The 72,089-nt window shown below is 41.9% G+C and overlaps 2 protein-coding genes across 2 annotated transcripts; one reads left to right on the forward strand and one right to left on the reverse strand.

Annotated features, from left to right (window-relative positions):
- Nucleotides 1–11,010: 11,010 nt before the first annotated feature.
- Nucleotides 11,011–12,943, forward strand: phox2bb (paired like homeobox 2Bb; the record flags this gene model as incomplete). The annotated part of the gene is made up of 3 exons (XM_079167748.1): nucleotides 11,011–11,251; nucleotides 11,897–12,084; nucleotides 12,515–12,943. The coding sequence occupies 3 exons, from the start codon at nucleotides 11,011–11,013 to the stop codon at nucleotides 12,941–12,943; spliced, it is 858 nt and encodes a 285-aa protein (XP_079023874.1).
- A 2,341-nt stretch (nucleotides 12,944–15,284) lies between these two features.
- LOC306702275 (LIM and calponin homology domains-containing protein 1-like) lies at nucleotides 15,285–47,159 on the reverse strand. Its single transcript, XM_079167852.1, has 20 exons — nucleotides 47,156–47,159; nucleotides 43,973–44,083; nucleotides 42,118–42,316; nucleotides 37,699–37,957; nucleotides 29,957–30,083; nucleotides 29,456–29,613; nucleotides 28,526–29,012; nucleotides 26,869–27,168; nucleotides 26,521–26,626; nucleotides 26,258–26,325; nucleotides 26,068–26,173; nucleotides 24,274–24,302; nucleotides 21,574–21,666; nucleotides 21,303–21,467; nucleotides 21,039–21,133; nucleotides 20,474–20,635; nucleotides 19,705–19,800; nucleotides 18,815–18,923; nucleotides 18,168–18,270; nucleotides 15,285–17,248 (listed from the first exon to the last, which is right to left on the reverse strand). The coding sequence occupies exons 2-20, from the start codon at nucleotides 43,979–43,981 to the stop codon at nucleotides 17,223–17,225; spliced, it is 2,697 nt and encodes an 898-aa protein (XP_079023978.1). The 5' UTR covers nucleotides 43,982–44,083; nucleotides 47,156–47,159; the 3' UTR covers nucleotides 15,285–17,222.
- Nucleotides 47,160–72,089: the final 24,930 nt, after the last annotated feature.

Genomic DNA, 72,089 nt, shown 5'->3' on the forward strand with positions numbered 1-72,089 from the left:
CACGAGATACTTAGACAAAATAAATGATGAGGACTGTTGCCTTAGCATTCTTTTAATTGCAAAGCATCCAAACCAGAATCAGAATAACTCAAATATTCAGTTTGTACGCTTTTTAAATGCCTTCATACTTTATGAAACCACTTGACAGAATATTAATTCCTCTCTGTGATGATATTTCAGTCGATATACATTCAGGAAATAAAAGTCTGAAAGAACCATGCATTCAATGTTAACAGGAATAGAAATATGTGTACTGCGTATTGGCTAATATTTTATCATCATCAAATTGAATCCATGATGTCGTGTTTATGCAGACATAAAACTAAAAGGTGTTTCCATGCTGAATTAATAAAACGCCAACTGGGTTGTTCAGAATCAGAATCAGAAATTAGCCGAGTTACTCAAAGTGACAATAACATCAGCCACTTGAATTAATGTAAATTGTCATTAAACAGAATCTGCAGTGAATTTTAGCCACATGGAGCCACTGTTGTATGGTCCACTATAGATGGATTGTCCAATTTTCCTCTTTCACTTTCACTTTAATAAAACAAAAAAATAAAGTGATATATATATTCACTTTTTTTTTGCCTAAGAGTCACATGAAAAGATTGATAAAAACTCTTGTCTTGAGTTGAAGCTCAGGAATGGAGCTAGCTTAGCTTAGCACAAAGACCAGAAGCAGGGGTAACAGCTAGACTTTGTCTATAGCTCACTAGTGAACACATTGTATCTAAAATGTAAAAATGATTGATGATTTGTGGTTTAAGGTGAAGTTACGTTCAGAAACGATTCCTCACATGACTATAAAACATATAAAACATTCAAACCTAACCACAAATCCTCACTGCTTGGTTTAACAAACAAGATACAAAATATTTTTTTAACAGAAAACCTCTCCATGTAATGATTGAACCGTCAGTTGTGGTTTGTGGTTATTGCCATGCTAACATGCCAAAGAGCAAAATGTTATGATTCTTAAGCTAAATAAGCAATTTAAAAACTGACTGGGACATCGAAAACAAGCTTAAAAACAAGACAAGTTTCTTTCTTTAGGTTATGAATAGTTGAAGTTTGATAAACATGGTTTGTTAAGAAAAGAGAGCAGACACCAATAAACAGTGTAAAGCTCATACAGTGTATAAACTGAATTTGTACTAATACTGGATTTGATCTAAATGTAATTGTCATCCGTTTACTGGCTTTGTGGCCGTTTTGCTGCAGGTTTATTAACCTTTCTGTATTTCTTTTGACCATGTAACATGGTAACATATATCTTAACATATTAGAAACAACAGGGGGCGCTCTAGCTGCTAATACAGCTAATTTACCAAACAATTACCACTAATGCTATTCTACTTCCGTTTCTCAACTCCGGGATGTTATTCTTATAGAGGCCCACCTACGAGGAACACATATTGCCTATCAATTTCACATCCAACATGTGAGTGGTGGTGGTTGAGGTCCACTTTGCCTCCACTCTCAGGAAATCCAGTAGAAACTTCATCATGCTGTCACCTCTTCCGGGGCCTGCAAACCCAGATTTCAGGGGTATGGCTTTCATCCCACCTCTATTCAGAGAGCCATTTTCTTTGATCACATTAGCTTTATTGCTCCTCTCGCGGTTCACACTCCATATCAGCCCAGGGCTATTGGTTTTCATTCTGTGGCTTCAATCTGGACCTGGACCAGGCTCAGCTAGACCAGCTCGCACTGACGTTAATTCATATAAAAGCTATATGAACAGTGAAGTTCAACTGCTGACTTCACAAGCTCGCTCCATCAATGGGACATTACATTTGACAGAGTGTATTAAAAGGTAAATACGCTGTAAAAAGTAATTTGTGGATGAATGTAGCTTTTTCTCAAAGTTCTAAACCAATAAGGAACAAATTGATCCTGAAGTGCTTTTGTGTATTTAGGTTTGTTGTCATGTTCATTTTTTATCAGAAAATGACTAATTTCACAGAAAAAACATCGGCAAATCTGCGTCGATTAACGACAACTCATCATCTGCTCTCTTTGACAATTTTTCCTGGAACCCACGAGGAAGGTTCAATTCATCCTCAGTCAGTTGAATCCCAGACCAGAGATTTGTCTGAGAAGCAATTTACTGTCATTTGCTGGAGAGTGCTGGCCTGATGCATAAACATCGGTCCTAATATGCCTATTCATCATCGGGCAGCCCGGGGGACTCTGGGTGTGTTCTGATCAAATTTGCACCCGGCGATGATGAGGGGTATGTTGGTTTTGCTACAGAAAAGTGCAGATCCAGCTATTTGTCACGTCAAGCTTCAACAGGGGAGGCAGAGGAGGACAGATACACCTCATAGAAATAGAAGGGATAGAAAAACTGAGACGCTAGTTCAAATCTTAACTATTGGATGGATTGCTGTAAAATGTTGTACAGACAATGAATTCCACTGACTCTTGTGATCCCCTGACTTCGAAAATTAGTCCAATAGAAAATAACAAATGCATGAATGACCCGACGATTTGCATCAACACCACCACTCTTGCTTTTTGTCATTTTACGCCATGTCTGTTCTGACATGCGTGAATATGCTACGCTTTACCACATACTGTACCTGTAAAAACCCAGGTGTACTTTGTGTACAGACTAGTGCAAATGAGGAAATATTAGCATGCTAACACGCTAAACTGAGATGGTGAACACGGTAAACATTATACCAAACATCAGCGTGAAAACATTGTCATTGTGAGCATGCTGATGTTAGCACGCAAATCTGTAGACTACAATTCAACATTGACATCCGTTTACACACGAGTTCACGCAGCATTTGGCCCGTTTCTCTGGTTCCTTTGAGACTCATTCTTGTTTAACAATGTTGAAATCGATTCGTTTGTTGTTTCAGAAATGTAGGAAAGAAAGTCAGCCCTGCTGCTGCTGAAGGCTGGTGTTATTCTATATTTTATATTTTTACTAGCAAACACCATAACCCCATGTCTTTCCAACTTCCCGAGCTCGTCTCTGGCTCTCAGACTCATTCCTATTGGTTCCTACTGAGAACTTTTAAAGAAACAGGTCACAAATATGTACTTTCAATTTTTTTCAAATGTCTCCACTAGGAACTGTGTTTTTTTTTATTGAATGGTACTTAATAAACAGTGAGTTTGTTCGGAAATATTTTCATGAGCAAAGTTGGTGCACTAGAGAGTATTTACAGCAGAAGGATGATATATAGAAGATCCACTCAAAATAAACTGCGGTGTCCATGTTAAAGGTAATAAAAGAACATGTTTAACAGTGTAACAGTGTGGCTCATTGGTATTTGAATGCGATTTGTTGACAATAAGAAAAACATGTCAGTTATCTAAGCAGTGTGTGCCGCAGCCCACTAGCACATATTTTCTGACCCCATTATAAAACATTCTGAGACACCCATTTTGTGTACCAGCCAATCCCCTCCATCCACATGTATTGATTTCAACGAGAATAACGAATCTATCTTGTCCAGCTCTGTGGTGCAGCATCATCCTTCAGAGCCCAGAGAGCGGCCTTCTGGGAACAGGAAGTGAATCAGAGCCTGCAGTGGACAGACCGACTCTGATGGCTCCCATCTGGCTGTTCTTTAAGGCGTCCATCCAATCAAATTAGGTTTGATTGATCAACAGGCGCAGCCATTGGATGGTGGTCCTGGCAATATAAATCACCCGCTGCCATCAATATGGATGGCTTTCCTGAGGAAGAGCAAAAATGACAAAGTGCACATGAAATTCAAGGAAGCTGACTTCCTTGTGGCCAATATACAGTTTACTAATTGAAATTCTCTGTTAGTGAGGAGAGAGATGATGATGTTTGGATCATTGTGTTCAAAGATGGATGTGGTTCACCTTAAAGATAAACACAGGGAGTAATAAACTCTGTCGTATCAAAACTCCTTCATGATTTACCGTCATCACTGGCTGTTGTTGAGTATTTCATAGTATTTATGTTATTATAGCTCTAAATATTAAATAAAATTGATACAAGATTGACTTCACTCTAAATCTAAACTGTTTAATGAAACAAAACAGGGCATCAAAAGAAAAACAAGCAAACAAAGCTTAAAAAATTAAAGAATTTGGAGCGTTAAATAGTCCTAGAAAGCAAGAAAGAACAGAAAATCTAATACTTTTCATACTTCTCTCACACTCATAAGCAAGTATATCCACTATCAGTGGAAACAATCAGTGGAAACTATGTTCCATATATCTGAGAGTGCACTTTGCAATCTGTAGTTGCAAAAGATAAAAAGACTGTATCCAAATAAAATAGAGGGCACAAAGGATATTTGCAAAGGAAATTAGCCCGTCTCAAATAGTTATCTAAAATAAAATAAGAGTTCTGCGTAATCAGTGCAGACTGAAAACTGTCCTGCGGGGAATTTCAGATATTAAAGCACTCTTAAAATGTTCATGGGATTATTAAGGGACAAACAAGGTGCTTAGTTGAACAAATGAAAGCCCTAAATGTTGCTCATGTTCCTCAGTCTATTCTGACATTAATGATTTTTATATTTTCCTGCAGAATTAGGGAGAATCAAGACAATTGACTGATTAGGGGACATCAGCACAGGTGTTTTCAGCTGACTGTTGGGTGGATTTGGGATGAACACGATATCACCAAACATTAAGAATGATGTGAATGTTGTTCCATCCACAGCAGTGGTTCCAACAAACTAACAGGAAAGTGAAAGCACAGAAGTCAACATAACTGAAAACACCTGTGGTTGACTGTGTGGGCTTTAACTTAATGTTGCAACCCAGCAGTGAGAAAAGAGTCAATCAAACACACCTGAAGAGCTTTACAGCCCAAACACCTGTGTAGACCATGTAGTGGGGATTATTTAAAAGATGTTTGTCCTCCACTCACACTGATACAAACTGTTGTTATATCATCAAATTATTCATGAAAACGCCACAATGTCTCAATTAAGTGTTGATAAATGGTTGTGTTTTTTGAGACAATACTGGGCAGACTATCCTGTTGTGTGCGTGCTATTATGACTCTTTTGAATATATGGAAATAATAATTCATATGAGCTGCCTGATGGTCTATGCAGATGGAGGCTGGGGGGCAAAACACAAAGTCTAATGTACGAGTTTTAGTCATAACACACGAGGCGAGACAAATTAGCAGCTTTAGAAATTGATAGCAGGTGTTTAAATGTGGTATCTTTTTGCATATTATAATGTCTAAGCAGGGGGGGTGTAGTCAAAATTACAATGCGTTGTATAATAATCAATATAATTCACAATGACCTTGACGTTTTATGATGGATTGGGAGACACGGCCTACTGTAATTGCTGCCCACTATCCCTCCCTTCCTTCCTGCCTTTCACCCTGACGCCTCCGCTCTTACAGGCCAGTCGTCTCTCTTCCCTTCCCTTTTTTTTTGACATTAAAAACCGCTCCATCATTCTCCATGCGCCGCCTTGTCGCCTGCCGCTCAGATGACCATTAATCGCTTAATTCCAGTAAACCTACGCGCACACAAAGGGCCGCTGTCTGCCGCTTAATGCATGTGTGATTAAGCTTTTAGGCCGACCACACGGCATTATTAGCCAGCAGGTCCTTGTATAGAGGGCCAAATGCCTTCAGGGGGCCCGAGGGTGGTGTTGGGGGGAGGGAGGAGGAGGGGAAGTTAATGACACTGACCCTCACTTCCCCAACAGCTATTCAATTCAACAATAATAACGGGTCACGCAGCTGATTTATGAGGCTGGGGCTAATAATTGTCAATTGCTAATGTGGGGGTGGGGAGGGGGGGCAATGCCAGTAGACTATGCTAAATAAAATATGCCTTGACCCCACTGGGGGTGAAATGCAAGAGGCCAAAGAAGAAGAAGAAAAAAAAAATTGACAGATGATGTTTCAGACCCCCCCGTCCTCCCCTTCCTGCAAAACAAAAAGCATGCTGCAGTTTAACTGCGTCCGAAACACAACGTTGTTCTGGTGTCCGTGAATTAAAGCGTTTAGAGCAACATGCAGGCCAGACTCGGGCCCGCGTGCCCCATTCGTCCGCCAGCATGCCTGCAATAAATTAATAACAACCAAACAATGTGTCGGGGAGAGGCGGATTCAATTACTAAGTTTATTTACAGGGGGAAATCTCATGAAGGCCATTGACCAACGTTAAACAGCGCGGGATGAAACGATGACAAGAGCTCCGATAAGAATTTAATTCCATCTCATTTCAGACGATTTTATGAATCAAATTCTTGAACGCTGGCAAGAGATTTAATGATCACATCTTGGCGAAATCTTATTTCAGAAGCGGTCGATGGCATTTCTCTGCGTTAATGTCGACTTAGAGGTTGGAGTAATTTAGTAATTGATTCCTTGCCTGGCTCTCGCTCGTGCCAAGGCCGCGTTTGAGGGTAATATGTTTCCTAATCTCATCCCCCGGAATAAGATTTTTATGTTAATCCACTGGCTCGGTCTCTTGGTCACTTGGGAAGCGCAGATAAAGGCTCAGAGGGGCCGGAGAGGCCATGCAGAGATGAGCCGTGCTCTGCAGGAGCTGGCTGCAGCATCTGGGAAACGACGAGACGAGTTAATGGGAGACAACAGAGAAACATCACACACACAGAAGAAACCGGAGTACATGAGAATAACATATTCATCCTTTTCCTCGTGTGGAATCCGTGCATTTAACATTTATGTTTCCATATAGGCTAAATAATATTGATATGGGTCATACATCTGATCTTCATTTTAATTTCATTGTGATGCTTGAGCATTTATAATAAACCATAAAGATGCATAAACTCTATTTCCTGCATAATAATCAGGATAAAATGGCATCAGGTTTGATCATCCTCTCCATCATCCTTTGACTCGGAGGCTCACACTGCCCTCAGATTTGCGCCAAAGACAAGATAAAGACGTAAAAAAACCCCGTCTAAGAACAATAACAACCACACGAGCCTGCACGCAGCAGACTGAGATACTGACGTCTTTTGTGGCGCACGTTTCTTTCTTTTTTTTCTACTGGAGACACAGAGAGAAGACACCAGCTTCTAATTTAATTTTGCCTCTTCTCCAGATGTCACTTTCCATCTGTGCGCTTGGAAACGCGATGCGTTTTTTACGCACCAGCCTGGAACAGCTTTAGATGTTTGACTTCCCCCCTCTTTGTTGCATCAAACTCTTTTGTCGTGCGCAGTTTCAGATCTAACAACTTACTGAAACAATAAAGACATACAATATTATAATTTATTATAGGATATTATGATTATTTTGGGATAATAACGATCATTGTTGTGGAGCTGGAACAGTGAAGTGTCGGCTCGGGTAGTTTTGATCTCACAGTTTTCTTTCCTGCATTTTGCAGGTGAAAGCTCGCCTTTATCCATCCTGTCAAATTGAGACATCACACTAAATTGCCACGAGAGCATCCCCAAAATGAATTTTGTATCTGCTCTCGAGCCCCTCCCCTGCAACACGCGGCCTTATTAATAACCGTTTTGATAAGCGTAGGATTTCCTCGGGCGGAGGAGTGAGACGTTGTAGGTGAAATGTGACAGCGGGACCCTCCCATCGCGCTCCCTCGCTCTTTATCCTCCTCTGTTTCTTTGCCTTTTTCGGGCGAGTGGATCCATCCAATCCATCCAGAGACAATGGCATTTTGTTCCTCTTTTTGTCCCTCCTGTCGACCCGCATTCCTATATTGCTGAGCAACGATAGTGCGCACTAAATGGAGAGGAGTTGCTCCCATATCCCGCCTATTGTCCGGCACTTGCCAGGGGGATTTAGGGTCTTGCACACATCGCATTTTCCTGATTTATTTAAGTGAAGGCTTATGGTCGGAGCCCTTTATTTGCCACATAATTACGAATTAACTACCGCTTTATTTGAATTAAAGGACCATTATGTTACTGTAAATCATGGTTTGCACGCACTGCTGCAGGTTGGAAACGACGCTGAATACAACCTGCAGACACCAGGCCCCTCTGCAGGACATAAACTGTCTGCACGTTTTGCATCTTGCAAAAACTAATAATAATAATAACAAATCCATTAAATCAACTCAGACTGCAGAGTTCCGCCTTTTCGGGTTTAATGTGCCCACATCAAAGTATCAAGCAGTGTCTCCTCGTCCCACCCGCAACAGCTGAAAGGATTAAAAGATGTTGAAACTATAAAAGAGGAGGCGTTTCAATAGCTGGTGGACTATGGTGTAAGGACTATAGACTGCGAGAATAAAGAGCGGCTTCAGTGAAAGAAACCGATGGCTAAAAGCTATAATTGTATTTGCCTCGGCGAAATATCAGAAAAGACTTCTCGTTTCTTTGAGCGTTATTAGATTAATTCCCAGAGATGGTTTCTTTTCTCGCGGCCAGACGCGTGGAGGGAGGACGGTGAACCATTTGGCTCTTTGGTTTCAATAATCAAATTAACCATTTGGTACAACTTTTGGGTCCCAGCTCGTGTGTAGAAAAGAGAAAATACAAAAAAAAAGAAAACATTTACATAATAGGCACCGGGTTGTGTCAAGAAAGAATTAACTTTTTTTTCTTTCTTTCTCTCTGGCTCTCGTTGATCTCTGAAAAGACAATGTACACACGAAAGAAAAGGGAGAAACACACTGCAACACGTCAGCAATTGTGGAGAAAAATAATTGATGGCGAATGTGAGCGGGTGTATTTTAACAGATAATATGGGAGCTGCACCGTGCAGAAAATGTTCAGTTTAGAAATTTAGGATTTAAATCGCCTTTTTCTATTTTTTATTCCAGAAAGAAGTGAATATTTCATCAAACGGCAGCACGTGTGTCTGAAAGCACTTGAAAAAGAGATCTTAAACGGAGATGAAAAGATGATTTGTGCCTCAACACATTTTAAAACTTAATTTTAGACCAGTGACCTCAGACAATGACCTGTGTGGTTTAGATGGCCTCTTATTTATTTATTTATTTTCTCCTTGTCGTCCCAATTTCAACAAATAAATGTGTATTTAATATCTTCTCAGCCTTCTTTGATTAAGATGAAGAAATAAGATCAATATTGTGAAGGACAAAATCAAATCAAAAGAAGAAAAAAAAGATCTATAATAATCCTATAACACAATTTAACAGGTTGTGAGACAAACGTGTATAATATCAAAAATGATGATAAAATACTGATAGAGACAGGGAGCATCGTAGACCCACTCAGGATTATTATAGAGGTACCATAGTGATTTTACAGTGTAAGACCATCAGCACACAGATCAATCACAGAGACACTAGTGAACAAACTCAAACTGATAAATTTAATTGCTGCCTCATAATTCCTGTTGCGCCTTTGTGTTTCGATAATTTGTAAGAAAAAAAAAACTCGCAGCTTCAAACGAAACGAGGACTGGAAGTCGGTCCAATGAAAAAGAAAGAAAGAAAAAAGAAACACACACACGAGTGTGTAAGCGCCATAGAAAACGGTTCACCTTATTACACAAACCAAATTAACCACTCAGCCAATATTGTGAGCCTAAGAGGTCCGATGACTGCCTCGCCAGTTCGTTACTTTCATTAGAAAGATGTTATTTGCCAAATAAACGGAATAATGAAAGTAATAAAGACAATTACAAACTCGTTTGAATCATAAAAAAAACACACCCGGAAGTTAAGCAGAGATTCTACTGCAGCAGCGCAGAGGACAAACGGGGTGTTTATTTGTCGAAAAAGGGCGTTATTAAAGCGAAGATGGTTCGTTTATTGCCGAGTAATTTGTAATATGTTGAGACAATTACTGACTTTCATTGATTGACTTTAGACTTGATTTTAAAGTATGAATTACCAATTAAAGACACTGAGAAATGTCAGAACGGGTGCAATGTAATGTGATATAAAGAGAGCAAACAAAACAAAGGGGACATTGAAGTCTACAGCTCTGTTGTTATGGATGTGATTGATGCACATACACCGTGGGAAGAAATTCACCTGAAGAAGCCTTTTTTATTCACTGTAGCCACATAAAAAAATTCCTCTAAACAGAAAAGATGAAAATCGGATGATTTGTTTCAGAGCACATCTGCTTGTTTCAGCAGTTTTCTTGCAGTCAGTGAGCTGAAACAAAGCAGAATAATTCGACCCATATATGGTGCAAAAACGTAATTAAAACCAGGTGACTTCACCTCAGTTGCAGATTTTCATTTGTCCCAAAAAGAAGGGGAGATTTTGAACCGTAAAAAAAATTCGTCAAGCCTAAGCGACGAAATCGGCTGTTAAACCCGTGAAAATGAACATGTTTTTGCAGCTTCCGTGCAGAAGATAAAGAGTCAGAGAGCCAACAGACGGGCAGGGAGAAGAGGCAGAGGGGGAATACTATGTGAAATCCTGCCCAAGGTATACGCTCGCTTAAAAGGCTTAAAAGCTTGGAGAAAATTGGATCAGGGAGAATCGTCACCCAACTTTCATTATTTCCAAGTGGTGTGATTGAATTAAAGGGCAAGATGGTGGTTGGAGAGGAGTGGGGGTGGATGGGTAGAGGGGTGGTGGGGGCGGGGGCGGCGGTGGAGGGGTGCGTAATGGCGTGGTATTAAATTCTAATTAGAGATGCAGGGGATCAATGATAGGGAGGTTGGACAGCCCGGGCCCCCAGTGCCAGCCCAATAGACTGATGAGTTATTGTCATGTAAAAAAGCGCTAGCAATAAGACCAAACGCTTTGCTATTGTCCAAGCGGAAAGAGCCAAGTTTATTATGAGGACTATATGCTCTAGAGACCTCGGGCTAGGCGGCTCTTAGGGGGCTTTTCATAAAACAGGGCTAGGTTCCTATAAAGGAGGCCAGTTTTGGAGCAGGCGCTGAGCAGTGAACATCTACCCACCGTCCAGCCTCCTTCCAACCAGTTCAAACCAAACAAGTCATCTTTCCCCCCCAACTCAGACCGCGCGTCCTCCTCATTTTTATTTCGATTATTTTTTTATTTTTTACTTTCTAACCCGATTTTTTTTTAGGGTAGTTTTTGTGTGCCTTTTTTTTCCCGGGAAGTGCAGCTTTCTAACTCCACCGAGCCTTCTCAAATGTATAAAATGGAGTATTCTTACCTAAATTCCTCCGCCTACGAGTCATGTATGGCCGGGATGGACACGACGAGCTTGGCATCGGCCTATGCGGACTTCAGCTCGTGCAGTCAAGCCAGTGGGTTTCAGTACAATCCCATCAGGACCACTTTCGGGGCCACCTCCGGCTGTCCGTCCCTCACGCCGGGGTCCTGCAGCCTGGGGACCCTGCGGGACCACCAGAGCAGCCCGTATGCCGCAGGTAAGCAGCGGCTCCGGAGCCTCAACCCGCCGTAATATAGGACGCCTTGATTGCATTTGAAAATGGAAATGTGTTTAGTATTTACCAAACGAAATTTGCTTACACAAATGAAAGAATTTATCACGTTAGAAGCGATTGCAGGCAAGCGGTAATTCGGTTACGGGGTTACACTATCCCAGTCACACCCAAAAACCGCCAACAGAATTATCTTAAGCTGCCAAAATGATAGGCATAATTTATTTACTTTGCGATGAGACATAAAGCTTCGAAAATAATTAGATAACCAAAGACTAAAGCTCATTATTGGCACCGAATTGGAGCTACAGTAGCAGCAAGCGGGGCGGATGGGAGCATTATGACAAGTTTTCAAACTTGAGCCTCAATGTGAGGAGCAACAATTAGTTTAACATCACAATTAACCGCATCACAGGTCAGCGACGTTATCAATTCAGAACTAATTCACAGGTATCAAAGGCATAATACAATTGAAAGCTTTCGCCCAGCGCCTACAACCGGATTTTATACAATATATCGAGTTTGAATTTACCTCCATTTGACAACATCTGCAATTACACAAACTCATATGTCATGCTGCACGGATAAGACCACTGCACGTCCAACAGTTTTTATTTATTTCGTTTACAGTTCCCTACAAACTCTTCACGGATCACGGCGGACTGAACGAGAAGAGGAAGCAGAGGCGCATCCGGACCACGTTCACCAGCGCCCAGCTGAAGGAGCTGGAGCGGGTTTTTGCTGAAACGCACTACCCGGACATCTACACCAGAGAGGAGCTGGCACTCAAAATCGATCTGACTGAAGCCAGAGTGCAGGTACGGACGCCAGCCTGCTCCCATACGCGCGATTACGCACGCGTGGATTTATGATGCCAATAAGAAGCCTTTTCAACACATTGCATCTAATTACTTACTTTTAATAGATTTTAGTGAAATAAGATATTTACTTATTACTTTGACATGATCAACTGGCCACCAACTACCATGTAACACACACTCCTACATTAATGCACATCACAATGGGGGTTTGTCTTTAGGGACACTTTAAGACATTTACACATCAAAACGCATTTATAAGCACAATGACTTAGAGCTCATTCCTCTAGATGTGTGCGTTAGAGCTTTGTTGTCATGTCTACTTCAAAACTGAGCGAATAACTATATAGAGCAGTGATGGACTTTGTTTGGTCACAAACCAGGTCTTCATGGTTTAACTTTTGTACTTCGCTCTTTCTCGTTTTTCCAGGTGTGGTTCCAAAACCGGCGCGCCAAGTTTCGCAAACAGGAGCGGGCAGCTGCAGCGGCCGTAGCGGCTGCCAAGAACAATTCCGGAAAGAAGTGCGACCCCAGAGATGAAGACAGCAAAGACAACAAATCGACCGACCCCGACAGCACAGGAGGACCGGGCCCGAACCCAGTCCCCACCTCCAACTGCGGCGGACCGAGCCCCACCGGAGGCCAGATCAACACCAACGGGAACGGACAGGTGGACCAAGTGAAGAACTCCGTGTCCACCGGCATGGGGGTGACAGCGGCAAACCAGGGCTGGGCCACCGCCCCGGGGACCATCACCTCCATCCCGGACTCGTTGGGCGGACCGTTCGCCAGCGTACTGTCGTCTTTGCAAAGACAGAACGGAGCCAAAGCTACATTAGTAAAGACCAGCATGTTCTAATGAAGCTTCACAGCGAAAGGGGGAGAAACAGAGAAGCTCCTTCATCCTCCGGAGACCGAAAAGCAATTGCCCACGACAGACTTAAGGACACTAAAAAGCAGTGAAGAAGAAGATGACAACTCTTGTTATTTTATTTTTATGCCTTGCGCCGTTTCTTGTGGTCAGTTGACACATTTGCTGTGAAAATATCCATCTTGAAAAGTCATATTGTCTGCTAATAACATCGTTTTGGTTTCATTAAGAACGAGAGCAAGTTGGGTGAAATGTTTCCACTTGTTTCATCTAAAGACTGAAATCCTGAAAAAAAGGCAGAAGGCGAATTAATATCAACAAAATGAGGCTTCTGTTGAGATTCTTCACGCGTAAAACCAGAACAAGACAACATCAAAGCAAAAATGTTTAAGAATCAAACGACACATTGAAAGGCTGAATCCTCGATGAAGTGACTTGTTAAGATGAACAATTTTTGTTTTTTTTGGGCCAGGTTTATGAGCAAACACAGACGTCCGCGCGCTGCAAACTGCTTCGTGCCATCAGTGCGCAGAGGAGCCTCGTTAAGTCACATCACATGTCAGAGTTCAACAGCTGCTTTGTTTGGTAAAGAGACGTTTAACATCCACGGCTGAGGATGCGCGCACCCGACGAGATGCTCACGCGACCCGCTTCTCTGATCTGTGCAGACACAATATGCTGTTTGGACAGCAGCCTCTTTACAGTGTGTGTTTTTGTTTCCAGGGCTGCTGAGAGTTTAGTTTCTTTAAATTATCGATATAAACACAATTATTTCCTCGAGAAAAAAAAGGCACAAACTACTGCAATGTTCACCTCAGACAGGAAATCTGTGTGTTTTGTGTGTCTTTCTACGGCAGTGTTTTTGTGGCTCAAACTGTAAAGTGTTAATACGTATTATTGTCTCCTATAGTTGAACCATAGGCCATACTCCCTCGTAGATCGATCATACAAGTCTTTTTGATGTTTTACAAAATTCCCTCGGAAGAATTTATTTTGGGTAAAAAAAAAAAGAAAAAAAGGAGAGAGGGAATGGATGCAAACATTGTATTTATTTCTATATAATTTGCATGTTGTCTTTCTGTCTGATTTTACGATGATTTCTCTTCCATTTTGTGAGCATTATGTAACACGTTTTGTCCAGGATCTGAAAGTTATTTATATGTAGGTAATGAATGCTTATATTTAAGAAGGAAATATTTCTACATGTGCACATAGTTTTCCAGGTGTACCATTGAAATGGTTGTTGATGATAAAAAACAAATAATAGTCCAAGATGCTTTTGTCATGTTTTCTTTGGTGAGGAATGTTATTAGTTATTATATTATCGGTTTACGTAATCTTTAACTACACAAACCTGAAACAAGCTTCTTAATACTCAGAAATGCATAGAAGCTTCTTTTTGGTCATGCTCGTTTGCAAAGGCCGGAGATTTCAGCACCACGGACAGCTCCACAATTCACTGAGTATCCACTAACTTCTCCTACACGGTGAAAACATTCAGTAAGGTGGAAACGATGTCGTCTAAATGTTAAACAAAGGACCCCAAGTCACAGGAATAAACACGGATTTAAAAAAATATATATATTTTACATTTATATATTTTATATTTTGCACAAATAATGACCAAACACGGACAGCTGTGACTCTTTAGACCGACCTGTATACTGTCTGTCACAGCTATTTAAATGTGCGACACTATCTGCATCTCCACAGTCACAATTTATGAGAACTTGTGACCCCAAAAGAAATATTATGAATGCATATTTTTGGCAACAAGCCGAAGTTCCTAATCAGGTCACATATTTCGATGTAACACCTGTTCAGGTGCCTTACAACTAAACCCAACACCCAACCAGTCATTTCTACAGAGTCTAACCCTATTCTGTCTTTAAATTAAACTAAATTAAGACGAATGATGAATCTAACGTTAATGGCAGAATTTAAGAGTACTTTTTAAGAGTGTTTTTTGTCCTCTGACTTTGTATTTTTTTTGTTATATTGTTGACAAATTCATATAGTTTTTTTTTTTCTCCAGATCTCCCTCATCGAGAATTACCTGGTTAAAATAGGTTAAATAATAAAATAAGTCAATGAACAAATAAACCACTTGGGCAGTGCTGCATTAAAAAACATTTGAAATGGAAAAAACTTTGACTCGGCACAGGTTTCCAAATATATACGAGATATTTAGGTTCTTCTTTTACATTGTTTTTTTTTACAGAAGACGCCATGTGCAGTATCAAGTATTGATTCACTGTTTCTTCTGTGAGTTTATGGGGAGAAGGAGATTATTGGAAAAATAACAGACAGAATCCCAGATTTAATTTATAACATTTTATTTATAAACATACAGTTTGCTATAAATGCCATTGCATTTAAACATCAAATGAATCTATATTTCGGATAGTGTTCAGGTGAATATTACAATAAATACAGAACAGACGTGAAGGCTCCATTCCCCAACCATCCTGTTAAGACGACCGTCTGAATATAGAGCTCCGTCTCAAAGATCCCGCTATAAGAGACTCGAGATTTATTCATGAACTAAATGAGGATAAAAAAAAAAGAAATACACAACCAGAACAGAAGCTTAAAAATACTGTAGATCAGAGAGATGGACCCGGAGGAGAAGCTTGGCTATAGGACGCCGTTCAGGAGGAGGAGGAGGCTGCTAGTTTGCTTTCATACAGCAAATCATTTGGTTTTAGGCTTAAACGTGCATTTTTCTTTTTTAACATCCGCAATACACAACCGAGCTCCTCTCATACAAGTCCCAAAAAAAAATGAAGCAAGTGATTTCAAATGTCCAGCATGGCGGCACAGATCTTTAGTTTTCATCCAACCAAATATTGCACAGGTGCAACTGCTGCTGGTAGGAGTGTTCATATCACCTCTGCTGTTCAACTAGATGCAACGTTGTGTTTTTGTAATTGTATAAATGAATCCTACCACTGAGCAATTATCAAAATTACCTCAATTAATAGCATACAGAAGTCTATATCTCTCTAGAATAAAACATTCAGAAATAAATCAATGGTATCCCCTGCAGTTTTAACAAATGTGTTCCTTTGCACTGCTTTTTATCACTGCAAATCACGGAGGGATCGGGGGGGGGGTAAAATGAAGGGTGCTGTTTATGTAAAATAAGCATTATTTATCAAGTGAAGTAAAGCGCGATGTAAGGGAGAGCTGCAGCCCGTCTGTCTGCAGTTTAAGGGTTCAAATTTGGCCAAATCCCTCCCTACATCCTTGAAAAAGAAAAGAAAAAGAGAAATCGAACACCATACAGCTGGTGTGTTTCTTCCTGCATCACCTTGCTTTTCCTAAGGCACATTAAAGTCCTGACTTTCCGAGCCGACCTGCTGTGACCCAAAAGCACAACAACAGCTCACGAGTCGAGTTATTGCCCTGAAGATGAAACTACATCTTTAATATGTGTGTTTTATATTAGAAGCTAATTGTTCAGGAGCACAGAACAGGAGACATTAGGGGCCACTGTGAGGGCCAAAGGATCAAAGTAGTGGGTTTATAGTGACTGTATCTGCACTTTCTAAATGAAGTTTCTGTATATATTGTTGTTTTAATCTCGTATTAAAATTAAAGGGTCATACAATTATTCATATTTTCCAGATCCTGTCTGTTTGGAGAAATAAAGAAATGAAATTTGAGCTGCCTGACCACACATTCAGTTTTCCCACCAGTTTTTGGATTTCTATCCAAATTAAGAAAATCTTTCTTAAATGATAACACAATGATTCAGTAACTAATATACTGCATTTACATCATATGGAATTGAATAGTGAATCTTTTTTTTTTCCAATCAGGAAAATAGAATCTGCTTCAACGTAACCAGAGACTTGAACACCGTTATTTTCTCTTTGTGTGTTCACTCTGACAGTGTAGGACGTTGACATCAGCCTACCTGTGTTTGCAGCATGGTATTGCCTTTTATTTTCAATATGGCCGCCACCCCAGAACAGTCTCTCTCTCTCTCTCTCTCGCTGCATGATGGAACAGAGTCTGTGGTGGTACGTGGACCAATCAAATCCAGATTTCACACACATAAACACGTAGAATATTTATATATATATATATATATATATATTTTTTTTTTTTTTAAACGTTTGACTGTCCCCAGATCCCCCGTGATGAATCCTCATTGGTTACTGAGCTGCAGAGGATGCAAAGATCCCGACACGCTGTGAAGGACATGATGTGCAGATAATCGGGGTTTCTTCCGGTGAACCTTGTGCTTTTCTGTTGAGCGTCACAATGTGGTTGGCTGTCCGGCCGCTTGAAAGGAAAAAAGAAAGACAGAAAAGGAAACCCACAATTTTTATAAACCCAAATTGTTTTATGGGTTTGTAAAAGGCCAAGGACATGCAGCTCTAACGAAAGAAAAGCTCTCTAATAATGACTTTGGAGTCTTTTGACTGAGTCTCTGATTTGATTTTGTGGTTTTTTTTGATCCCCAAATGATAACAGCTGCTGAGAGGTTATGTAAATGTGAGCTTGAACTTCTGCTCTCGTGCAGACAAGGTGAAAGGGACGGAAAGTTACTGTCATCCTCTCCCAGCTGCTACATGTTTCTCTTCCTCCTGATGCAGCTTCAGATCCAAGCTTCACTGTGTCTGACACTTCCTTTATTAAAGCTGCACCGGGGTCGGATTTCTATATTAAAGTACACTCGTCTTATCAGCCACACAGAGAGGCTGCAATAAAGAATGAAACCTTTGAAGAGCACCTTTAATCTCTTGATCATAAAACAGTGTCAGGTTTACTTTGAAAATAATAAATCAAACAAAGCTTTGTCTGTTTTCTTTTACCTGGTTTATGAGCACCGTATTTACTGCTGGTGCTATGACACCATCACCTTATTGAAATTATTCATCAGTGAAAAGATGAAATATGGCCGACATTACCAAACAATAAGGAACAACAACACCTTACCTTTTTTTTATAATATTAGAGAACAATTAAACTTTGTATTTATGAGCATTACGTAACAGGGAAGTTATCTTTTTATTCTTGGTGGTTGTGTTTTTTAGATATTCAGAATGGTGGTTGATTTGCCTGGAACTCATTAATGATTTGGATGGATGGTTGGAAACATTGTTAAAGAGACAGCAGACAGAGAGACGAGGGGTGAGACAAAAGAGGGAGAGAATCAGGTCAAAGCTTGGGTGAGAGAACAGAGGGAGGAGGGACTCACAGCGGGAGCGGATGTAGCACTGATGGCAGTTGAGGAGGCCGTTTCTGATCCGGACGTCCGTCCCCGTAGTCGTGTCGCCTAACTGTCCCTTACACACACCGCACTGAAGAGAGACATAGTTGTTAGCATAGGTGGATCTTAAGCATGAAGCTATCGTTATTATATAGATGTTCCTCAACAAAACGAGATCTAAACCAACAATCTGTTGTGTCTTTCGATGCTTTCTGGCCAAGAGCTCATTGGTTCCTACTGAAGATATCATACTTTAACAATATGTCAACAATATTTAGTGTCATTTTTAAGAATAAGAGTAACTTCTCATACAGCTGGGCGGAGACGATTGTAGCAAAATGCAAACAGCGCTAAATAGTAAATGTCCAGGGGGACTATTTTCAGCTGCGGATTAATATACATTTGGTGCTCTAGTGAGTATTTCTGGCAGCAGGACTTGTGTGAGGGACCTCAATGTAATGATGTAAAGATGTCAGCCAGTGAAACAGTGTGGGTCATCGATATGTTTTTAGATTTGAACACAATAACTACTGCACAACACACAACAGCACCACTGTTAAGGTACAGTAGCATTCATACTTGTAAAGGATAATTAAATGAATAAAAACAGAACGTTTTTGAATTCTGTCACCGACCTTGAAGCAGTGAATGTGGAAGTAAAGACTGAGGGTCTCTATGATCATGGCCGCCCCCTTCCCCAAAGGCTGCCCACAGCTGGAGCACAGCTTCTTCCCACTGACAGACCTACAGGAGGGAGGGAGAGACAGAGAACCCTGTGATACGAGAAGCACCTGTAGATGGTGTGAAGTACTGATTACTTAAAACAGTTGGGCTCTTTTGACAGTGAATATGAAAGAAAAGCACAATAAGCTGTTCATTTGTCAGTGTTTAGTTGAAACTGATGTAATGAATTGAATCCCACCCAAAGTTACTCTTCAAAACCTAAAGAACAGCAGAACCTCTTCACAGTAAACTACTACTCATCTTGAACTTAAGGTCCGATGGCATCCTCTGCACTGGACAGTGAACAAAAATAGATTTATTTTATAGAAAAAAACTGTGGTGATATATATATATATATATATATATATTCCATCCCTTGCCTACAATGTTTCAGGCCGCTCCTTCTGCTATTCTGTCTGACAGCTTGTTGTTCTTTGCTTCTATTGATCAAGGTCCTTGTGTTTAATTTTCACCAGGCTCCGTCGACTCCACGAGTCTTCTGGTGCCTTCTGTGTGTTATTTTCCCCATTCATTTCTAATTAAAAAATGTATTTTAATGACCCGGGAGTGCAGGTGAGCTGGCACATTCAAGTTGTTATTGTTTACAAATGAACATTTAACTGTCAAACAAAGAAAAAGATGAAATATGACATTTTCACATTGCATTCACGGGTCCTTGCTGCAGTGCTACATGTCATGAGACGGGTGGAGAAATGTAGGCAGCAAAGCAGAAAATGACAGTGCAGAAATGAATCCCCCTCCCGTCCCCCTCCCTCCATGTGGGCTGTTTGTGATGCAGTACCTGTTGGGTGCTGGAGGCAGCGTGTCTGGAGGCGGTGGACATGCTGCGGGGGGTTTTGATGAGCTGCGGCACATGTTATTATCAATGGGACCACTCCTGGAAATGGACAGCAACATGCAACATGATGATGACTCACAGATACAAGCGACTCTATTGGCTGGCAGAGTCAGACACGAACCAATCCAACGCCAGAACGAGCTGAACAAACTACGTTACATTACAACCATACCTTATTCTTTTACTGACTCTAATGAATGTTTAGAACACTTTTCTTGTCACAGACTATTGTTTCTTTATGTGGAAGAAGACTACAGGGGAAATACAGGTGCAATATGCCACCTGCTGGTCGAACAGGTTCACTGAAGGTGTTACTAAAAGATCCACTCTGATAGTCACAAATACGTATTTACAGCCAGAACAAAACGTGAATATCTATTTTAAAATAAGCAAAATAAGCAGCGTTATGGTTCCTGAGGGCCAGAATTAACATCTCACAACCATGTCATGAACACTGACCCTTCTTTATAAATCATATTTTAAATTAAAGTTATTCTCTGTTGATACATAGTGGTGCTGTAACCAGTGCTTGGTTGTGTCTTGTACCCCTCACTAATCATTAAAGGACATTATGTGTGATTTCAACAGTGGGCTCCTAACTTATAAGAGATAAATGGAACATTTAAAAAGGGACTGAAGGCTTCTCACTCTCACACACACACACACACACACACACACACACACACACACACACACACACACACACACACACCTCCTGTCTCCTGCAGGCCGGCTGGGCTTGTTACTGTCTGCTGAAGGCTCTTCTTGTTTCTTCACTGGAGTCGAGGTTTTGGTCGACATGGCAGGGAGTTTTTGGCCGTTCTGCAGACTGTGACCGGGAGTTTCTGCCTGACTGCTGCTCTGACTCACCGAGCTGAGGATCAGAAACAAACCGTGTTGTTCATCGTATCTACATGTTGTCTTTTTATATTTTCTCTAACGTTTTTTAGGACTGATCCCACTGAAATCTACAGTATGATACGGTGATACAACAATACAGTTTGATAACCTGACTCGCAAATGGGGCTGAGACAAAAGTGGAGACACACAACAATTAAATCAACACAATAACTTACAAAGTATGTACTGTATTAAACACATGCAGCTCCAGTTTCAATAGATAAATGTGAAAAGGCACATATCACATGAAAACAAATGCAAATTTGACATTTCATTGTGTATCTGCAGGTAACCACATCTTAAGCCACCGTTGCTTTAGAATCTCAGCTGAAAATGTCTTCAGTGCAACATCTATCACTTTAAGATTGGTCGCTAACCTCCTGGCTGTTTTCATGCTGTCGTCAGCGGTGCTGATGTCACTGGTCCGGTCGTTTTCCCTGCGTTTCCATTCGACACTCTCCGTGCTCCCCCTCTGTGCCGCACCAATCACAAACAGGGGAACGGTTAGCTGAGCCACCAATCAAAAACAGAACACTGTGCCCACTCAAGTAATTCTACCCAATTGTCACCCAGATTCCCCGCCCGGATCGATACTTAAGTAACGCACGCTTCTAACAAACTATAATCAATCAGCCATTCACCGACTGCCTCTCCAGCAGCTCCTGCTTGCGTTCCCAGTCGGCCAGCGAACGGACGATGGTGTCCTGGGGCTCCGAGGTGGAGGACACCTCTCCTCGGCTGGGGGAGGGCAGGGCTGAGGAGTGGGGAGTCAGAGGCGCCACAGTTTCCTCCAGTATCCTACGCTCCTGTTGTGATGGGAGGGCTGGGTCAGTTTGATCAGTCAGAAAGTGCACTTTTCTACATTTAACTGGATTATCTTGTAACACACAATGTAGCTTTAAAACAATGCACCTCCTCGTGGTACTTCCTCTCCTCCTCCGCCACCTCCCTCTGCGCTTTCTCCCACTCCTCCTTCAGCTTCTCCTGCTCGCGCCGGTACTTCTCCTGTCACCATGGCAACAGATACATGACACACAGCACAGAGCCTCAACTGTCTGCAGGTGGAAATGTTGGCAGGAAAGCAGAGCTGACGCGCAGACATTATCTGCCTTTGAGAGGCTTTTCAAAAAGGCTTCAGTGTGAATCAGTCGGTGATAAATTTCTCTTCTAGTGCGTTCTTAATTTAATCCAAGAAGGGACTGAGACCTGTACAACCTGCCGCAATCACTGGCAATACTTATATAGACTTGTATAAAATGTACATGTGTGATTCCCTCAGTATGCACTTTAAATATAAGCCTGGACTTAGAGACATAAATGAATGCAAAGGCAGCTTGCTAAATCTTCCTTCTGATAAAACACTTGCTCAGATCTTATATTTGCTTGTTAGGAATAAAGAGAAAACAAAAAGAGACCAGAAGCAGGCACTGCGGACAAAAGGCAAAAGTAGAGCATGCAGAGGTTCCTACACAAATTTTATTTCAAAAGCTGCTTTAACATTTTTCATAACTTCTCCATTTATGTATGCTACTATGACAGCAGCTGGGCAACATGAGCGCCAGCACTTCAGATTATTCCAGACGAGCTAAAACATCGTCAGACTAGTTTTTTCTACTCTTTTCAGACTTGTGTAGGAACCCCCAAAAAATCGAAAGATCCAAAATGTAGAGAGAAAGCAACATAAGCAGGACAGATGACGGATCAATGCACAGAGAAAACACACAATAGAACAGAACCGGGGAGTTAACAAGCACATTGATGCACCAGACACAGACATTCATCCATTTCAGCGCATCTCATCTCATACAGTCAACTGGACAGACGAGAAATCTGTACTCATCACTGCTGGGATTTATTTATCAAGATTGCACTGTAGATGAGTACAGTATGTCATGGATGCCAATGAATCCTTTACACGTTTAAAATACGAGGACCTGAGATGCACCTCTGATTGGTTGAGGAGAGAGAGGGTGATCTGGGCAGCAGCAACAGCAGCAACCTCGGACAAAGTCCTTTGTCTGTGTATGTGCATGAGATGGAGACAATGAGCAGACAGAACCACACTGGAGGTTCTTCCGCTGCACGACATCGCCCTCTAGTGGTCAAAGTGTGCATCTGGCGTGGTTGGGCGGTGCCTTTGGGAGGAGGATAGGCTCAATATAAAAACAAAACATGGAGGCAAGCTTAGCAAGGAGCAATGAAATGTGGTTAATCCATCTGATCCGTCACAGAGCAGCTTCCTGTGCCACTGCATGATTCACAGTATGGTTAACAGTAAAGTCTACTGGGCTAAAAAAGGTTTTCAGTATCTAGTTTGGACATTTATGATGTAACCTAGATGTCTACAAAGACAGATAAACAAACTTAGCCCAGTTTTAAGTCCACACATCTTTTTATCTACTTCTAATACTTACTGATGAGACACAATGCCTGGCTTTTGCTACGTCTCATGCTGAGCTTATTCGTCAACAAGTCATCCCAATTATCCTGTAATAGCTGCATTGTGTAAATGTGCCAATAAAGCTAGACATGCTGATTGCCAAACGTCATAGCTGAACTCGGTCAGCTGTGTGCTTGAACAACTTGAGTGAGAGCGTGAGGCCTCATAATTAACTAGCTTCACACCTCAACCAATGATTTATTTCTCTCGGACTTGTTTGTTATCTCAGTTGTCAAAACACAATAGACATTTACAACCCAAGAAATCCATTCTGTGCCTAATCCTCATGGTGCTGGTGCCTTGCTCCACCCACTAAGCTCCAGAAGGAACTGAACCCCTGACCTTGCAGACTCATGCGCCATGCTTCACCCTTTTTAGGTGTTCTGTGTACCTGCAGCATGCGCTCCTGCTCTTGCTGCCACCTTTCCTGACGCTTTCGCTCCTCATCCGGGTCCCAAGACCAGCGGTCACCCCGCCTGGCCTGGGGCAACACCGGGACTGAGACCTGATAGACCCCAACACACACACACACACACACACACACACACACACAAACAACAACATGCACAAATACACACGGCACACACATATTCATGCACACATTCACACTCGCCACCATTCTCACACACACACATACACACACACACACACACACACAAATGTGTTCACACATCCACCACAGGAGAAGAAGAAGGGAAGGGAGGAGACAGAAATAGTTGGTCTACCACAACAGCACTACTCCAATGCTAGCCAAAGGATTCCTACTAAGGAGAGAGAAGACAGAGAAAGAGAGAGATGAGCTCAAACGAAGAAGAAAGCAGTCTCGACAGCGTCCTCATCTGGCATGCTACATGAACAGCTGTGTGTGTGTGTGTCCTGTGATGTGTGGCAGAGCCACAGTGAGTTCACAAACACATGATCCTAGAAAATGATGAATGCCAACAGTCTTTTTTTTAAATGTTTCTTGGTTTAGGTTATGTTTCTATTTAGATGAAAGTCTGTTTATTTTTCCTTATTCTTACCTGCAGACTATGTTTTCAGCATTTGACTTGTGTTTAATCTCTGTGTTCATGCAGTATGTTAAACTACACTACTGTAACCCAGGAGATAAGCCAGATGAGAAGCGGTAAAAGTTTTTAATATTATGTCGTCAGATGAGGCTTTTTACTCACGTTTCCACAACAATCCTTCTCCATCTCTTCTGTGGAGGAAACGTGACAGGGAACATTAGTTAAAATACAATTACACAAACATTTTGGATGCATGTCATGAAAACAAAATGCCTTTAGATGGGACACATATTTAGGAAAATGACAACACGGCAAGTGCTGGTTTGACAGCTGAAGCGGTGAAGATGCCGATGAAAGAAAACAAAGAGAGAAATCGGTCCACCAAGAGCAACATACCACATCTGGAGTTAACCAATACGATGTCTTATCTTGCTGTTAATTTGTCTTCATGTTTTGATGTGGAAAGCTGTAAATCTAAACTTTTTAAAATGACTCTGGTTAGAAGTGATTCAGATGTTGAGGTTAAGGGAGCTCCGGTCAGGATTTATTATTATGGGGTTCTATTTGAATCTATTTCTATGTGCACATGTCTGCGTGTTGATCCGCTCTCAGAGTGAATTAAAGAGCAGACGAGAAAGCAGGCAAAGTATTGAAAACATTACAATTTTGGAATTGTTTATAGACCACCGATCAAACTATTTAGAATGAATATTGGTCGATCGATCGGAGCACCGTTAGTTGAGGTTGACCTAATGCTGTAGCTTTTGGTGGATAAGATGATAATGTAAACATAAAACTGATCATTCATAAAGTTGAGTAGGTCATCTATGAGGATTGTGGTAAATTGACATAGGTGACCTACTCCACTGGGTAATTTGGGAAAGCATCGTAATCAACATGATGATAGCAGTATGAGTCAAAATAAAGAACACTGCAACACGGATGAGTTCTACCTGGAGCGTGTGTACACCGTTATACTCCAAAACACATTTACAACAGAGCGAGAGCACATCACTGATCATCCACAGCATTCTGGAAATGAGCGACAAACAAGAGATGGGACTGAAGGGGCTGTTGTGCAGCCCTTGAAAAAACGGCAGGGAAACCCTGTGCGTTCAGCAACCGGGGGGGACGGAAACATGAGCTCCGCCGATGAATGAAGGGGTTTACCTGGCGGGACGAAGAACTCCCAGCGTAAGTTAGGGTTGCTGGTGGCCAGCGGAGACCTGATACTGTTTGCAAGCTCTATAGCGAAATAAAAAATATGCAGGTGGAAGGAAAGGAGGGAAGGAAGGAAGGGAAGGGAGTGATAAGGGATAGACAGATGTCAAAAACCAAGAGTTGGTATGGACAACAGAGAATTGGAGAAATCAAATTGGGGAAGGCTTTTACTGTTCTGCTCATGTGATACTGTAAATCAAGTATAACTGGGAAAAACAATCTTAGGTCTTTAAAGAGGTTGTGATTCAGATTTAGTAAAAAGTCAAGGTGTTTACTGCCCCGCTTGGATTTCAAGAAAATCTTAACTTGAGGGCATAAAAGTCAGAATAAAAGGCAGGAAAACAACAATAATGCAGTGCTTTTATAGAGCTATCTGGGAAGGTATATTGAACCTCTTTTATGCATGTTTTTGTTGGATCTCAGGTCTAATTAGCTTGTATATCCGTCTACACAGAGACAAGTGTACTTTAGAGTAAATGCCAATTCAAGGTCTTTGTCTGTGAAATAGATTAAAAAATGTTTATGCAGGTTGATAATAATCACACATCAGTGAACACCCCTTTAACTCTGACCCAAACATTTGCAGCACAACGAAACAGAAAGAGAGTCGGACTGAAAGGCAAAAAGGGGAAAAAAAAGCCAGCAAGGAGGATATGCTAATCAAACTCAGAAACCAAGGAGGTGTATGGAAAAGAAGCTGCTGGCTCGGTATTTGGATGTAAAGAGTTCACCAACCTGCTGTCGTTTCCCTTGGTGGGTGATATTCAAACGATCCCGGCGCCGCTGAGCTTGGTACATTCTCTCTTCTCTGTGATGAGTCCTGGGAACTGGGAACGCTCGCCTGCAGAGAGATTCAAAGATTATCCGGTGGATGTCAGGGTGACTGTTTCTTTAAAGGTTGTGTTAGTTTTGTTAGCAGCCTCACCTGTAAAGTTACAGGCTGACTTTGCTGTGTGTTGACTGCTGACTGGACAACGTTGGAGTGTTTGGCTTCTGAAACACACAGACATCACAGTTTGATTAAAAAAACTGAGAATTAGAGACACTTTCCTTTTACATGTTTTCTTCAAAAGATCTATTTTTTGTGTCTTCCATAACTTCTAGGTCACATGATAACAATCCATGACCTGGATGACACAAGTCTATGATCAACCACAAGGGGTCAGTGTAGCAACATGCTGCTCAGACCTGCAGGAGGTGTTTGTTGAGCTGCAGCGTTTGACTTCTCCTCCTCTGGAGCAGCTACTGACTGGCTTCCAGTCTCCCCAAAGCTTTCTTCTGGCTTCTGCAGCTCCTATAAGCGTCACAGATGGTTTCAAAGATGAATAACAAATCAAACAAGCCTGCGATCAAGAGGCATATGTGAGGTATATGTATAAAACATTTGATTCCAGTCTTAAAGAGTTCAATAATCGCACTAACTTGCCAAAAGCCTGCAAGACTGTAAAATGCATTTATAGACTAATAGCTAATGCAGTAAGTGAACATGTCACGCAGTTATCTTTAGTCCTAATTAGTAAAGACCCTCATCCTGACCGATGGGAGCGAGGTGGGCCGGCTGGGTGGTGTTGAATGATGGATGACTTTTTCTTCTTGGACGCCCTTAGAAGTCAGTTCTGTGCCACTTTGAGCCTCCTTGGCCTTTGCTGACGCGGGGTTTTCTCCTCTGGTTGAGGTGAGCGTGCCGCGTGTTGGTGAGGGAGCATCTGCAGTGCTGTCGCTGGTTTTGGAAGGGGACGCCTGGAAGTGAGGAGGAGATTCCCTTCCTCGACTCTCAGGCGTCGTGGGAACCTCGTCACTTCCTATGTCGCCGTTGACTCGGAGCAAACCATCCGCCTAAATGGGAAGACAACATGTTTAATTAGTGACTTTATAGACACAGTGCAGAGTTCAAGAAGATGCTTTGAAAGCATAAAAGGGTCCTAAGAAATGTCCTGATTAATTACAATATGACCAGTTGAATATAATCGATATTCTCTTTCAATGGATATTGTCGCTATTCTGTTCAATTCCAAAGGATTTGGATTATTTATTCATCAAAAAATGAGTGCATACGAGTAAATTGGTTCTGCTAAATGACTGTAATGTAATGTATGAGATTCTAAATGTTTGTAATTTGTCTTAACTTGTGATGTGACTTAGCTGGATGACGAGTTGGTTTAAAGTTTTGAAAAACATCTGCAGGAAACATTTCCCGTACATTCAGGCTGCTCTAGCTCAAAATATTTTCAACAGTACACAAAATGAATTGATGACAAACAAAGAAATGAAGATGAACCCCATGCCTACAAACCCGGTGCCCTCATTTGTGGTCATTACCAGCCTCTCATCTCTGTCCGTTATTCGCTTTTCATCTAGCTGGCCTCTATGACAAAGAGGCACTAATGTATGTGTGAGGAGCTCCTAGTGAGCGGTAACTTAAGACACAGTGGTGGAGTTGGGTGAATGCAGGCTCTCAGTCTGGCCCCCCCCCCCGCCTCCACCTTCTCATCCCTCTCCTAGCAGCCTGTGTGGGCCCTCTTTGTCCGCCTGGAGCCCACTTCACATTGAGAGGGCCCTACTTGTCAACTTCTTAAGTCAATAGGGAACAGAGGGCTCCATTCAAAGCGGGGGCTCCGCTCAGGATCCTGACAAGACATTCCAGAAAAGCGCTGTGCTCCATTTGGTCTGGTAATAATCTGCCCCTCCCCTCCCCGCCACACCAAAACATAGGATCTCATTTTGAATATTCCCATTTGGATTTTTTTTTTTTTTTCAGAAGAAAAGGAAATGGATCCTGTTGAGAGTACTTTGAGCTAAACTGAAACATTACATGCTTCTTCTGGGAGGGGGAGTCTCGTGCTTTCCTAGAAACCCCCCCCCCCCCCCCGACTCATCACCATGGCGGTTCTGTGGCATCCTAATGGAGGTGCCAAGAGAGCTGGAGGGGAATTCACCCACCAGCCTGTGAGGACGTCAGCCAACACTGGGAAGTAACCACATGTAAAGTGGTCAAGACAGTCACACTAACCGAATGTCAATCATTACGAGTCATCACGAGTGAAGAGTCTGATTTAACGGTGACAACCAGACACTTAAAAAGTCAACAACCCACACGGCATTAGGATGCTGTAAAGCGTATTCACAGCAGCAATAACGCATTCACTTTTATGGGAAGTTGAGATGATGACAAGCGCTTCTGAGTCAGTCTCACCTTGCTGGGCCGTGGTTCACCCGCTGAGGACCGGGGCTGGAAGTAAGGCTTGGGCATCAGCAAAGGCACCGGTTTGGGTGACAGGGTTCGGGTGGACGGCGGCTCGGACGAGCGAGAGCGGATCTGAGGCCGCTGGTGCGGGGAGGAGTCTTTGGGGAACTCCTCGATTCGCGCCTCCAGCGTGGACGTGAACTTCGGAGCCGGGGTGGACTGCTGGCGCAGAAACCTCATGGGCCCGTCGGGGTCCACGTCGAAAGGGTCTGGGGTCGTCGGGGAGGCGGACAGGGAGAGGGAGAGAGGGAAGGGAGAGCAGGGAAAGGAGGGATCAGCAGATATGCTGCGGTCCAGGAGCTTTGGCAACTGCAGGCGTTCCAGGACCGTTTCGCTGATGGAGAAGCGCTGGGCGTAACGCTGCAGGATGAACGACGCCTCCTCTTGGGTTCTGGCTCTCCGGTACGCGTCCCGCAGGTCATCCTCACGGCGCTCCCTGTTGAAGAGAAAAGGAGGAAGAGGAGGGATAACAAAGCAATTCAGCTGTGTAAAATGTGAAGCAACTGCTATGACCCAGTTTGATTTACATTAAATAAATGATAACTTTGTTACTCTATTGTTAGGTGATATGACAACTGATTTTACCTGTTTAAACTACACATCAAATTTAACAAGATTTGATCAAAGATGATCTTACCCATCATAGACATCTATTTCTTCTACTTCACTCGGCAGACCACTTTTACTTTCTCTCTATAGGAGACCTACTTAAATGAACTCCAGGAGGAGTCGCTGTCACCTTTGTGCTCACTAACAGGAATTAGAATAAAGATTAAAGCCTCCTCTCTAAGAAAGGCCTAGTGTCCCATTATACTAGTATTGTTTTGTACTTTTCGCTGAATACAAATCAAACCTCCTATTTGTGTGCATTTCACCTACTTTTCCTCCACTATCTCTCTGTAGGTCTTGATGCTTCTTCTCCTCTGGGAGACACAGGGGCCTCCAGTCATCAACTGCTCCATCATCTTCCTCTCCTCCTCCTTCTTGATCAGGTCCTGGGAGATACTCCTCCTCCGGTTTTTCCACCGGGCCAGGTCCTGACACACAAACAGATTGGAAAGAGTTTCAGTTCCAAGTGAAACAAGGCAAGAGGGCTCGGCTCTGCAGCGCTGTGAGACCTGAAGCACTGCTGTGGCCCTGAAAACTGATTCAAGTTGTTTAACTGGGGCGCAGCAAAACATTACTTTGCTTTGGCTAGCAGGCACTCAAATCATTGCACATAACTTATAAACTCCTGACACTATAGAGACAAGAAATACAAACTGAGCAGATGAGACAAAGTAATCCCAATCCAGAAGGTACAAAACTATCTGAATCAAACATAAATAAACACACAAACTGAGGGAGATAAGAATAGTCAGACAAAACGGAGACACTCACATCCTGCCAGTGATCGTCCTCTTCCTTCATCTTGTTGTACTGGTTGTGCATCAGCTCGTGACGCACCTGACTGTGAGGCTGCAACATGGCCTCCTCCTCACCACGCATGTCGATCATACTCACACTTCTAAGGAGAGGAGGGAGGGAGAGAGACAGACAGAGAATATAGAAAGTGAAAAAGATGTGTTGACATGTCATTTCCAGAGTAGGACATGGTTTAGTTTTTTTTTAGTGAGCCTGCTAGTGATTCTACACTTTGTTTTCGTGCATTGTGCGGTTAGTACGGTATGTTTGTACGTTGGCGACTTTATGTGTTTCATGTGAAACACTAAACTTTGAACCAAACCTTTTTTTTTTTTTAAACAGCAATGGCTAAAAAGGTGATATCTCACCCAAAATCTGTTTATACTGCAATATAAAAAATTATTAGGAGAAGAGAATAACCTGTAACCAATGGCTCAGCATGGATAACCAAAAAAAAATAAAAAAATAAGACCACATGAATGGAAAACTGTTCATCTTCAAAGGTAACCTCTTGCTCACCAATTAGAACCAAGACGACAATCAAGATAAAACTAAACAAAAAAGTAGTCATTTTCCTTTTGAATAATCACGGCACATTCCAACATTTGTCTCAACAGGAAATGCCTCACATTAAGGTCGTTAAGATGACATTTAATGAGACCTTTGACAACATCAGCTTCAGGTTCAGGCACCTGTGGTTCTAAGTAACAACCTGTGTGGTCACATTGGTTACACTGGTCTTCATTATTTGTTCAGTCAGTAGTGTTCAAGCATTTTTAGATAACAAACAAGACAGTGAAGTGCAGCCTTTTGGTTAGGAGCATGCAGCTCATCACACACTGAGAACGGGTAAAACAAAGTCATGAGTGCAATAATAGTTGATTTAATATTGAAAAAAAACAGATTGCCAACATACAATATTGGGTGAAACAATGGAAGAGATGACGGACAAGTTATTTTATTGTAAACGTTAGTGGGACGGGTACAATGCTGAACAACTGCTCCTCTGAATCACAACAAACAAAGCATGTGAGTCATTTCTTAGTTATGAATCATCTCTCCTGCTTCACGGAAAGCTGCACTTTTTACATGAACAAAGAACATCCCCATGATGGTTTGTTTTGTAAGGGACGGGGAGTTACGAGGGTCACTGGAATGGTTGCGTTACGTGAAACATGCAGCTAGTAGAAGCACGGAGATGATGTCGGAGCAGCACAGTTTAGTTAGTCCTCTCCACAGACTCTACTGCAGAGCTTTGAATGCGTCAGAGAGGAATGGATGGTTTCCAGCCAAAAAGGCAAAAACAAGCATGTTGAGCAGAATTATTGAAAACATATTTTCAGGATATTTTAGATCAAGTGTTGAGCTCCAGGGACATTGTCTGCCAGTCAAACACATCCACCGTAACAAGTAATTTAACTTATTTACAATCTAAATTTAAGAAATGCAAGTATGAAAAATCTGCTAAATTTAAGACATTTTAAGTCTTTACATGGAATATTTTGGTCCAGTTATTTCACTCTTCAGTGTTGTTTTATAAATACATTTATCTCATTCAGCTTAAATTCTGCCTGAAAACTATTTGTGCGGGAACTTCAGGACATTCAGTAGAGAATTAAAGGATACAATAAGAGGTTTGAGTTTCTTCCCTGGCAAGAGTATTGAGCACATGTTATCACTTTTCTAAGTTTGAAAGTAAATGATTGAATTGTTTCCTCTTCTGTGTTTATGACGTAAGAACAGGTGAAAAAAAAGGTTTTGCCAGGATAATCGTTTTAAGTTCTTTTTTTTTTAAGTTTTGTTTTGTCAGGATCATTTTTCAAATTTAGTTTTCTGTGAAAAATAAAAATAATATTCTTCCAGGTGACTTTTAATTTCTCCATGCACTCTAAGGTTCATGTGCTGGCAAGTGGAAGAAAACATGAATTCTTTTAGGCCTATTTAGAACATGTGCTGAAGTACTGCACTTCAGCCTCTTGTGGCCAAAATGAGTATTACAACAACAAACACAGGTTTTTAAGGAACTTAGAAAGATTATGCTGACTAATCTTTTCTTTTTCACCTGTTCTTCAGTCATAAACACAAAAAGAAAACTATTTAGATCAGACTTAGAAAATAGACTTCAGGGCTTCTGTAATTAAAAATGATAAACATAAAGAAATAAAAAACTGGCACAAAATATTTGCTCATGTAACTTTTGATCAAAGAAAAACAACAGGATCAAAAGATGAAGTTGTTGCCAACGACTTCAAGAAAGTTCTTTAAATGACTTCAACCTTTGGCAGATTTTCCCACTTGCATAAAGAAAAAATCCAATTCAAAGACTCAATGAAGGATTGAATGATGATTGAGAGGTCTTTGTCTTTTAGTGCAGAGCAGTGCGGGGCCAGATAGCTGAGCTCTGAGTGGTAAATAGACAACTTACTGTGGCTCATCTGACACACTATGTGTGCGGCTGAATCTACAGAAGGCAGAGAGCATGGAGAGAGAGCACAATCACAAATGAATACGAGGACACTCGACAGAGAAACACGTCATTCACTCACGAGAACATCAAAAACACAGTGATGGAATATTTGATATCTGGTGGGTAACATCACAGCTGACAATGGGTTGAGAATGGTTCATTATTATTACAGTATCAGACAAGTGTGCCTGCTGGTTTTGCATCTATGTACAGATGTGTATGTCAGTTTCTGGGTTTACTGCTGATCCTCAAACCAAGCACAAGGTGGCAGTCTTATCCATAACACAGCCAGAGCAGAACAGAAGACAAGTTTACTGCATCACTGCAAACCAAAACTGCTAGCATACAACAGATGCAGATGGCAATGATCTTAAGACTGCGGCTGACACTTAACTATTGAACAAAAAAAAAAGAAGCACATGCATCTTTTATTGGACAGCACAAGAGAAACATCAAGGATGTGGCTCTTTTTCTGTCTGTGACCAACAGCGGTAGGTTTGGCCTCAACCTGCGTCTACACACGGTCTGTTTTATGGAGCTGCCTCTGTGACGTTCGAGGGGTGTGAGAGACAGTGTGGCCTGTGGGTTCTCGCCACAAGAGAACAAGGAGACTAAATTAAGAGAAGCCTCGGTAAACCAGGACCAGATAGACTGTTTGTTGTAGTAAAATGTCTACTTGCCGTATGTTGTTTGTAGGAAGATGTCAGGCTATGACACAGTGGGGTTTGCACTAAAGACTGTACTTTACTGGCATACATTGGAATGGTTGATGTTTGATTGATTGGTAATGGTTTGACCAATTTATTACCAAATAATTTGGGTTCAAATTGGGTCAAATTAAGTGTCTATTGCCCCAATTCCCCTAATTGGGTCTACTGAAGAGATCGAAGGATGCCATCTAAGGTCATGTGTAGTTCATCAAAAACCACATTCTCAAACGTTTCTTCTCCAAATTTCTGAATACGCTTCCATGCATTCTCTTTACAGCAATAACAGCAACTTTTCAGAAAGCAATGTCAATCATGCAATCTTGAGATAGTTAAGTCCTCCAGACAGCAGCATTGTGGTCTGAGGCCGAGGTCACATGCTGAGATAAGAGTAGATCCCTTGATTTTAAAGATGAATTGTGTAGTTTTAGTTCATTAAATGTAGTGTAGTTGCTGGAGGGGGGCTCACGTTGCTGGAAGACTGCTGTCCAACCAAGAGTTCCCTCTCTGCGGGTCGTCACTCTCACTCAGCGCCCTCCCCTTCCGTCGGCCTGTATCGGCAGTGGGCACAGGAAGGAAGTGGGGGGGACTCGGGGTGGTGAGGTGTTTGGGAGAGGTCAGCGTTTGGCGGGACCGCTTCTCATCTCGCTCTCCATCTGCGACCGACGGGACACCAGCGACTGCCTTCCTCACAGCCGCCTCCTCCTCCTCCTTCTCCTCCTCCTCCACCTGCTGCTGCTCCGTCACAGGTGGATGTTTCTCGGAGGCGATGACGGGGCTCGTTGCAGCGCTTGCTGCTCGAGTCGTCGAATGGTGGAAGAGTTCCTCTGAGCATGAGCGAGCTGGAGTACTGCAGAAAGCAAAGCAAACTAAAACGTACTGCTGCCTGGTTATCATCCTATTTCATCAGACAGCATTCCTCTGGAGGAGCCTAAATGGAGTTTTTCTTGACGAGCTAACATGGTTTACAAACCTCATCCGAGCAGACCGGAGGTGAAAACAAACGGGAGTCACAAAGCCAAAAGCAAAATTCGCTGAACCCTCAGTTGTCTGTCATCCAGCTACTTTCTGAAAGGGTTATTATTGGACTATAAATCCCCAGGATGCATTGCAGGGAGAGAAAGGCTGTGAAAAGGCCAGGCTCCAGTCCCAGTCTGGTCAGGGTCAGGGAAGGAAGAAAGCCTCATTTCCTTACATCCTGAGGGTGGGTCGCATGTTCATGTTCCCTGGGAGTGTGTTTCTGTGTGAACACCATGCAGCACATTTTTGTGTGTAAATGCTGGATATCTGCATGGGTCGGTATTTGAAGTTTTGTTCCTGGAATTTGCTGGAAAAAGGTCAAGTGATCCTGAAGAAGCTCGTCAACAAAACATTGATGGGCGACTTCAAACAGCGATATGTTGATATTATACAACTGTTTTACAAAGATTTAACTCCTGGCAACACTAAAACACACACATTCCAGCCTCAGTTCTCTTCTTGAAAAAATGCAAGCTGATACCAACTAAAGAAGCTGATATTAAAGCCTTTTAAAAACATCCTAGAAATCCCCCTTTTCTTTGGAACGCAGCTATACACAAGTCAGATTTCCTTTGAGCATTCTTTTCACTCCCTTGAAATGCGGACAATCCGATCCACGCCATAACATCTGTGCCAGAAAAAGCTGGAAACTGGGGGTGTGACTCTAATAACTCTCCGACAGGACTGTGAATGAAACCACTGCTGGACCAGGAAATAGCACACGATAGGGCTGGATTGTGAATCAACAACAGAGACCTAAACAGACTCTTCATGAGACAAACATTGCAATCATAATGGCCTCCCGCACTGTGCGATATACAACAGCAGCTTCACAGCTCATAATCCTCACCATGTTAATCCGACACAAAGCTGATAATTTGTGACCCCTGGCTGGCCTGCTGGGTAAAGACCCTGCATTACAACAGTGTGATCTCCATGTTTCATTGAGCCCCGGACCACTTGCTGACTCACCGTTACGCTGCTCTGGATAAGAACAGCATTGGAAACGATGATCTGGTAATGGCAGTGCCAAAAAAGGAAAAGGGCTGGATGGAAATACCGGCTGTGAAAATTTAAACTATTCTGATGGAAACCGAAATAAGTATTATTTACCCTGATTAACTGGGACATTGCTTTTGGACAGATGTGCTGCAGATTTTGTGTAACTTCTCAGTATTTTGAGTGGCACAAATACAATTCTATTCATCTCAGTCAAAGTGGGCAAATTTGAACATGAAGCTGAAATTATCTGCATTGCTAGATGTCCCCAGTGGCAAGTTGAGTTGTTTTCTTATTTGGGTGAACTGACCCTTCAACACAGCAAATATTCTGCTGTCACAGTGCTGTGGAGACCATGCTAGCAGAGGCTAATGTAGCCTCAACCCTCTAGCATGGAGCAGAGATGCGGAAGAGGCTAGAGAGGTCTGGTTACCTCACTTTTTATAACTCAAAAACACACCGTTTTTTTGCATTTTCACAATTGTAAGTGAAATCACTTGCGGCAATACAGACTTCACATTGCAGTAACAAACTTTCATGAATGAAAAAGCTGGAGAAAAACTATTATTAGAGTAATCAAAACAAACAATTTAAAATTCTATAAGGAAATCTATTATCTTTTAGATTTGGTTGATTTAGAGGAAATGTGAATCAGAACTGTGTCAAATGGAATTGGGAAGCTGATTTGGGGCATTATGAAAAACATGAATCGAGGTGAAGACCTTTGCTCAGAGGTGACCATCAGGTGAGTGACAGTCTCCGAGGGGGGCTCTGCATGGGGCAGGGGCTCACTGCTCCTCCTCACGCCCGCCGCATAGATCTTTATGCAAGGTGTGGAAGCAGTCTGCTCCCCTTCCTCCTCGTCCTTTTTAGTCTGGGTCACCGTCTGAATCTGTATCTGGGGTTCGAGGGGCGGGCTGGGAGACTCTCCAGGTGGGTCGTCTAAGCTAGGGACCTCATTTGGACTGTTACATCGCCCATTCACACACACACACACACACACACACACACACACACACACACACACACACAGGAGAAGGATGACGTAGTGACATTGGAGCAGAATTAGCAGCAATGACCACAACATGGTGGACACGAGACAGGGAACACACAGATGTGGGGAAAAATGAGGTTCACACACAAGACGTAGAAGGGAGGCAAGAGGGGAAACACCATGATGGACGCAAAGGAAGGAGATAAAAAAAAAAAAAAGAACAGTAATGCAAAATCATGAATACATGCGTACAACATGTTCTGTAACACGATGGATGAAGTCAACAACAGGGAGAATGAAAGACAGATTAACACACAATGGGTGTTACACACAGGAACAATTCTCTCTCACACACACACACACTCGCAGAACTTTATCAAAATGTAAACACACTTGGGTAACTGTTAGATTATATCTTCGATCTCCTGCTGCTGCTAAAGCTAAATAATGCTACGACCAAACATTATCCTTCAAAAACTACTTCTAGTCAAATCCTGACACTCTCCGACACACACACACACACACACACACACACACACACACACACACACACACACACACACACACACACACACACACACACACACACACACACACACACACACACACACACACACACACACCAAAGCACATTAAGGAATCCACTAAACCAGCAGAAATCTGAACCTTCTACAGTGAGAGCCATGATAAAACCAGCGCTCTTGACGTGCCAAACCAATAACTGCCAATAAGACCGTCAGACTTTAATCTGCCTCGTCTATGCAACATATTTCACACTTTCGCTTCGATCAGAGTCAGAGCCAATGAAAACGCACATCTGGCCTCCATCAGCATCTCTCATATGTCTACTACTGGGCAGAGAACAATAATCAACTGTTTAAACATTCATCTGTAATTTGCCACGAGTGACATCTTCTCCTGCAAAATGATTGAACATTACAGAATTTACCAAAGAAAGATGCTGGTTCGTATTAGACATCATGAAGAATAAACAACATATGATTTTGATATCCTTCATGGTCTACTCCCAGAATAATAAATTCCATTGTGTCTGTAATAATACATTTAATTCACCAAACTTGCACGAAGGAGACTAGATCATCATTTAGTATTGCAGCACATTTTCTGGACAAACTGCATTTTCAGCTACAAGCACACATTTGTTCAATTCTCTGACAGAAACAAAGAAGTTTTAAAAGATTTTTAAATCCAGCAAATCCATTTCAAGCTAAAACAAGGACCTTCCCCACTTTGTATAGTATTAATAATCACAGTTGCTTTAGACAAATACAAAAACAAACCTAGAATATTTAAAGCTCCTATGTAAAATGTATTATATTACATATTGTATCATGTAAAGTGGTTAAATGTTTCAGTCACAGACTTTCATCATTAAACCATAATATTGAGATCAGTTGCTTTACACTTCCGTTATCATCAATACTTGATTTAAACCCTAATTCTCAGATTAAAGCTCTGCTTGCGATTCTTCCCTCCTAATTGTAAATAGAGTCTAAACAGTGAGACTCACCTGAAAGGTCTGTCTCCGGCTACAGGTGAAGTCGCAGTACTCCAACTCTTGCGCGCTCCGTCCTCTTTATCGCTCCTCTTCTTGCGGAGCGGCGTGGGCACGTAGCCGCTCTGGTTGCTCCTGTTGGGCAGGTACTGGTTGAAGGGCATGGCGGTCCGCGGCTCGCTGACGGACGTCCGCCGCGCCGACATGTCATCCTTACGGACGTCTGGCATCTTCCTGTTGGGGGGGCCGTCGGACTCAGAGTCACTGCCGTGGCCTGTGGGGAAGAGGAGGATGTTAATTTAGAGATGTAGGGAAGGAGATTTACATTCTATGTGCTTTGCTATTATTACTGGAAAACATGACTCAAAAAGATGTGGCATTGTATTCTTGGGCTGTAAGTTTTGTTCGGATTCATAAGAGATTGAAAATGTAACAAAACAGAGATTTATCAAACAGCAAATTGCCCATTTAAATGTTAACTCATATGGTTATTACACTTCCATATACATACAACAATGTCTCTCATATGTTCTATTAACCTTCTGAATGATCATTTGTGGTAAAAAGAAAACCACAAAAGAGACAAACAATATAAATAAAAATAAAAATATAATTTCCACTTCCCCCAGTGTCGTTACGTCATATAAGCTGACGTAACATTAAAGTGCTGTTCCAGTGATATCATATGCAGTGCACTCCAGTAACATAAATCAACCCCAAGCGGGTTGACGGCCTGTTTTTATGAAACAAAGCAAGTAACATAAATCATCAGGAAATGTGTATTGTGCAGCTCCTGCAGTCTAAATTCTAGCCTGCAGTTCGGAAGAATTCACTTAGAATGCCGCAGAGTCTGTCTGGATCCCATCTGAAAAAACATCGTTAGCTCTTTCATGTCGGAGGCAACACCTGGTGCTCCAGAAGTGCATCGCTCAAGGACGTCTTAAATTCCTCCGCAAGATGTGAGATGCACACAAAAAAAAGGAGTAATGAGGAGAAATCCCATTGATGTACTGTTGCCAGCATACCAGTCATTCCATCTTCATTCAGTTGTTTTTTTGCTAACCCTAATTCAACATTTGGAAACTGCAGGTAATGGATACCTGCAGCCCTGATTTACCCAAGGTCTCTCAGAATTCCTCTCCCAAGATGTTCAGCACATGTGCTACTGGAGTTCCCCTCCCTCTGGATGAGTGCTTACTCAATCTATGCCCTCTGAATTCATGACTTAATGTATACGGTTTTCCAAGTATAAACCCACAATTTCAACCAGATCTAAAGCGTGAAATCTTCCCCTATTGCTGAACCGAAACAAGTGGATGCAGCTGCGGCTCTCAGTGGAAACAAATGTCCCATTTTGCAGTTGTAAAAAAAACTCCCTTTTCTATCAATAGACTTCATTTTATGTGGTCTAAAAGATTGACAGATCGAGGTCCAAAAGAGGCCTTGAGGTATCTGCACTTCCAACAGTGAGTGGTTCAATTATGACCCTTCTTAGCTCATCAATTGGAAACAGGAGCGACTCTACCATCCAAGTCTATCCAAAAAGCAACATGTGTCTTTACGGGACGATCTGCTCGCTCTGCACATCTGGGAACACTGAAGCTTGAGGGAGTGTTTGTGATGGGTCAGTGCCACACTGTACCAGAGCTTCACAGAAACATATTTACGTCAATAACCATCAACATGCAGTAACGCCACAAGAAGTGTAAAAGCCATGAGGTCCAGTTCAATATGCGCTACAGTAACTGGGAAGCAGAAACAGAATTACAAATGAAGAGTGATAGGGATTCCCTTTAACTTCTTATAGTATTAAAGTCAAATAAATGATGACACTTTCTGGGACAGTATTCATGCTTTTTTTCCAATTTCTCCCATTAAATGACACAGATCCTTCTCGGCAAAAGTCTAGAAGGAGTTTTGAATACTGACCTCTTGAAAAAGTGTCCAGACTAATTGAACAGTTCATTTAGGATCCAATTCCCGGATAATTGTTAAGCTACGAAGCTAAGAAATCTCTTTGCGTAACTTTTAGCTTATTATTAGTAAAGAACAATGTAGAAGACGACATGTAGGAAGCCTCTTTCTCCCTTTAAGACATTGATGACATTGGTTAATGTGCTCTGTACGACGCCTAGGAGTATCTACTTCTCTTTAGAGATGTCATTTGAGCAAAATGTTCAAGTTAAACATTAGAATTAAAAAAAATAAAGTGTAAACGTAAGTAAGCGTCATGTTTTTTTTGATTGTAGCTAAAGGTTTTGAATATTAGACTACGACTAAAAGCTGAAGCGATTCTTTCTTCTCAGCAGACAGAATAATAGAGATCTTTGAGAATGTACCCATAACTTCTTAATTACTTGGAAATGTTGAAAGCTCAAACTAATTAGATACAATATGGGATAAGAAAGATTCAAATTCTAGATAGCCATCAACCAACCCAACCTTCGTCAGACGCGGGAGCACAGAAGACAACTCGTTCAATTCACTTTAAACTTCAAGCAACTCAACTGAAATGTGATGAAATGCTTCTTCATTATTATTCTGTGTGTGCAGCAGTAAACTCATATAGATATGGTAGCTAGGCATGAAGGCACACGATGTAGCAGTAGCATGGAAACATTTTACAGACTGGATATCTGGTACTTTAGAAAACCTGTGCGATGGGCAATTTCTTATTTAAAAAACAACTGAAAATGGTGTCAATGATATCACTCTGTTTATTATTTCAAACAGTCTTTGAATAGCACTGGGTGTTGTCCTGCACAGAGAGAAAGAGAGGAGGACAAAGTGTCTCATTTATCAACACCGTATCCACCCACAAAACCCGGCCCAAACAAAAGAGCATCTGCAATATTGCATTGAGTTTGAATAAAGATTCGTCTCCCTGTCTCCCAATTACTGTCCGGGTGAAGTCAGTTTACAGAGCTGAACAGTGAAAGGCTTTGTCTAAAAAAACCCAAAAAGGTCAGGCTGACTCAACTTTGTGTGCATGTGAATAAATAGATGCTCTTGTTCTGGGTCTACTTAAAGCATTGTTATCCTATTATCACTTGTCTAGTGTGTGCCTTCTGGGTCTGATCTGCACACTGACGGTATGTTACCAACAGCTCAGATTTGTTGCTCTTGGTCTTGACTTACTAACTGACAGATGAGTCTCTTTGTATTCATGTGTGATGATGTTAGTCCCCGCAGTAGCAATTTCACACAATGAGATGTATAAATGTATAAAAATGACCACATGAAACTTTACAACCACAAACTAGAGACCGAGGGCATTCAGAGGATTTTTTCCTGGGTATACTGACAATAAAATGCTCACTATCCGATCAGAAGAAAATGTATTTCTTGCAGAAATCTCCAAATGTCAAAAGGTTTTGATGCCAAATTACATCATGGATTTTTCTATGATGTTCCTCGAGGTCTTGGTGTCTGAATGCTGCGTTTTGGAGGGATTACGGTTAACAATTTGGTGAATCTTTCCAGAATGACAGAGCACGATGCTTTGCTTACGAGCAGCTTGACAATGTGACTAATCAGCTGTGGGTTACACGCGTTGGTGGCTTGTGGCCTATTGAGAAGAAAACTTTCTCTCAAACAGCTGCGATGCATTTCTCCGGATTGTTCAACATAATTCAAAAATGTGACCGTTAAATGGCCGTCATTTTGGATGATTAGATTTGCCATTGATGTAAAGCTACAATTAGTTCCTGTTATCTAAAACTATAAAGATATTTTCTCTGTTTTAAACAGTAGATATTTGAATCTGATTATTCCCTCTTATTTCTGAGAAGCAAACATTAACATCCAGCGAGGTTTTTAGTTAGTTAGTTCCTTTGTACTCAGACAGGATGATGGCCGCGCTCTGTGTTCTCTCACATGCACTTCAGACACGAAACGAACATTAAGCTTTGTGACGACTTCTGTAATCTTTTATAGGCGGTCATTAAAATTCAAAAAGGGTCACATTCAAATAAAGTTGAGCAATGAACAGCTTTCAATGACGACACATGGTCGACTTGGCATTTTAAAAGTACTTAAATGCAGCCAAACCATTTTTAACACCATTTTTGACTTCAGCACAAAGAATAAAACTTATTGGCAAATGTCTGCAGTTCATGTGTGTCTAACACTAGGTTTAAGTGCTATGCTACCATTTTGGATGCATTAAATTACATATGCCAACATGTGGTTATCTTACACTTATAAACAAAACAATAGATAAAGATTAAAACATGGAATCAGATCTCTCTGTTCTGTAGCTTTGTGTGTGTTATCTTAAAGGAGGTACAACCACCTGAGAACACTGAAACTTGAAGGAAAAACTAGAGAAGAAAGTGAAGAAGTTAAAGTGAGAAATACCAAACTAACTCATACAACCTTTATGTAATTGGTGAGTATGACTGTAAAGTGTGTGACGAGTAGTCCAGTTCTTACCATCACTGCTGCCGCGGGTGACCAGGACGTCCGGCGACGGGGTCTGTCGTGAGCGTGAGCCGAAGGAGTCCAGGCTGTCGAAGGAGTCCTCGCGGCCGTGGCGCGGCGGGGAGAGAGAGTCGCTGCGCTCGGAGTCCCAGCAGTCGATGTAGCCACTGTCCCGGATGCTGCGCTTGGGGCTCTCTGCCTCCTCCGCCTCCTGAACATTTAGAAAGACACGCCCACCTTATATCAAATGCATAAATCAGTGTAACATTTGTGTAGACAAAAGAGAGGATGCAGAACATTTCGTGCAAAGTACATCAAGTAAACTTGTGTTGTGTGAAGAGAATTACATTTTTACCAACATCTGAAGATTTTGTTTGTGTTCTGTCCCCTCTAAACATCTCAAGCTGTCCCCTATAAACATCTAGTCTTCTTGCTGTTTGTCCTTTGTCCTCTCTGCATTTTCTCATCAGTTCTTCTGCTCAAATCTCACTCTCTCTTCACCTCAGTGACCCCCCCCCTCTGTCTACAGTTCAAACACGTCTATGCAGCTAATGGGAGGTGGGGAAGGCCTTTCCTGTCTACCAGAAGACTTCCTGTCCCCGACCCCTGGACCGTCTGTTATGTAACTCAGCTGTACTGCCACAGAGATTCTGTCTCACTTATGTCTTTATCTTTCTTTGATAAAGCAGCCGTGACATTCTACAGTAAAGATGCGTTGTATTTAGAGCTAAAAGGGTTTGTTCACTCAAATTACTTACTTCTCTGCGTGCCGCCAAAAATGATATAAATAATGTATAACGTAGATTTAGATAAATGATTAAACGCATGCTTGCCAACGCATTTGCTGCTGTTTTCCTGGACTTTCAATTTCCCTGATTACCCGCCTCCCAATGATAAATTTCAAAATATGGTCATCCGCTATATTTAATGGAAATAGCCCAGCGTCACTGCGGTTTGTGATTGTGGATTTTAAATCCAGCAGGCTACTTATTACACATATTTGTCAGTTGTGTCTAAACAGGGATTTAATGTGATTAGCAGACACACACACACACACACACAGACACGCACAGAGAGATTAGCTCTGCAGAAAAGAGCAGAGGAGCAGAATTGCTTGTTGACTGGAGCGGAGTAATGCTCTTCTGTGGTGAGGAGCCAGGCCTCTGCTCACGTGACTATTGACATAACGGATCCAGCGTTAGTCGGGCGAAAGAGGGAGATCTCTAAATCTGGACAAATAAATCCAAACCCATCTGATGGCTACATACTACCTGTAGAAAGCGAGGCGGTATATATAGATTTTTTTTTTGTTCCTAATTTGAGTGAACGGATCCTTTAACTGATGCATTTATCCTGAGCAACTAACAGGAAGTGAGCAAATGAAAATGCAGCTGGTTCACACATTCACCTGCTTCTTGCATTACAATCATCATTTAAAAAAAAAAAAAAAAAAAAGGTCCAGTTTCCATTTCATAGGCATTAGAAGTGAAATGTTAACTGCCAAAGTCCTTTTTTAATACATGCAACTGAAGTGCTTTCCATGATTTCCAAATCTCATTTTATTATCAATCTGTTTTTTGTTTTATAGAAACGTGGCTTTGTTTTGGTCAGAGGCAACTTGGGAACATCTGGGTGGGGTTATACACTGTCAGATGATTTCTGAGAAGTCCGTGTACATTTTACAAATTTGCACTGATGTGATATTCTGCAAACAGTAAAAGGACAGCCTCTCTCTCCCCCTTATACCAGCAGCAGTTGCTAAGAGATTTCTAATGAAACATCTACTGACGAAATAGTCCCTGTGCTTTAGATTTAGATTCTTATGCTATTTCTAGGCCTGGTCATTACTAAACAGGACTGGGCAAACCTTTCGCATCTGTGACAGCAGGCCCTCAAACTCTTTCAGGTCCAGCGTGGGACCGTTGTAGGAGGTACAGCCGTTGGCAGCACGACCCAACCAGTAGAGGGTGATTAGAACCTAAAGAGGAAAGAATCAGACAAGACGATGAGATGACACTTTGTTTGTAAAGAAAACAAAAGTACAACAGTCCTTCTCAGTGCCAAGTGAAAACAATGACAAGATAGTTTATTTTCAATCAGAGTGAGGTTTCATTCACTATAACTTCTTGCACAGATTTATTAAAAATAAAAGATAATAACACATGCTTCAGATGTCATCATATTCATGAAAAACTAACAAACAACAGAAACAACAGAAATGCAGGTCGTCCAGCGATCCTGAATTCAAGTTCCTCACTTCAGACAAAAGTCTTCAAAACAAGACTGTCAAGACTAAACATGTCATTCAAGGTACACTGAGCCAATATGTCTGAAGTCTGAGTTAGCTATTTCAGACCAATGCTTGCCACTAAATGAGTAACATTGCAAAACTGTAACTGTGTAAATGTTTTTCTGAAGAAAGTTGTGCAATTCAGTCACGTAAACATACTAAATGTACACGTAGCAATGCAGGCCAACGTATGAAACCTTGAAGGAAAGTAAAAAGTGCACAAAGCAAACACTAGAAATCACTCTCCACTTTGTTCATTTCTGTTTTCTCCCTACAAAAGCAATACCAACTTGTTTTCTGGCTATTGCAGTCCAGCCTCCTCCAAAGAAGTTACATGTGGGCCTCCTGCACAAACACGACCAGACTGAGCCATTGTTCCGACCCTGGAACCAGTCACGGGCACTTTTCCTGCTAGAATACAGCGTCCCTTCAGGGGTCACAGTGATGTATAGTTGCCTGTTAGCTATCTTAGTGCATAAATTACCAGGTCAATCTCATCTCCTTTCAACACAGTAACCTTGTAAAATAAGTAGCTGAAGGAGGACGCGCACCTGCTTCTTGCTTGTAACTTAACGTCCTGAAGTTTTGCTGAGGAAGTGAAGCTTACAGCATTCAGAGGAACTCCCTTCGGAGTCAGCTTGATGTCTAAAATGCAGACTGTACGGATTGGCTGGAGCCACAGGGAGATCACACAGAGCTGCACCTTTCGCACTGTTGGCCAAGTCTTCCGCGCTATATTTACTGTGTCCATGTCAACCGGCGCTCTGCAGGGACTGCTTTGATAAGAAAGCTCAGCATGGCTTAATGTGTTTATTTCAGTGGTACTGTCAGTGTAAACAGCCTCTCCGCCGCCGTTCAAACACACTTGGAGGAAGAATAATGGAACTGTCCTGCTGTTTAGAAGAAGCACACAGTCTTTCCTGTGTGTTATTGTGTCCATTCCTGAGTGGAAATCCATCTTTTTAGCCCCAAGTAGAGAATCAGCCTGACAAAGATACAAATCTACAGCAGGGAAGGATACATATTTAGCCCAAGGACACTTCAAAAGAGTGGACACCAGATCACCGGGGATAACCAGAAGCCTTTTTAAACGTAGATCTAAACTACTGGTACAAGTTTTGCAGTTATGGCATTTGTCGTATATTAGAAGCACAGGATTTTTCATCTTGCTTCCTCACAGAGTGCCATTAAACTACAAGTAGTAGTGCTAAATCAAGACTGCAACCGCTGTGGTTATGCTTCATTATCTGCACACTTTAGGACCCTGAGCAGCAGACTTTATTGCTTCTGTGTCACCAATACAACGCTAATATCTGTGCCAGCTCCCACTGGAAGTGGGTCAGCCCTAAATGTGTTTCAGCTGCTTACTAGTATGCTATCAACTCCATATTGATCCCAACTGAACAAACTGAATGGGAGAAAATTCCACAACTGTGCCCTGCATGATTCAGACATGCTGCACTAAACCTTCAACAAACAACTGCACAAAAACCGAAACTTGGACACGAGCACCAGGCTAGAGTAGTTCAAAGAAAACATGTCAGAAATGTAAACGGCGGGCCTGACAGTGAAGTAGTGCACAGTGTCACACGCTTCAGTTTCAGCAGCTGTCTGGTCTGGCAGCTGTGGAAAGACCTGTCAAAGAGGTTCCATCGAATAACCACAATCACCTCTTTGTTTCACAAACACAATTAAGTGATGCAAACACAAGGGAATGAAGAAACCCCCAAAAATGCACCTACAATCCAAACACATGATGTGCACACAAGCGCTTGCATGCACCATGCACACATCTGCAGACCTGTAGTGGTACATAGAGATACAGATGCTCTAAACTAGTCATCGCAACACACACACACACAGCCCTTCTTGTTCACAACTGCACTGCTAAATGATCGTCTCCAGCTAAATTATCACCCATTCATGCAAGACCCACTTTTTACTTCAACATCCAATCTACCGAACAACACCTTTATCACCAAATCAGCAAATTCTTCTCGGTGCAGTCCCTTCACCTCTCAATATGTGATGTGCTGCAGAGACAGCTGCTATCAAATCCTAGTCCTCAGTCTGCAGGGAACGTCCAAAGCATATCGCGGTAGCAGGTCCCAGCTAAAGCCTTTAGCGGCTGGGAGTTTGTGCTGCAAATGCTGGCTAACGTGGCTGAGAGTCCCTGTGTGTAGTCAGCTGAATGAGCTAGCAGGCCCTCTGCAGCTCGACACAGTTGTACAGTACACAGCAGCATCCCAGAGAGAGAGAGAGAGGGGGAGAGGGAGAGAAAGAGAGAGAGAGGACCTGGTCTGATTGCAGAGTGGGCAGGGCGAGCATTATGTGTTTCTTCTTAAAGCAGCATTAATAGAAAAAGAGAGGAAGGGGCCGAGGTATATTTGAACAGAAACATTTGGACGATGAAAATGGACAATCAGAAAGGGAGACAGAAAAAGAACGACACCGAGAATTGAAATATGCAGAATGTGAAGAAGTAAACTAGAGAGAAGATGCAGATGAAGTACAGAAAAGGGTATTGGTGTTCAAATATTTATGCATTAATGTTATGTTTATAAAATCTTTAAAGTCAGACTAGAAATAGTTAAAGTAGAAGTATTCTAGTAGAATAGTACAGAGCTGGAGCCGACATGACAAAGAGCAGAGTGTGACAACCACAACAAACACACACTGCACCATAAAAACAGTTTACTTCCAAACATACATTTAGCACACAAACAAATGATCCCTCTGTAATCCACAAGTATCACTTACATTCTTGAGCTTTCGGCTGCAGTCGCCTCCCCTGAGAGAAGGAGGAGAGGAGAGAGAGAGAGAGTGAGACATTGCCTTCTGGCATTTTTGAATGAAATATTTTACATTAAAAAAACAGCACACAGCTTTCACACCAACCACACTCCCACAGATCCGTGCAAAACAACAGCAAAAACTAAACTTTTTGAATAAACAGTGCAGCATAGAGGAATCTGAAGTGAGTGTAGCCCACGCAGGGAGAACTAGCACACTCTACATTTGCTTTTCAGGGTGCAGTTTGTTGTTTGGTGATGCATTTATTCATCATTTCCAGCAGTTGTGTTCCCTGGCTGCAGTGTGACCTCAGCCATCTAAAATATAAACTACAATATAAAAAGCAAGAGCGCCTCTAGCTCTACCATTTTGCGCCAGCAGTCATCATTCACAAAGACAAATGCTTCTTCAACAGAGTGAAGACGAGACAGATGTGGTGGCCACATGCTTTGACTGCCAAGTGATCTCTGGGAGGTGAAGTGCAGAAAACACCACATCAGTGGCCACTCAGAGCCACAGACGCTGCCAAAATGAGAAGATGTGGATCTTTGCGGATCACCAGTTGAAGCTATAAATGGGAAGTGGAATGAAGCGTTGGTAAAATTGCCTCAATACACACTTATGTTGTGAAAGAGACACTTCTAGGCTAAGAAAGGGAGACAAAGCAGCACCAGAAAGAGATGTACACACACACACACACACACACACACGGATTATTAGTCTTAACTCAATGAAATCCATCCATCTCTTTTCCTGAACTGTGAGAGTTAACTGTGACAGATCTGTGCAGCTTGAGGAGAGGGCACAATGGCACACATCACACAACAAACACTTCTCAAAATGAAGTAAAGCGATATTAGGGCTGAACAATTAGTCAAAATTGTCCTACTGCAATTTTCTAATCGCAGGAGGCGCAATATTTGTTAAATGTGAGATTTGTGTCAAAATACCATTCAAAATCAAATACCATCAGTCTGAAGGAGCTGTCCTGTCCCACACATTATATTCTACGGACTGAAGAATTGGTTTGGTATGGATTCCCCCAAATATCACATCGTAATTATGTTAATCATCAGGCTTTCAAACTCCTTCAGCGCTAAGTTTTATGTCACAAAGTAAAATAAAGTGTGAACATACATCTTAAAAAGTGTTCTTAATAAGACGGGGTTAAAGATCAGAAGGACCAGTCAGAGTTTCCTGGTCATCCTCAGGCTTCTTCTTGGACTGTGACCAATAAAGTTCCTCATCTGTGCTCAGGCTCATTGGGTTAAATGCTCGGCAACAAAACAAAGTGCTCGCTCAACACCAGCCGAACAGGATATTAATACATTAGAGATGTTTACGTTGAGCTTCTGGAAAGTAGAATTCCAGTTTAACGGGCCCTTACTATGTGTGTGTGTATATATACACTATATATATATATATATATATAGCACTGTAGCTATATCTACAGGGGATCCGAGTAAACACCCAAACAAATCCTGGAAACCAGATAATCTTGTATGGATGCAAAAGAGCTTTTCGGATAATGTACTGCATCACCTTTGTATGGGAAATGTTGCAGAATTGCCTAATATAAAAAAAAATGCAGAACTATAAGAAGTTTAGGTTTCGTTACATGATAACACAATACTGCTGTCAGACAAAAGCCACAACAACGTCTCCTTTATACAATATATGGACATTTGTTTTGGTTCATAACATAGTTTCAACAGTCACAAAGCCCAACTCACTCAATAGATAAGTAAGGGATACCCAGATTGCAGTTGGGTGGGTTTTCCATGACAGTGGTGACCTGAGAGAGAGAGGGTTGGAGGAGGAGGAGAGGAGCAAGGTGAACGTAGCTGGAGGGAACGATCTGTTAACCCTCCCCTCCTCCGTCTGTCAGCTGTCTAAATAAACACACAGACAGGTTGCTTTTCTCCACCGTTTCCTTGTAGAAACAAATCTGACTGACAGATTCCACGAGGTATGACATCATATTTAGGGGGCATTTTACTCCCTTTTCTCTGTTTCTATCGGATTCAGCATCCATGATTTTATTCAAACAGTAAAAACACAAACAAATGTTAAACAATTTCAAAACTACCGTGTTAAAACCGTAATCATTTTGAATAAATATACATCGGTTATGGTATATCTCACACTCTTAATTCACACCTCTTAAAAACTATAAATATATAATATTTAGTGAGAGTATATGGTCAATAATCAATAACACAAAAATAAGGAAAGCTAATGGGAATGTCACAGTCAGCAATGTTTTATCAATAAAAACAAACCTTTACAAATAGGAAAGGATTTTGAATAAATCATGATGCAGGCTCAAAACAACGAGTTGGTTTGTACTTCCACTATTATTAATAAACTCTAATCCGAGCATGAAAATCCTAAAATGTAAATGAAAAAAAATCTGAACTGATCTAGAAATATCGCAGGTAGGCTCCATGTTGTGTGATGGGTGGTTAAATTGTTTATAATAATAATTGTTTTATTATTTTTAATAATATGATGTTTATTTATTATAGATGAAAGTATGAAATATTGCTGACAGTAAAGACAAGTAGTAACTAAATACTTCTTAAGGGCTTGTGTTTTGTGATTTCTGATTTTCATCCACCAAACGGAAGGAAACTCGTTCATGATTTTGTATAATTTTTCGCAGCATTTCAAAACTTTGTGTAATATTTGTTAGACATCGGCTCAGCCAGGAAAAGTCACAAGTATCTTGGAAATCGATCCGTTTCACGCAGAGCACCGGGAGATATTTCAGGCCTGAGCTCATCGTGGATCAGAACCGGTCTCTGTCCAAAGCGGTTTGCTAGATGAGTAAACACCTGTCCAGAGACTCGGGGGAGAGAAGCACCGAAACTGCGTCCTGTCATGGGTTAGTGTCAAGAAAATAGCATCCTGTATGCCAGAGGCTTACATAACAGCTGGAAAATAGCACAACGAGTGCAATGTTTCCTTATCAGTTTGTGCCAACTGGACAGATTTCCCATATATTATTTCATATTACTGAAGAAAACAGGAGTAAATGGACCATTACTAAAAACACAAGCGCCCCAGTTTACACTGGAGCCGAATGCGTGATACAGGGTGATGGTTTGCACGCATGGCTCAGAAACAAAGGCTGCATAAACTACAGTGTACGAGAAACACACCTCAGTGCTCAAAGAAGTCCTTGTCCTGACAGAACCAATGAAGCAGCTCCTCCTGAGATCAGCTAAGATCAATACACCCCCCCCAACACACACACACACATCTCTAGCAGCACCTTTCTAAACCCTTCCGTGAATGAAACCTTGTTGTTGCCCGAGGACAGCACACGCAACATACACACTGACACACCCACACCCACACACACACCCACACAAAAAACACATACAGTATATCTTAAGAGCTGCATGCACTTGTCTGTGTTACCAAGCAACAAAGTGTGAGTTGTTGTATTTGGACAGAGACCAGTTGTGTCAAACAGATATGGTATTGTTGCTTCACTGACAAAAGGCTCTACAAACTTCCACTGACTCGGTTATTTATGTTGGTTGTGAACAGGGAGGTTGTCTGATGCACAGAGTGACTGACAGACAGCGACACACAACCAGTGACACAGAACCAGCCATCTATTAAGACACAATTAAAGTGTTCATCATCAACAACACTCGGTTCATCCACTTAGTAAAAAAAACAAGCCAAGCTCAAGACTGGAAGAGAAGACCTTTAACCTCCAGAGCAGCTACTACTGTGAGCACAAAAACATCAAAGCTTTATTTAACCAGATACAAGATCACTTTAAGTCATCTATTTAACACCTGGTGTTTGCAGTCATAACCCTGTTTTACGCTGCCTTCTGGACCAGGTCCGTCTTTAAAGACAATACAAACAAGAAAAAAAGCTAAAAACACCGTCACACACACGCACACACCTGCTGAGCAGTCAGGTGACACTGAAGCTCTGAGACTTACTTGGCGGTGGGGCGCGTCGACGTGTCCTGCAGGTCTCCAGGGTCAAACAGTTGGGAGCCTTTCAGTCCCAACTCCTCACAGCCGCACAGGAACACACTGAGGTTATCCTGCACAAAAAACAAACAAACACACAGTTTCATCAGGATAAACACGCTGTTGGCAGAGACAGAAGGCAAAGCAAGGTCAGGTCCATTAACTGCACAAGGTTTTAACTCACCCATGACACACACAGTTTCTCTCGGATTCACTTAAAATCATACAGTATCAGAGAAAATAAACTTCTGGCACTACAGCAAAGAAAATGAAGGCCGGCTCATAAAGAATGACACACACACACACACACACACACACACACACACACACACACACACACACACACACACACACACACACACACACACACACACACACACACACACACACACACACACACACACACACACACACACACACCTGAAATGAACCCTATCCATAACAAAAACTAAATTCTAAACTTAAACTTTAAACCCTCAAACATTCATTTACAGACCTGCAGGACAAACTGTCTACTGCCAAAACTGCCAACACGCCCTCATACTTAGAGTGTACAATTCAAATGAGTCCACACACACACAAATATTGACCAGAGATGTATAAGTACAAGAGATGCCAGGAGTCCTATTTTAGGGATCTGAACAGGACTCATCTCTTGTCCCTGCATTAAAAAAACATGCAAAGACACACACGACATGAAAATCAGGATACCTGCTCGACAGAAACGTGACACCGGCGGGTTTTGTGGACGGCTTTCGTGCGTCTCAGATGACTCCAACTTTCACTCAGCACCTTTCTGCTTCCTTCAAGTGGCTTCCGTTTTGTAATCCTCCCTCCTTCACCTGCTTTCCTCAGTCGTTCCTTCTCTCTCTCTCTCTCTCTCTCTCTCTTCTTCCCTAACTTTCACTCTCTCCCCATCCTCTCAGCCGTCCTCCCTCTCTCCTCTCTGACGAACTCTTTGTTGGATGCAACCTGAGCCGAGCTCTCCTCTCCTGTTCCCAGGTTCTCTCTCTTCATTTCTATGCCTCTCTATCCGTAGAGGGACACAGCCAAAGCCCTTCCCTCTTTCTCTCTCCCCACCTCTCTCTCTCTCTCTCTCTCCCTCTCTCTCTCTCTGGGTGTCACCGTTTCCTCTCCACCCTTATTGTCTCAAGCATACTCTCTCCCTCCCTCTCTCTCACACACCAAAACACAAATACAATGCCCATACATCCATATACAATAAGCACACATTTAGACAAAATGCTGTTTTAAATATAGATCCTTTCATGTGCTCGGACTCACAAAACTCAAGGAGACTTATTTACGTGTACACACTAGCTGGTGTAAGAACACATGCATGGGCTGCAAACACGTAAACAAACATACTTGGAAACACTTGTTCTCACGATCCTTTCACATTCGGAGCAAAACACCAACTCCAAACCCACCCTGCAGCTTCCTGTGTTTTTGGGACAGCGCCATCTCTGCTCTCCTGCTGAGGCAACCCCACCCACCGACACACACATGCACACACACACACGCACACACATGCACCAGGCTCTTTGAGCGAGGACACAGCGATCTCTCCTTTTGACAGTTTTATTCCAGGGAGGACACACCTACAGTGGGTCTCTCACTCACACTGCTCATCAGGGTCACATTTGACTTCAAAATAAAAGGGCCTCAAGTCTAGTGGCTTTCCACGAATGTCAATGTGGGCTCCATTTAAGAATATTTCCTAGATATTAGAAATGAATTATCACTTGCGGGACAATTAGGGACTCCCTTAGGGTGAGGGGACAGTCTGTAACTGGGACTGCCAAACTTTTTATGACCAGAATTTGACACAAATGTCCCCACTGGATGAGATTCTGAAGTTACATTTGTTTTTTGTTAGACATACAGCAAGTGCTTACCCATTTTGCTCATGAACTACTTGATACAGTAGTAACTTATTTCAAGATCAAACTTTTGCAAAAACTTGGGACACGTGCTAGGAAACTAGGAGAATAAAGAGGAAGATGGAACCTGTTCAATAACTGTGTCCATGTGCAAGCTTACTTAATTGCAGCCCCGGTTTTCCTCCTCTCTTCCCTTTGCTCTCCTCTGTAGAGGAACTCCAATGTGGAGGGAAGAAGATGGAGACCTACGTTTGATAAATTGTCCGGATTGTGTTCACATGCCGTCTACACCTCACTGAGATCACAACTCAATGTGAGCCAGTCCACCTCGGCATGTGGTCTGGCTGATCGGATCCCAATTGTGATCCAAGATCTGATCATGAAGCGTACACTCATCAGTTTATGTGTCCCGGCATTGACAAAACAAAAGTTGCATTGAAAAGACGTGAAGACTCGAAAAGGAGTGTAACCACGGCCTTAGACACGGCCTCTTCTCTGTGAAACCAAGACACATGCGATGAATGATCATGATATTAAGCAACATAAACAAACACAAGATGTTTGCTATAATTATACAGCCTCAGCTCTACCGACAACATGTTGCGCAATCTTTAACTCTTGTCACTGTGAAGAGATATTTTCTCTCAGAGAAACGGCCCCTCTGCAGCTATTTGATAAGGAACCACCAAAGAAACCATATTTCCAAGAGCATTCATCAAAAAAGGGAGCGCTTGTTTAGTCTAGTTCAGCAAGAAGCTAGATGCGGATCTGGTGGCGTTGACAACCCCAATCTCCGCTATCACAGAGCAACTCCGACTTCAGCTGTAAAACAATGTTGTCTCACAGTTTTTTCCCCGCTATTTTCCAGCTAGTATTTCACACGGTCTGGAATTGAAATAACAAAACACTGCAATAAACAAGCTGACACACAATTAAAACGGGCTAATTTAGTAGCAACTGGCATGATGACAACAATGTAGTGGGTGTTGGCGTGTGTGAGCATGTGTGTGTGGGTCTTAAGAAGTGAGCATGACTTGTGATTTACAGGTCACTGCCACAGGAAGCTGGGCGTCTACCGCAAAGGAGTGACTGGCAGCCGAATGTGTTTGTAGAAGGATTGGGAAGTAGAGATTGACTCAAAAGAGCCTGTCCACTGTACTGCAAAAAAAAAAAACAATCATTTACAACAAATCTAAATACGTTCAGAGTTATATATATATTTTTTAATTAGCACTAGATACAAGTTTATCAATATAAATGAGCAGAAAGTAAACCCTGATCTGTCTAAAGGCCACATATTCAAAGTTCCAGTATTACTGGCTGTGTGTGTGCGTTTACACTGTAACAGTGGGTGTTTTTTAACACAACCCTCATTGTAATCAATATCCAACAACCACGATTAGACCACCGAGGTTTCTCAGGGAAGAGGATCAGTGCTCACACCCTGATGTTGGACCTTGACAGAATCCAGAGGAAAACCTCTCAGGATGAGGAAACACAACACTAGAGTGTCAGTAAGACACGCTCCGGATTCCCTTTCTCTCCTTAACTCCCAGAAATAAGAGCAAGAGGAAGGGGAGAGCCCAGCATGATGCACTGTGTGTCCTTAATGTAACAGAAATCACCTGCTGCATGTGATGTGAAATTCAGTTTTTAATAGATTCACCAAAACATACTGATGTTACATACATAAACTAATAATTTGTGTTAATGTGCATATCTATGCATTCTCACTGGCGTTTGACCAGTATATCCTCGAGTATTAGCCAACTGCAGTAACATCAGTATCTGTGTCTATGTTGGACATAATGTAACGAGAAATTACAGCACATCAATGGAAAAGATACGTTTGAGTTATTTTAGAAACAATGCTGTCACAATGTAAAACATGAATAAAGAAATAATTAGGAGATCCTTTGATCAAGAAATGGGTTTATTTTATAAATAGACATTTCAGCTGGCTGTAGTACACACTTGTGTGAATTCATATTATTTTATCATCCTGTCATTTTCAAGTAAAACCCTCTTCATATCCAAGATTTAAGTTTAGATAAATGGACTTCAGGATGACTGACAGGGCTCTGAGAAGCTCTCACTGCAATCAGGGGAGTTGAATTATCTCAAGACCTTAATGAGGCATTCAGTCCCTCAGATGAATATCAAAACTGAAAACCCCCAAAGCGGGTATAAAAAGGTTTTTACACAACAGTCTGAGGTGGGTTTTTTTAACACGCGTGTCACTGTTGCTCTAAACTTTATGTCTGGAAAACAACACATTTTCAAACCTGTGAATCACTACCAGTCAACGCGCAGGGCGATCTCCGCTGCGTGTCTGTTTACACACCGTAAAACATGAACATACCAGTCGACCCGGAGACGGCTGGGAACAGACGACGCAACAACCGACCTGTTCAGACGAACACTGAGCCACACAGGGCCGAGCTGCCAAAGCACTGAGGTAGCTGCTCTAATTACAAAACAGCCAAACCTCCTCAGAGACTCATTTTCCCATTAGCCCCCCAAACAGGAAGGGGAAGGGGGAGTAGCCTGTGTTTTATTACGATGGTCCAGATAACAGCAGAGCCCTTGTTTATGCGTTTCTCACCTCTCTAATCACAGCCGACAGGAAGAAAAATCCCCGCAAAGCCACAGGAAGAAGCCGAGGGCCAGAATTATGAAACTTACCAATAGAGGGTCATATTGTTTAGGCTGGAATTAAACCAGCAGGTGTTATTTTAATATGTTTAGTATGTTGTCCTCAAACTGCTACTGTAAACATGTTGTCTTCAGTGGAGGGTTCATCTGCCCCCATTGGGCCAGGCAGTAATTGTCATGTAATGCTTTTCGTCCTCAAACAGTTGTTTTTTTCACTGTTGTTTGAGATTCAATTCCAAACTTGTGAAACTAACTAGCAAACAGTTCAACAATCACACAATCTTTGAACCATCTTCTGCTACATCAAAAGATGAACCAACGCCTCATCTGCGCTCTCAAAACGCATGAATAAGCTTTAACAACTGAACCATCTGTTGGCATTAATGTGTCCACCTACTTGGTGTCATTATCGAAATAAATTTTAATATGAAACTGCTAATGCAAATACAATTTTAACTTTCATTTTGCAGCTTTGATTAATCTTTTGAAAATCAAGATTTGACAATTGAATGCTCAATTAAACAACTTGTGAAAGTCAATAGTTTTCACAGAACACTGCAGCTTTGTGGAAAAATGGCACTGCAGCCCGATGGATATATGAGAGCGCTTTAAATAAACAGGGACGACGTGGCTGTCAGATTAACTGATTAGAGTCCATTAGGCTACAAATACAGGAACATTTGATCAAAGTGAAGAATGCAGGATAGTAGAAGCAGATGAAGAAAAACAAGAACATTACCGAGACGGAGAGAGCACAGAAGCTCGTGGGTTTAACAGCTCTAACAGGATAATCAATTGTTATTCTAGCAGTGATTGTATGAGGGGATAAAAAAAGGCCTGTAAAGAATGTGGCTGTGTAATTATCAGACACTTGTAAAAAAAAAACAAGAGAAGGCTCATTGGCAGCCATTAGTGACGCCATCAGATAAGAAAACCCATTTAAGCCCAACACAGACTTTCTGTTCTGTCCCGCTGTGATCCAAATACTACCTTTACACTTGAACACCATCATCATGTTTTAACCTGCTTTGTCTGTCATTACCGTTCATCGGAACTCAAAAGATAACTCGAGTTCACCTTCTATCAGTGTCTTTAAGGAAATAGTTAATTTTTAGAAGAAAGAACTCTCAGTATGTTACAGAGTAACCATTTAGTGATCAGTGCCGTCAAGCCCTCGCTGATAAATACAAAGTTTTAATCCTGATCATTCATTTCTGTACTGTAACAAGATAGCCACGCTGTTTTTCCATAAACAGTCTTTGCCACAGCCGTTAGGAATGCAATTAAGAGCCAGTTAGGCAGGAAAGAGAGACGGAAGCACGTCTAGCGTGAGTTCCAGTCCGCTCAACTTTCAGAGTGCCTCTGTTTACGCGCCGGTCCGGGTCCTGAAAGGTTACTTCATCCAGATCAAGGGCTCCAGTGTATTGCACTGTACTCTACTCTGAGATGCATCAGTGTTCTGGTCTACTGGAATTCACAGGCTCTCTTTTCAAAGCAGGAGGCAAACTTAAGATTCTTAAATAAAACCATAAAACCAACAACAACGTACAGTTTTCATTGGAGGTTTTAGCATCTGGAAGAAATTTCTTCCTGCTGAAGATGAAAAAATACATTTTGATGGTTTAAGTAAATCAAACTTAATTTGTTTAGTCAAAGAAATGCAATGGAAAGACAGTAAATGATACTGAAACATAAGCTCCTGCAGATATGTAATGTTTTGATATCTTTTTGAGTGTTTTCTTTACAGAGAGGGAGTCCACAGATGATTTGTTTCACTGCAAAACTGTCTCACTCTACAATAAGTGAGCCGTTAAGAGCGCAGCGTGACACACGGCAGCTGAAACTGAGAACTTTGAGCTGCCGGTACCTGTAATCAAACCCCCGATTACACACACCTGGTACCGTATAGTGCATGTCACATCATTATTGTAATACTTTTACAAGTTTATTCAGTGGAGGTTGTGGGGATATTTATAACCAAGACTAAAAATAAATCTGGCAAACGGACAGAAATTCACACTCCAGAACATAAATAACCTGAACAGACACCAACAATGAAGTTACATGGTGACGTACTTTATATGAGGCACCTGGAGTATGACAGCGCTGCTAACCTTTAGGTCACCTTTCTGCTTTGGAAATCTGCACCGGTATCAATGTGATAATCTCAATTTACAAGGCTGTCATACAGCACAGCCCCATGTGTGAAGTTATCTACTTTATTATGCGATTACAGCGAATTTTTAGCATTAGACAGCACTGAATAACACGGACTGAAAGCTTCCCTGGAAAGGGAAATAATTAATAAATAGGGAGAAAGAGATGCTGACAAAAATAATTGTGACAAGGAAGGAAAAGGAAGAGACAGAATAAAGATCGAAGAGGATAAAAGGACATTTTCAGGTTGAGTAAAGGGTAGAGGACTCACCAGGCCAGCTATGGGTGTTGGAAGCCTGTTAATCTTCTTCACCAGGCCGGGTTTAATAGAGCTCAGCAACCTAACAAGAGACACACAGGGAGGAAGAAATCACAAGATGAATTTGAATTAAAATACAAACAAAAAAAGCAGAGTCATGCCTTTAAAATGTGTCTTCATGACAAGTTGTGTTTAATATGTCCAATGATGAAGTTAAAACCTACAGGTGAAGGGGATAAAGAGTGTGTGAATTGGTGAATGTGTCTCTTCAGAGAGAAGAGGGGGGGGGACATAATGGGAGAGGAACATTTTTGAGGGTCCCACAGAGGCTTCTGGAAGGTTTATAGTGACACAGATCCTAAATCAGAGCGGAGAATCTCTGCTTCTCCTTCCACCCGCTGGGAGCTGTTAAATAGTTTTAGTGCGGTTCATATCGCAGTGAACCACCAGGTGAAGAGGTCTGTCGTCTCTCGTTGCACACACACACACACACACACACAAAGAAGGAAAACGTTTCTTTACAAAGTTATAGTACACTCCTGCAATCTCAGACGGATTGTCAGTCATGAACGAGCCACAGTTTCAGAGTTCCCCGCTCGCTCTGTCTCCAGTTTCATCTTTTGTGTGTGTTTTCATCAGAGGAAGCACTGTAATGATCCTGTCCTGTAGAAGACAGGCCCACCCTCGGATACTCTTACGGTATTAGATATCAGCGGCCCTGTGATGTTGCTGATGGCATTCCAGCAGGTATTCTGCTATGAGCTGCTGTAATTTACCTTTGTAGTGAACTCTCATCTAGCTCGGCTTCAGTGAGAGACTTCCTGCCGTACTGTACGTTTCCCAGAATAACTTTCAACAACCCCAAGAGAAGGGGGTGTTCTCAGTGCTACATACAATAAGTGTGGGTGGGGAGAGTGGGCAACGGCAACAGTGAAGACAATATTTCCACTCTTGAAAGACTGCCTGGAATGAGAAGAATGCTTCAGTCTGCATTATTTCATTGTTTATTTTCTCCCCAAATTCAAAAAAAAAAAGAGTTAACCCAGTGGATTTCTCTATTTCTCTTCCTAGGTGGATTGGTACAAAAATCTTTTGGACATTTGGAAATAATGAAATCAAATAGTTTGCCAGTTATCTGCAGGAATATGTGTCCACTGAAGACCGTCACAGTTCAAACTTGTTACAGGGTCAAAGGGAAGTGCCAATGACTACAAGAGAGAAAGAGAGTTTTCCTGGATTTTAAAACACAGACACAATCAAAACAAACAGCACAAGTGACATAAATACATCATCTTGTGAGGGACAAACACATTTCCTGACGCCTTGTGTACCAGGAGAAAAGAGGAAGAGGTTGTGGAGTTTTTCACTTGTGGAAGTAGTGAGATCAAAACAAGCGTCTCACAGGAAGTCAAACATGCTCCGTGGATACCGGTTACCATGCATTACTTGTGTAGGGTGATGATTAAATCACACAGACCAAAACACAAGTATATCAAATTTGCAATCATAGAAAAACAGAAAAAAAGAAGCAAATCTTCACATGAAGCTGGAACTAAAACAAGTTCAGCAAATCTATTGCTTGATAAATGACTTAAATGATTAATTAGTTTTCAGAATAGTTGCCAATTAATGTTGTGATTGACTAATCGATTAAACGACTAAATGTTTCACCACTAGTTGGTGATTGTACCCGTGACGGCCCCGACGCCAATATCGATGACCTTTCATCTCTAATTCATCTGCCTCATATAGATTTTGTGAATATTATTTCCTAATTGTGTGACTCACACATTTAGAAAACAATATTTTGGCCTGATTTTTTTTAGGGCCTGGAGTTACTTCCTCTAGATGTTGCATGATATCCGAGAAATTCCAAAAGCAGTGGGGACACTTTTAAATTGGATGTGATGTCTGTATTCACAATAAAGATGGTGTAAACATTGGGGTTGTGCAACTGAACTTGATAGACAGGAATGTGGAAGAAGCGTCTGTGTGTGTTTTTCGTCTGAGCACTCATAATTAGGCGAGGTGCTACGACGAGAGTTCACGGTGTCGCGGTGGACGACGATGTAACATGACGGCAGTCTCTCTGATCACTGGACCACGGTGCTGGAACAAGTCAGTCAATGTTCTTCCTATTAATTCTGAAACAAATGGGGTTATTCTAGGCTGACCCAAGTGTTTTATTTTCTTTTAACTTCTTGTTAAGATGAGGAAGGAAGAGCACCAAACTATATAAATTATAAACTTATACATTTGATAAACGGAATGCAAGAACCTATATTTCACAGTCACTGATAGACATTGGTACGAACGCATCATTTTCTTAAGGAAGAGAATAAAACCCACAAAGAGACAGCTGGTGGACAATTTAATTAGGAAACACAGTCAGATAAAATAGTCAGAACTTACTCGCACAGCAGTATGCCATTCTCCAAACCTCCTCTGAAGTCCTTGTCACCAAAGCATCTTCCTGTGACAGCCTACGGAGAGAACAAAGGGAGCGAGTTAGCAAAATATAACGATAGCAGGGCTTAAGAACAAAAAGCACAACATCAAATGATCAAGTAAGCCTCTGAATCTGAAGTCTAGACACACAAGCGCCACTTGGAAGGCAAGAAACGAGCCCAACAACCTTTATAAACACTCCTTTCACGTCTTTCCTTCACGGTAAATCCTGAGAATGGTATGGAGAGCTGCACAAAGAGCTGCCGGCCGTATATCAAGTCCCTCTCTAGTTAACAGCGCTAAACGCTAACAAGCTTGACATAAGCCGCAATCGCCCCGACCAAATGGCTCTGGCAGGCTAATGTGTTGTGACAGGGGATTTATTGGGTAATAGTTACTGAGACCCTGTGAGGAGGAGAAGCAGCCTGTTTGCATGTATTTACATGAATACAGTACATCAGCAGGCGTGCATGCTTTGGGACAAATATTGCAACACACGTAAATGCTTGTTATTTGTAATACAAGATATGTAAGTGCACAAAACCTCAGGGCAGCAAACTTTACGGTTCAGTCACAGCAAAGTTTATAAAACAAACTAATCTAAATTCATGTTTTCTGCTCCTGGCGTCCAACTTTCTGTTTTGACCTTCCACATTTATTTATGAGTAAAAAGAACATCTCATTAATTCATTTCACCACATGAAAAACACACAAACATCTCCAGTGCAAACAATAACAGCAGCATTGAAATAATTGTCTCCCACTCCAGAATATCTGCCGTTCCGGGACATTTAGCACCAGGCCTATTTAAAACCCATTTATTCTCACAAACACTGGCAGGGATTTGGCCATAAGAAAGCCCCCCCCCCCCCCCCCCCCCCATTTGGACTGCCGGTTTGAAAGCCAAAACAATTACAAGATTACATTTCCTGAGAGTTTCTTTTACATTTATTTGCACAGCTGTGGAAGAAAAGTATAGAGGAGTGCCGAGTGCCTGGGTGTTTCGTTTCTGTGCGCTTCTTGGCTCGTCTGGGATCCTGGATCTGTTACAAAAGAAATGGACTGCTGAGTGTCAGCGAGTAGACCAGCGGTAGGCCTCACTTCTGCTGCTGCTGGGGGGGGGGGGGTGGCACAGATTTTCCTATATATTGACATTTAGCTATTCACTGCTACTATTCCCTACTGTGCCAGCACTTGTGAACAGGGTCGTTGCGTGCCTGGTGTTGACAGCACTAAAGTGATGAGTGAGGCCACACAGTACAAACATACGTCTCTGTGATTACAGTTATGAACCTGCTCTGGAGGAACACACAATAGAATTTGTTGAATTAAACATCTAGGTAAGTGGCACACCTAGACTGCTAAAAGTAAAGCCTACCAGCACCTCCAAAGCTCACAAACTAACTAATGTTATATCTAGTTTGTTTAATCCGTGGGGGGAAAACTAACTTTGTGGTTTCAAAAGGGGGCTTTAATGGAGCCCAGCTAGCCGTTTCCCCCCACAGTCTTCATGCTATAAGCTTCATATGTACCATACAGAGAATTGCATCAATCTTCTCAAACAACAAAGTAGCTTACGTTCCTGAAATAAACTATTCTTTAAAACATCTAGTAGAGCTGGAGTAATCAAAGGAAGCTGAACAGACTAGTCTATTGCTAGACTGCGTTTTCTTCGTTAGCGGTGAGACCCGTATACATGATAATTATTGCCTTTCCGCTGAGCTTCAGGCTAAAGTTACTTGGCCAGATAAACATCTTTGGCTCTGCCCACTGAGGTTCAACTTAATCAATGAGATGAACTCTTTCTCCAGATCTTCGACTGAGAAATGTGAAATATTTTGTGTTTAACTGCACAGATGGTAGACAGCATTCTGTCGTCTTATACGCGAGTAAATCACATCCACGGGTGTAAATGTATAGAAATCCCAGCGTTAGCACATTACAGAAGAGCTTTCCCTGGTCTTGTAGGAGAGTACGATTTTATGGTCGGATCTGAGTAACGATTCAGTGGCCTACATCATTTAATATCTGCAGCTGAGTAGACGACATTGATTTACGAGCTCCTCAATAAATGTGTCACATAAATGTTAAATCGCACTCTGCTTGCTAAAGATGGCTAACCTGCTTTGATATGTCGCGTTCACAGTCCTTCACCGTACAGTACATGTTGTCAGGTTTAGGTTTCTTGCCAACATGCTGGTTGCTGCAGGGGTTGAACATGTGTGTGTGTGTTTTGAGGACAGTCTTGAATAACTAGGTCAGCTCTTCACTAACCATGTCAATGAGTGTGAGTGCACGGGGAGATTACAGTGTCACACGGAGGGATTACAGTGTCACCACCTTCACATAGATTCCACTACAACTTGAGGACAGAATTCAGGCAAGAGCAGGAAAAGAGGCGAGGCCACACAAGGACTTGCTATTACTATTATTAATGTGAAAGAAACTTGTGGAAAATGTCCTCATGCTGATGAATGAGGCTGCATACAGGTGGTATTGTGAAAATTCCAAATTCGAAAAACACAGAAACTGCTCATACTCATGACTTAATAGAAAGAAATGACGAGACTCAAATATGTGTGTGCATTTGAATTTTTTTTTTCCAGATTCAATAAATCCCCAAAATACCTTAATGGGCCTTTGGTGGGACCCGAACCTCCAGGTGGAAACCGGTGTCTTAAAAGGTCAGATAATATTCTGTCCACTGGGGTTCATGCACATTAACATAAATAACGTTGCGTCTATGACTAGAATATAGCAGGGATTCCGTTTTTCTCATTATCTTGCTGCTCAGTTCGGCAGTGGCTGCAGAGCTGCTGAGGACCTTGATTCATGAACATCTGTTGCTCCCATAAGTGTCATCCAGAGCTGAAGTATGAAACTCCTGACCGACCAGAGGGGGCACCGAGTTTGACAAAACACACATTTGGGAAACGTATAACGAGTGAATAAACAGGTCTTTCTCTTAGCAAATGACCTATTATTACACTGTAGTGAAATACAGTTTGACCAGATCGTCCAGTACTCACCGTTACGTTACCATCAGGAGGCTGATGGGATGGAGGGCTTTGCTTCATGGTAGAGAGCGTTACCTTCCTGTCTAATAAAACACCTCCTGAGTTACAGCAGGAAGCTTCAGCTGCAGTACCATTGCTATTAAAGATGAGGCGGTATATTCAGTTCACATAAAAGTAAGTGTTGTTTATTAGTAGGTTAAGGGCATGTCGTAGAGAAATGAAGTGGCCATTAAACCCTGAATCATATCTAATAAGGGAACTAGTGAAATAGACAGAGGACCACCCAGACTAAGTTATTACTATTTTCTGATCCCAAACACTAATAGTTCACATCGGAACATTAGGATAACAACAGTTTAATATGAACCTTATATGACAAATGCGACATTTGTAGGTGAATTTACATTCCGTTTAACGTGCTGCAGCTGAACAGCTTATTAGCCATCTAGCCTACAAACTGCTGTTTACAGAGCATATTCAACAAGCTATGGTGGAGGACAAAACGTGTGTTCATGTTTGTATGTAAAGGACACTTTAGCAGGAAAGCTGATGTGGCTTGTTGTTGAAAGTCTGTGGCTCTTGTGTTGTGTAGCAGGCTGCTGTCTGGCTCAGTGTGACCGTCTGCTCTGCCAATGACAGAACGTCGACTCCACTGTTTTATGCATGATTTGGTTGGCTGAATCAAAATATTATCTCCATCTATGTAGGTATATTTTTGCAAAACTATGGTGACACCATTTTGAAACCCAAAAAATATTTCTCCTTTTTGGTCTATTATTTTAAATCAAAAGTATAACGAAGAACAAGTGATCTACAGACCATGCTGTGACTTTAAATTAACTTTAAATGAAGTCAAACAAAGAATGCATCCCTAAAATGCTGGAAGCGTCTGGATCTGAACAGTGTGTTCAAAGCACCGCGGGGTCATACGAGGGGATTCAAATTATAAAAGAGGAATGTGTCGCCTTTGTTGTTGTCAGTGGAACGTCGCCCGCATTGTTTCACAAACAATCAAACGATGACGGTTGGCTTTTTCCCGTCCTTTTCACTTCCTTTCCTTTGGAATCCCATCATGTCCAAACCAAAGTCATTCTCATTCACGTCCAAAGCGGACATCACGGTCGCTTTAACATCGGAAAAGAAAGCTTTTCTACAGTTTGTTGGTTTAAAAATGCATGAATGAATTTGGCAAAAGCAAACTTTGCTTTTGCCAAATTCTGTTTTCCTCTGAGGGAGCAGAAGTGTGTGGATCTTTTTTTCTGCTTTGATGAATTATATAATAAGTAAAGCCACTGAAGTTTTAGCATGAAAACTCCCACGAGACCTCGCTTTCATATTCTGAGAGATAAAATATCAATGTGATGACAGGAGACTGCTCCACGGTCAAATCATGTCTGGCAGTGGACAACAACTCAAAGACAATTTACTGAAATTATATCGCCAAGAAAAATACGTTTAAAACAGGATACAGATGAAAATCTGTCTCAAGTCCTCACAGCCAAATCAAGAGCTGTCCTTCAAACAACTCCCCGACTGTGCATCAGTACTTGTACGTCTCCCTGTCTCCACCCTGGGCTGTCTCCACCCTGGGGGCTCGTCCAATGAAAACAGATCTATTGCAGAGCAGCAGTACTCTCAGAGGCCCCGCATTGGACAGCTACCTGTCCCAAAATGAACGACCGATAATTCAAGGTCTGAAACCGGTTGGTTTCCCTGACTTGTGGAAAATAAAACGCCACTTACTTCAAGGCCCTGAGGCGAAGTACGATCAGTCTGTTAAAGAGTTGACAGCTGGTATCTCGAGGGCTGGTGAACATAAACAGAGACATGTGCTCTCAACCCACACGCCTGCTTCGTAGTCACAAAGCATTCTACTTTACAGGACGTCGTCGTGAGTGTGTTGCATAATCCTGACCGCATCCAGCACTGCGCCTCCTAGTTCAAGAACGCATGTAAACACGTCTTCTGGCCTTCAGCCAGTAATCTTGTTCACTCAACTTGGCAAGAGAGCGTAATCTGTAAATGCTTCTGGTTTCACAGTATAAAATACAACAGTGTGCAATCTGTGACGTTCAGAAAGACAAACTTTACGACCCGAGCAAGGGCAGGAGAAACAATACTGCTGATGCATGATTTGTTTAGTCTGGTGTCTTCTTTCAGAAAGGATACAACAATGAAACTTAATTTGTTCAGTATTGCAGAACCTAAAACAACTGTTTCGTGACGAGATAAGACACAGAGTTATCTTATCATCATAAAAAAGATTAAAATATTGTCTTTGGCTGCAGGAGAAAAAGGATTTAATGGAGAAAAAAAAATGGTGCAAATGAAAAGCACCACTATTGAAGTGTGTGTGTGTGTGGGGGCTCTGGCTGGAGGTCCCTTTAACTTATGGAGCTCCAACAAGTTCAGCCAAAGGTGAGGAGCAGTATCCTCCTGCGGTCAATCATCTCATCCAGACCTTTTTATAAAGCTGCCACCTCCACAGGGATCCCCCATTGTTACTACGGACTCTGTGCTCAGTGTGTTGGCGGATGGACTGGGGGGGGGGGGGGGGGGGGGGTAAAAGGATGAATTCAATAAACGTCTGAGTGCTAAATAAAGAACATTTTCTCCATAAAGAAGTAAATGTAGCGCGAGTATTGATACTGGTTGGCATGAAGAGCAGGGTCCGTTAGAAACCCTCCTTTTCAGAGTTGCTGAAGGCATCTGGGGACAATGTGGGCCTGGAAAGCTGAATAGCTTGTGTATCTTCTTCCTTGTTGCCAGATTTGAGCATGCACCATGTGGTTTATCTGCAGTTGGCAGAGGTTTAAGAAGATTTGGTCTAATATTGGATCATGCTTCTAAATCCTGCACGGCAGATCGCCGCTACATCACCACGATCAGTCGCAGATCCAACAGTTCACTGTGTCAGACTGATCTGGAGACAGTGACACCAGCAGATACAGCAGAACATATAGAGTAGTACGAACCATTCATACAGTCTCGAGCCAAATATAAGAAAACTCTAGAGGTGTTTTATTAACCGACACAAACACAATGACTCATGGTCCCTCATTGGGCCCCACACACACGAAAAGCATTCACTCACCCACACGCCTGCAAACACATCAGCGTAGACATTTGATGTCTGCATGTGTTTACAGGAGGCCGACTACAAACACCCCATTTTTGTTCTTTTTGGCGGGAGTTGAGACAGACTGCTCTGAGGAAGCAGCTGAAGTTTGAGATCAATCGAGTCGAGCTGGAGCCGCTGCCCGGGCCAGAGACAATGAACAAGAGAGTATTATGAAACGGGGATCATCACAGGTAATGCCAGTTAATTGAGTATAATTGGCTTGCTATTATACAGTGGAAATCAGCACTGGAGTGCGGCAGTCCAATCCCAGATTCAGACCACAGCTTCTGAGGGGAATATTATCAGACTGGTTTGATGAAAGCAGACACTTTAAGCTCAGTCTGTTGTGACAGATGACCATGTTTCATATACCAAAACCTGTAATGGCTAACATCTTGATACACCACCCAGAGGAAAGGGAATAATGACCTCTGTCAGAACGAGGCTATCATAACATTTTCTAAAAGAAAGCCAACGTGAGAGAAATTATACGTGGGGCAGAATGTTACGCAAGTTTACCAACCACACGTTATGTTGATTTGTAGTCATGGAGAGCATAATAAAAGGACCGGAAGACATAAATAAGTGTGCTGTTCAAGTGTGGAGAACAATCACTCTGAGCCAGATCACTGAAGACAGAAATTCCCGGGGCCCAACGTTGTTTGTAGAAACAACATTTTACGAGAACACTAACCAGAATGTTTACACTGTAAACAAGTTTTACCACTCTTTACAGTAAACTGTTTATGATGACACGTGAGAGGAGGAATACAGCTCGGCTCCTCATCTCCTCCTGAACTTCAAGTATCTAAAAACACAAACAAACACACTTTCTACTGTTGCTTTCTCGTTTTAGCTTCAGAAAAGCACAAATGTTTCTCAGGCACATGGAGGACCCTGAGAGAGTCATCTGGTGAGGAGACCTTACACAACCTGATTACTCGTGTATTACTCCGACTCAGCAAGACGCACTAGTCTCATCTGATCAAAAGACTGGGAGCTGTTTATACAGCATCTCATTGTTATGGGAGGAAGGCAGTGCTGTTTTTGTTCTTATTACGAAAGGGCATTTTTAATATCACACGAGACATGAACAAATTATAAATGACACAAGCATCCTTTGACACTTCCCTTTATATTAATACTATACAATACTTAGATTTTGATTAAAGCTCATTGTTGAGCAAGTTTGCCTGTAAGCTCTCCACGGTTACTTCTGCAGAAGAGAAGTGGTCCAAAAGACATTTAAATACATCTCGTATCATCAAAGAAGTCCCCAGCAAACTCACTGTGATGAGACAAACATTTGAAATAATAATAAAAAAAATAAAAGAAATCCGGGTTAGTTACATGCTTAGAAACCGTAGAATAACAGCACTCTGGGGAATGCTGAGCCGTCAGCCTGCAGGAACACATTTCCCCAGAGTGGAGCTGTTTTCGATGTCACACCTTGGTCTCTGGAGACGAGCCCCCTGATGAGCTCTGACTGAATGTCCGTCTGCTGTTTGTCTTCACACTGGAAATCTGGAGACCACCTGGAACTTTGGCCCATAAATTCTCTAAATTCAATGAGTCACAGACTTTTATTTAATGGATGAAAAACGTGTCACTACGTTAGCACACGCAAAGAGCAAATTTAAGAAGAGACTTTGTACTCAAACTCAAAATGAAACTAAGGGCAGAGAATAGATTAAAAATTATTGTAGACCAAATATTTGACCCATAAAAAAGGACAAACAATCTTGCAAACTTCAGCACCAAGCTTGGCCTATAACTTTTGACAAAGTAGCATTTTATTGAATAAGAATGATTCATTGTGCCATAAGGTTTTCCTGATGAATTATTCTTATTTGTTATCCAACAGTGCATCTGTATCCGGGTACAGATGACGAGATCCCTTTGAGCTATTCGGTCTCATGTTGCTTTTGAAACATACATTTCAAAGCGCCGATTGTCAGACCTCATTTAAAAAGGTGACAGATGCATTTTATCATCATGCAGCCAATATGACACCGCTTTGTAGCAGTGTTTGTAATTGTGATTATATAATCTCAAAGTCACAGTCTTGTGCTGTTTACATACATCTATAGAATACTGTGTTGTTCTTGGCAGGACGGCAATTAATGATCTTCAGAAAAATAGAATTTCTTTGTAGATGGAGCTATTTGGAGACAAAGTCTTAAACCCAACAAAGTGAGTGGATTTAGTTTCAAGCTAACATTTGGTTCTAACACAATTAAGCGAACCACTTTCCCAATTTACAGTATAAATGGGCAGGGAAATGAAGATTGTTCTCTTCGGTGAACAGCTCTCAGCCAAAACATCAAGATAAAAGCTGCCTAAATCTGGCATCGTTCAGGTTTTGTTGAAAAAGTATACTGTACATGGCTTGGGGTTGCAAGATTAAAATCACGATATTTATTGATAGAGCACAGCTTTCCCTTCAATGTTGTTCTACATTTCTGCTAATCAGGAAATCGTTATTCACAGTAAATCTCCTAGAAGCAAAATCAAATTGTACCGAAAATCAAATCAACAGAGCACTGCTTAGACTTTCACGTTGTGCTCCGTTCATGCTGATCAACACATCTTTGCATCAAAATAAGACATAAAACAAGGTTCTTATCCAGCGGAATTCAGTGCATTATATGTTGACTGTCTGCTCCCCAATAAAACAAGTAATATAAAGTATACAACTCTTCAACTTTGTCATAGGATGTCACTTCAGGGTGCGCACAAAGTGGCATGGCAGCTCCCTAAAAACCAAAGAACCCTAAGAAGCCAAAACATCTTGATCGCCCCCTGGAGGCTTGCTGTTAGTTTAGGAAGCACTTGATTTAACATGCAGCAGAGTTTTCTGTTAGCGGACCACGTATTGTAAATGTCAGTGTCGCAGTCAATCATGTTCATTTCATTGTGTGAAGCCAAAATCGCGATTGTTGTAAATGTTCAATGAACTGTACGGCCCTATAATGAGGGCTGACTGCATCGGTGTCTGTCTACTCATTGCTGATACAATCAAAGTTCTCTGGTGTTGAGAAATTGATACTGATGCTGTCGGACCAGTGATCAAGATGAAATGTAGGTTATGTCACCTGCTCATGATTACAAGAAAACGTGCAGAGCATGCACAAAGCTACACACCGGTCGTTTTCAAATAAACCCTCTGTGACAGTAACTCCCAAAGACAACTGACGGACTTGGAGTGCGAGAAAGTTTTCCTGACATGCTAGATTTTTGCATCTCACTCCGACAGAGCGACAAATCAAACACTTCCCAAGAGAGAAGAGAGCCATGTGACACATCGATGTTATCAATGCTTCAATGAGACGTTGAAAAGGGCAAATTACAACTCTGCTTCCTTTCGTCTCGCTCAGTAAGGGAGTGGACCCTAACGAACAAGCTACCGCTAATTTGCTCGTGACACATGTCATCCAAGTATGTTGTGAATCACCTTTAAAAAGGTCCTGAAGGTGAAGGTGCATTCTTTCTCCTTCCAGCATCAATCAAACCTTAAATACATATTGTCAAGGACAGTTAAACACATGATGTCAATAGGGAACCATGAGAGAATTGCAGGCAAAAAGAATTCCTGCTCTTCAGCAGAGTATACTTTGCTAGATATTTTTTGTTTTCCAAGGTCACAGTCCATGGAAAGTTACAAGTCAAAACATCCAACTATTGGCTGCATTACCAGCCAACTACATTCTTAAAAAGGTACAGTATGTGGGACTTTAACCAACTACTATGGCCATAATGCAAAATGTTAGTCTTCAATACCCATTAATTAGTATAAAATATGTATGCAACATCCTTAATTTTCAGCACCAGAGTTCCTTTGGTTCGTTGTTCTCCGTGGATTTCAGATCAGCCTCTGACCCTTGTTAGAGTTCTAGGTTTGGGTTTTGTTCTCTGCTTCCTTTCACATGAAAGATGAAACGTTGTTCTCATGAACTCATTGTTAGAGGAAGCTCGAAACTAAACAAGGTCGTCAACTTTCAAATGTCTAAAGAATGAAGCATAGCAGTTTCCTGTTGAACATCCTCACTTTAAAGAAAATACAGATACAGTATTCAACACTAAAGCACTTGTTGCATTCACCTGGAGTGAGTCCCCTCTCTGACATCCCAGGATTCTAGGACTCTAGAACACTGTTAGTTCCAGACCAAGAGGGTTCATTTTATTCTTATCACCACCAGTGACAGTCACATATCTGCTACAGAGAGGATCTTCTACCCAAAACTACAGTCTACAACTGACAACCAAAGTCTACTCCCGACAACCAAAGTCTTCTAAAAAACCAAGTCTTCTACAGACATTAACAGTCTTCTCCGTACATCTACAGTCTGCTACAGAGAGTGCCATGGATAGAAAAAACAACCCAAAGAATGGGGTGGGAGTTGGTCTGCTGCCTACCCCAACCATCAATCCTCTGCTCTTGATCGCTAACCTAGCATCTACAGTCTGACTTGTCAGATAAACACTGACAGATTTCAAGAGAGCGTCAATCACTGAAAAGGCGATCTTCTGCAGCAGGGTGGACGCAGGTACATTGAAAATGAACCACCTGCAGGAGTATGAAGCTCAAATCTCCCATCTCAAAAACAGTCTCCAACTCCAGGAGGAGAAGATGGAGGTCGCCCAGCGCTTGAGCAAGCAGGACTATGACAGCATGGAAGCAAGGTATGAGGCAGAAAGACAAGTCTCTGACCTAAACAACCAGATGTCCCAGGCAGCAGTCCAGAGCCAAAAGAGCGATGATGCCTGGAGGGCCAAATACAACGCTCTGGAAGAGACATTCACTAAAGACCTGGCCGATAAACAACAGGGCTGGGTCGAGAAAGAAAAGCTGATGGAGACAAACATCACACACAAACTGGACGAGACGATGGAACTGGAGGTCAAGTTCAAAGAGCTACAGTCTGAGAACCAACAGCTTTTGGAAACTCTGCAGAATGAGAACCAGAAGATGAACCAGATGGAGGAACAGATCCACCAGAGGGACGCTAAGATCGAGGAGCTCTGCAAGGAGAAAGACAGTCTCGCTCAGGAGCTTACGGTAGCTGACCAACAAAGATGCTGAACTCTTTCAGAGCGAGAAAGCCTGTCAGGCTAAATGCAAAGCTCTGGAGGACAAATTCAAAAAGGACTCAGACAAAAGAGAAAAAGATGAAGACAACAAAGACCTGGAGGACCTCTGTCTCAATATGAAAAAGAAGATAAGCTTCTTGTTTCGCAAGATGGGGCAGGAAGCAGACGAGGAGAAGGTGAAAAAAAGAAAGGACGAGAAGACGGTTTTTTGGAGCAGGATGCACAAGAAGAATAAGTGTGACAGCGACAGAAAGGTGGAGGAGGCTGCT

The sequence above is a fragment of the Pholis gunnellus genome (assembly GCF_910591455.1).
Source record: "Pholis gunnellus genome assembly, chromosome: 10".
Taxonomy (NCBI): domain Eukaryota; kingdom Metazoa; phylum Chordata; class Actinopteri; order Perciformes; family Pholidae; genus Pholis; species Pholis gunnellus.

Excerpts from the sequence above, each read along its gene's own strand:
- LOC306702275 (XM_079167852.1), bottom strand. Across the intron at positions 37,958-42,117 it reads CACCCGCGGCAGCAGTGATG|GCCACGGCAGTGACTCTGAG; the intron begins GTAAGAACTGGA and ends TCTTCCCCACAG. Across the intron at positions 30,084-37,698 it reads GCCGGAGACAGACCTTTCAG|AAGTGTGAGTATGATCGACA; the intron begins GTGAGTCTCACT and ends TCCTCTCCTTAG.